The sequence below is a fragment of the Periplaneta americana genome, chromosome 17 (assembly GCF_040183065.1).
Source record: "Periplaneta americana isolate PAMFEO1 chromosome 17, P.americana_PAMFEO1_priV1, whole genome shotgun sequence".
Classification (NCBI taxonomy): domain Eukaryota; kingdom Metazoa; phylum Arthropoda; class Insecta; order Blattodea; family Blattidae; genus Periplaneta; species Periplaneta americana.
In genome coordinates this window covers 13,790,716-13,862,804 of record NC_091133.1, presented here as the reverse complement: position 1 = coordinate 13,862,804, position 72,089 = coordinate 13,790,716, and the positions used below count along the sequence as shown (strand labels likewise).

The window sequence follows — 72,089 nt, the reverse complement described above, 5'->3', positions numbered from 1 at the left end:
TTGCATTACATATTGAGAATAATTGTTCTTTGCTAGTATTTTCCAGTGGAATTTAATAAAGCGTGCAGTTATATCTGAAATGGCACAGACATGGGATGTTATAAACTATTCCAGTAGTTCTGTATCCTGCTTTACAGAAAAAGTGTCCACGCAGTATTGACTGTGTACATTGTTCAGCTTGCATTTACTCTAAATGCCTGTAGATGCAAGAAACTGTAAGCATAGAATCTTGGCCTATAAGCGCTGCATTGGTTTGGAACTGGTTCAGACGTGTTCTGTTCCTATATTTTTATTCTCTAAATTTCACTTTTAATTTATGATTCACTTTACAGTGAATGAAACTGGAGTGTGAAGGGATCTAATAATGTCCAATTTGGCAATCCTAATCCATTGTGTGGAGTGCGCAAGATTCCAAAACCCCTTTCCACTCATTTGTTTCTTCGTTTATTCCATTTATTTTTAAGAAATCTGTTGCTTGTGATGTTGAAGTAGACCAGATGCAGACTTATCAGCCTTCGGCAGCATTTCAACGGAGTAAAACTGTCCCTGCTATTCAAAAATGTAAAATTGGTTCGGATTTTTCACTTTATCTACAGCAAATTTTTATCACTGTCATATGAAAAGCACCAACGAGCTGTTTTTATTTTGTTTTATAAAAGTGTTACATGATTGGTTTAAATATACAACACATTGCTTTAAAGATAACATTTTATTGCGAGTTCCTTCCTCTTTTTTTATTAAAACCTTATAAAATTCAAATTAAGACTTAAAAAATTACAATAAACAGTTTCAAAAGGCCTTCTTTATATCCTAAAAATTCCAGCATATAACAGGTTTCTGTTCGTGGGACATTCTAACTTTGTTTCGATTTCTTTCAGCATTCTTGCCAAGACAGTTTTTATGTCTCAGAGTAGCAATATATTTGTTTTGGGACAAAGTAACATAATTTATTCTGAGCTCAATTTTATATAATGTTTAGGGAAATAATTTTTCTTGCTGCCATCTTAAACATTTAAGTAGCATTTACAATTTAAAACAGCATAAAAATGGAATGTTACACTAACGAAAGATTTAATAGCTATTAATAATTGTAACACAGATTTATGAAACTGGCCATGAGTTTGTAAGCAAGTCTTCGACATATAGACGTAGCCATGTAAGAAGATTTCAGTACCTAACAGTGCAAAATGTTCATCAGTTGTCTATTTATGATATAGGCCTCTGTTTACATGCAGGATCTTTTATCTTTTATGAAAGTATGGAAGGAACAGTGTGACACAAGTCACTTGCCAATAAGTGAAATGACACATGTAGAATCATGACAAATACAACAAGGACCATGACAAGGACCATAACAGTGACAAAGACAAGTACCATGATAAGGACCAAAACTGACGCAAGAGGAACCAAATAAGGATCACAACAAAAACTAGGTTCACAATAAAAACAAAGCCAACGACCATGACGAGGACCATGATAAGTACACGTCAAGGACTATAACAAAGACAATGATAATGACAAGTGCCACTGTAAGAACCACGATAATGACAAGGACAACAGGGACCACGATAAGCTCAGCAAAAAGGACCATTGTAATAACCACAATAAGGATCATGAGAAAAACAAAAGGGCCATGATAAGGACCATGACAGAAAAGAACCACCACGACATGAAAAAAAGCACCACAATAAAAACTACTACAAGCACTATGAAATGAACCACGACAAGCACCATCATAAGCGCTATGACGTGAACCATAACAAGAACCATGACAAGCACTAAGATAAGTACTATGACATGAACCATGACAAGTAACATAAGGAATATGATGTGAACCATGACAAGAACTATGATAAGCACTATAACGTAAAGCAAGACAAGCACTACGACGTGAACCATGACAAGAACTATGATAAGCACTATAACGTAAAGCAAGACAAGCACTACGACGTGAACCATGACAAGAACTATGATAAGCACTATAACGTAAAGCAAGACAAGCACTACGACGTGAACCATGACAAGAACTATGATAAGCACTATAACGTAAAGCAAGACAAGCACTACGACGTGAACCATGACAAGAACTATGATAAGCACTATAACGTGAAGCACGACAAGCACTACGATGTGAACCATGACAACTATGATAAGCACTATAACGTGAAGCACGACAAGCACTACGACGTGAACCGTGCAAGAACTATGAAAAGCACTATAACGTGAAGCAAGACATGCACTACGACGTGAACCGTGATAAGAACTATGATAAGCACTATAACGTAAAGCAAGACAAGCACTACGACGTGAACCCTGACAAGAACTATGATAAGCACTATAACGTGAAGCAAGACAAGCACTACGGCGTGAACCATAACAAGAACTATAACGTGTAGCACGACAAACACTACGATAGGCACTATAACGTGAACCACAAGTACAACAGTGACCATGGTCTTTGATGTGATATGATTTGAGTTGTATTTGTAATTTCAAAGTATTGCTGTGGCCAGTTGTCAAGTGGCTTGTATCGCACTGTAATCTTTATTGCAATGTCTTGAAAACCACGCACAGCAGTCTGAGTGATGAGGTATCCTATATCTTGTGCATTGAACACCATCAAATAATATTTTACATGATGTGTATGCGTTACGAAGCAGTAGAATGGAAGGTTTTCAGGGCATCTTTGTAAATGGCTTAGCTTGTACCTGTTCTTGTTTGATTTAACAGTGTACAAAGTTGTGGAATAACTGCAATACAGTTTGTGAGAATGTTGAGTGTTACAGCAAGATGAGATTACAATTGATGTAAATCTTTGTATCATGAATTTGTTTTGTGAGTAAATTTTTTGTAAGAGAATATGTGTATTATGTTGTTTTCTCCTGGAACTTCCACCTTTCCTAGAGGGCCCCCTTTTCGTTTGAAAAAATTTTCCCGCCAAGAATATATATATATATATATATATATATATATATATATATATATATATATATGCTTTATAGCCCTTTTATAGTGGCTACTGGCAATGGATGTAGAATACATTTATTTTCTAAGTGCTGCTTTTATAGGCTACAGTGGAGAACTCTCGTGGACAAACTGTGCACTACCAGATCTTCCTGCATTTATTTCTGAACTTATACCACAGTCTAATAGATAAGTATTAGACTGTGATCCTCACTATACTTATCGCGGCCCTACAATAGTGCACAGTTTGTTCACCAGAATTCTCCACTGTATCCTATATAAGCAGCACTTAGAAAATAAACGGATTCACTTTCTTCCACATCTTCTACAAGTAGCAAGTATAAAAGGCCTATAAAGTGTATATATTCTATCTTTTTTGGCGGGAAAATTAATTTTTTTTTTGAGGGAGGTTTTAGGGAACACATTCTAATCCACAAATAAATGCACTGGTCATACATAACCTCAATTTATTACATATTTGTCATACCAATACTTATACTATTTACAACTTCGACATTTTCACTGGTTAATTCCAACTTATTCTAGTTTCCACAATGTCCACATACTGCAAACTTGCACAGAAAAGTTACACAATAAAACACGTTACTGCAAACTTTCTTGAGCTGCAATAAGTGATGGAAGAGGATGATTCTGCTTGTAGACTGCAGTCAGCTGTGCAGTAGAGGATCAAAACCTGGAAAGAAAGAACGGAAACTGTCAAACAAATTAACATTTCACTTCTGCTTCCTGGAATAGAGCTATTTTGAAAACGTATTCTAAAGTTACCAAGACTAAGCTGTATAAACCATTTCACTGAGGACAAAAACTGGAGTTTTTCTGAGCAGTTGCATGCAGTTGATAAATTACAGCCAAGAAACAAGCCATATTAGAGGCAGGTCACTGTTTTAGATTTCTGGTTAAATTACAGACAATTTTCAAGCACAATGGGTAAACAACGTGCAAATAGTTTATACTTCCGCCTCCAGGATTTAGAAATGGCATAACTTGCGTCTTTAACATTGTTATTTCATCTGATTGCTATTATTAAAAGAATATCCTCTACGAAATTCCCATCTCCTGAATTTCATCTCTCATAGATTGGTAGATCTTGTCGTGCGCCGGCCTCCTGCTGACTGTGGTCCCTCTGCTGATGACTGCTGTCCCAGGTGTAGAGAGGGGAAACGGGAGTGACGTGATAAGGGGAACTGAAGTGTGTGGGGAAGGATGGTGTTCAATATAGGTGTTGTGCTTCGATCTGCGTTGACGTTCTTCTGCTGACGATGGTTGATCGCAGGTGGAGAGAGGGGAAACGGGAGTGAATGATAGATGAGGACGAAATTCGTGGTGGGGGTTTATACGATGATGTAGGAAGAAAATACGTTGATACAGATATAGTTGTGTATTTGAAATAATCAATGTCCTTCTCCTGTTCCGGGGCAGGGGAAACGGGAGTGTCTGAGAAAATCTAGAATATTGTCGTTTTTGGCCCTGTGATTCTGGCTGAAGCAAATTTGAAAGCGTGCTGTTCTGACTGAGAATATTGGAGAGGGGTAACGGGAGTGCCTGGGGAGAAACGAGGACAAGACGAGGGAGAGAGAGTAGCGAGGGGCTGGTATGAAGGGAACGGGCTAGCGACGTAGAAAAGAGTAGAGAGGAGAAACGGGAGTGTCTGGGGAAAACTGAAGAGAGAGTTTGCTCGATGTGCGAATACGGTGGGTAGGAGAACTGAGACGGGAAGCAGGGTGGTGGAGATTCTCGCCTATTGAAGCTCGCCCCCAAAGGGTCCGCGATTCGACGACCGACGAGAGATGGAGGGGTTACTCTCTGCTAACGAGCTCCGCTGACAAATGGCCGGCGATGGGCGTCCACAGAGAGGGAATTCAAGGATAGAAAACACAATGTTTTCAAAAAGGGTTCGAGCAAGGTGAAGTAAAGACTCTCTGCTAACGAGCTCCGCTGACAAATGGCCGGCGATGGGCGTCCACAGGGAGGGAAGTCGAAGATAGAAAAGACAATGTTTTCTAAAAGGGTTAGAGCACGTGAACTCCAGACAAGGTGATACACGGGGGGGGGAGGTAATCGAGAAGAGCGATACTAGGATAGCTTGGTTAGGGAGATTGGAGCGGGGCAGCGGAGACAGAGCCGGCGATGCGTTTCTGTTCCGGGGGTAAGTGTCGGCCGAGAAAGCCCGGTCCGACGATGTATAGCACGCTGGATCAGAGAAATGTTGTCGGTGGCAGAGGGAGCATAGTGGCTGCCCCCCCTAGCCGGCGATGAATGTCCCTATGCCGACGGCGAAAAAAAAATCGAAAAATCGAAGGAGAATTGGGAGGAAGATTTAAAAGGTACGCAAAACGCGTCCTTGCAAGGGGTTGGGGGCTGTACAAAACTAAATATGTGAGCTCCAAGCCTGTTGGCCACTAGTCTCACTCCGGGTTACGCTGCTCCCCTGAAGGAGCTCTAGAAAATTTTGAAGGGGAAGCCGAAATTGGACGTAACCTCTTAGGTACCACATACGCGAGGGGGGCTGAGATTGATCAATTGATCACGGAACGGGGCGAGGAGGATTTGGCTGGTGTTTGCCGTTAGGATGACAAGACGCCGTCATCTGTTGTTCGATGACAAAGCAGGTGAAGGCCGTCGGAAGAAGCGCCGTGAAATCTAATCTGCAATTTGAGAGGTCCCTGTCCTTTCAATTTGCGACTTATTGAGTGACCTCGTATATTTAATAGACTATTAATATTATCTGAACTAGGGCATACATCATTTATAATAAAGGTGGAATATATATGGGGAAGGGCATATAGGTCCGTGGCCCATTTCTTATAGGGCTCATCCCGACATTTGTCTTACGCCTGAGGAAAACCACGGAATACCTTAGGCGAGATGAGTTGTCTCATGTATAGGAGACTAGCCAATTTGGCTATTATGTAGGAGGTGATTGTTATCATGAGCCTTGTTGATCGTCTCAATTTTGAGACAAGCCATTTGGCTATATGATGCCTCAATTACGAAGAGGGGGAGAGATGTAATTAGTTAATTAATTTAAGTAATTAGGAAGATTAATGGGGATATGAGTGCAGGTCCGTGGCCCATTTCTTTTAGGGCTCATCCCGACATTTGCCTTAGCGCCTTAGGAAAACCACGGAAAAACCTTAGGCAGGATGAGTTGTCTCAATATCAGAGACTAGCCAGTTGGCTCTTAGGTTGAATGACTCTATGAATCGATGGATATATACTAGCCAATTGGCTCTATTATAGTTCCATCGATCAACAAAAGTAGATAATGTTAGGGAGGGATTTTGTTTAGACCAGTTAAGACAAGGTCATTTTACAGCGGTTGCACTATCAAAGGAGTCTCATGGAGTTGAGTCGTGGCTACCAAAACCTGGAAGTAACGCCAGCCTCCCTGTCCTCCTGTCTCAATAGTATAGCTAATGGACCTGTCTGGTGTCTACGCCGTAACCTAGGATCATACTGGCCGAGGCCAGATATGAGCGGGTTGGGGTTAGCACGAGCTTCCGCATACAGGTTCCTAGCCAGTCGAGCAATGAACTCGTCTATGGTTGGCAACTCTAGTTCATCATGGAACTTTCTTCTCGAGGCGACTCGGGGGAGATGGGTAATGAGTCGAATCACCTGGTTTTGGACAACTTGGAGTTTACGGAGATGGGACACTGCCGCAAACCCCCATGCGGGTGCGGCATAGGTAATGACAGAGCGAATGAGGGCCTTATACATGGTAAGTCCTACCCTCAGGTTGTCAGGAGTTAAGGCCGCCAGAATGGGATAGTGTCTAACTATCAGCCCGTTGGCCTTACGAAGAAGGGATTGGGTGTGATCTCGGAAGTTGAGATGAGAGTCCATAATGATCCCTAAATATTTAATTTTGTTCATCCACGGCATTTCTCGTCCGAAAAGTGTGGGTGGTGGTGGTATGTCTTCGAGCCTCGCTCTTAGTGAAAAGAGTATGGCCTGACATTTCTCTACATTGACCTTGATTCTCCAGTCGTGGAACCACGGCTGGAGGTGATCTAAGATCGACTGCAATCTACGGGACGCTAATCTATAGGTTTTGCCCATCGCCAAGAGGGCAGTGTCGTCTGCATAGATATACAGATGACTACTTCTGCCGTGGATATAGCGAAACGGGAGGTCATTAATGAATATATTGAAAAGTATGGGCCCGATAATGGAACCCTGTGGGACCCCTGCGTGAATTTCACGGGGGTGGAGAAACTAGTACCTACACGGGTTTTGAATGTACGGCCTCGGAGGTAGTTAGAAATGAGGCGTATCATTCCATCTGGGACTCCCATGCCCAGTAACTTAACGAGGAGTCCCTCATGCCAAACCTTGTCGAATGCTCGCTCGATGTCCAGGTAAGCTGCAGCTACTACACGCTTCGTGCTCATAGCCCAGGTAATGTCCTCCGTCATGCGGAGTGCCTGGAGTGTAGTGGAACGACCAGGGTGAAAACCGAATTGCTCGTTCCTGATTTGGGGCAATACTACTTCAGTGAGGCGTCTATGTATGACCCGCTCCGCCAGTTTGCTGAGACAACTGAGGAGACTAATAGGCCTATAGTTGCTTGGATTCGTCTTATCCTTTCCGGGCTTTGGAAAGAGAACTACGTGAGCTTCTTTCCAGGGAATGGGATAGTGACCGGAAGCCAAGATGTTATTATCTCTGCTATGCGCTTCATAGCTGACCTTGGGAGATGCTGCAATATAATTCCTTGGATACCGTCAGCTCCTGCGGCCTTATGAGGGCCGAGGCGACGAATGAAATGGGCGACCTCGTGGGTATTCGTAGGTCGTATCTCATTTTCCGGCTCCCTGCTAAGGAGGTCTCGAACCGATTCCTCAACAGCTCTGATATGAGGCAAGTTTAAATTTTGTTCCACGGGTTGAAAAGTGGTCTCTAGAACGTCTGCCAGTGCGGTAGCCTTCTCCTCAGGAGTAAAGGCCGTGACATCTGGACCAACTACTAATGGGTGAATAGATTGAGACGGATTGGACAGAGCTCGAGATACACGCCAGACATCTGGCATGTTTCTGCTGTCCATCGTTTCAACCTTGGATTTCCAAACATCCACGACCGTTTCGTGGACCGCCTCACTGATCCGCCTGCGCAAGCGGTTCATTTCTATTCTATGTTCATCTAACCTAGTACGCTTCCACAATTTTCTTGCTCTATTGCGGGCGATCTTTAGGTCTCTAATATAGGCTGGGAGCTGCATCCGTCCCGGTTGTGAAGACTGTTTCGGTATTGCAGTAACCATTGCCTTCTTTATGCACTCCGTCAGGTCGCTAACTGACCTATCTATCCCTGCCGGAGTGACTTCAGGGGGGAGTGGTGGAAGCGTAGCGGCTACCTGGTCATGAAAGAACACCCAGTCTGCCGCCTTGTAGTTGAATTTCTCAGCGGTTGGGGAGAGTTCGACTGGGTGCTTGATCTCCATTATCACCGGTAGGTGGTCGGACGGAAGATCATCCAGGGTTGTTAGTCTCGCTCTAGTTGTGAGACCTTTCACCAGAGCGATGTCTAAAATGTCAAGCAGTTGATTTGCAGCATCCGGTACGTGTGTGGGTTCCCTAGGGGCCATCACGACGTATCCGTTTCCTGTAAAATTAAGAAAAAGCCTATCGCGTTGGGGCGTTGACAGTTCCAGCTAGCGTGCTTCGCATTGAGGTCGCCGGCGACTACGAATCTATCGGATAGACTTGTCACTATATCTAAATCGCGTTCATTTAGTATGCCCGGAGGACTGTAGGCAGCCATAAGCAGAAAGGGGAGTCTGCCTATGTAGGCTCTAATAGCCACTGCCTCTAATGCCGCTAGCTGGGGAAGGAGATACTCACAGTGCGCGATCGTAGAACGAACGAACACCGCTACACCTCCGCCTCTTCTACCCGCTCTATCTTGTCTATAGACTTTAAACCCCGCGCATCTTAAATTTACTTGGGGTGTCAGGAACGTTTCTGTTATAAATGCTACGTCTATATTATTAGCGTCTAGGAAAGCCCTGAACTCATGTCTATCATGTCTAAGGCCCCTGGCGTTCCATATACACATCCTAGCAACTCCGTCACGTCGTCTGGCCATTGAGAGAAACGAGGGAGGTTAGGAGCTTAAATATCTCCGGGAGGGCAGACATAGGATTCTCCATAAGGAGAACTATCACTCTGGTTAATCCTTCTAGTATTGGGGCGAGCGGGAGGTTAGGGTTTGCTAATTGCAACGCCTCGGCAAAGTGCTGAACTTGGTCCAAGGTCGCGCCTTGACCGGTCGGGCCTTTCGAGGTGCTTGCAATAGCTTCCTGCTGGGCCTGTGGGACAGGGGCGGAGATGGACTCTACCGTGGTAGCCTTGGTGGCTTTTCTGCTGCCCCTGTTGCGCTTAGGGCGCTGAGAAAGGGGTCCTACATTATTGGCAGCAGTTTGGGGGGCTGTCGCTGCCACGGTGGACCACAGATACGCGGCAACGGGCTTCTCCAAAAGAGAAGGGATGTCCGCCTGCTGCTGCTGCGTTTGCTGCTGCTGTTGGCGGACTGGCCCGAGTTCCGTGCGTCGCTCCGCACGGGGCCCCTGCACAGGGGCGCGAGCCTGTGGCTGCGGCTGCTGTTCTCGGAACAGCTGCTGCTGCCTCGCAGCTCGCTCCACCCGCTGCTGCCGGAGCCACTCGTATTGGAGCGTCCGCTGTTCCTCGAGCTCTGCCCTCCTCCGTCGGGCAGCCCTGCTCGTTCCTTCCGTGGCATCTCTAACCTGTAGTGCTACGGGACACCCTCCGTAATTGGCGGTGTGAGCGCCAGTACAGTGTGCGCATGTAGCGGGGACATCGTGCGGCTTGCGACAATCTTTAGTCTTATGGGGGCGTGCACAAGCTCGACACATTGGCTGCGCTTTGCAGCTAGACTGCGTGTGGTAGTACCACTGGCAGTTGCTGCACTGAGGCGGGCGCTTGCTGGGGACGTAGTCCTCAACTGTTACCCTCATCAGGCAGCACTGACTCAAGGCTCTCATTCTATCCCGGGTTTCGGGGGAATTCTCCACATCGACAATGACCATTGGGAGTTTGGCCTTTGTCCTTGATGAGTGCATCCTCGTCACTCGCCGGACGATTATGCTTTGGAATTCCAGGTCGCCCTGGATGTCCTCCTCATCTGTGTGAATATCTATTCCTCTTAGAACGAATCGCAGAGGCTTGTCGTTCTTGGGGCGCAGCAAGTTGTACGCTACTCCCCATTCGGTCAGGAACCTGCAAAGATTTGCGTAGTCCATTTCGCAAACAGTTTTCACGGCCGTCCCGCCGCGCGCCCTGTACGAGCATAAGCCCAACGGTTCGTATTCGGCCTTGAACTCTAAGTTCAGTCGGCCCAGCGAGCCAGTGACGGCTGGGGTAATAATAACGGGTGGGATATCACCACGTCGCCTAGTGAGGGCAGTCTCAACATCATCTTCCTCGTCCTCACTCTCCGACACGTGAGTACGAGCTGGGGAAGGGGGGCGGGGAACTGCCTGATCTACCTCAGGGGCAGCAGCCGTCTCCTGTGGGGCCTCAGGTTCGGCGGGGGGTGCTGCCTCCTCGGTCACGACTTGAAGAGTCGCCGCCTCTAATTGCTCCAAGGTAGAGAGAGCCGATCTCTCTTCCTTGGTGAGCTCACTAGCGGAAGGAATGCCGCCCTGCTCAGTCTTAGCTAAGCCCTTCTTCTTCTTCTTTTTGGCCTTAATGACCTGAAGTGCGCCGGACCCAGATGGAATCGGCGGCACTTCATCAGCCAAGACCGTAACACCACGGCTATTCAGTCCGCTAGGACCGGGCAAGTCAATACGTGTCACCTCAGTGACCTTGGGAGCTACCTTGGGAGGGGTGGGCTTTCTCGGGAGTCCTGAAGGGACTGGGATGGTGGTAGGGGGACGAAGCTCAAGGATCTCCGCAACGGGGACCGGGACAGGCGGCGTCCGTACAGGGCCAGCCGACGCCTGGGCGGAGGAGTAATCTGCGCGGGACGCGACACGCGCAAGTAGGAGGTGGTGGGCCCTGTCTGGCTAGTGCAAACTAGCAACCGCTTTACGCCACCTGCAGTAGGATGGCTCGTGGCCTTTGTTGCTCTTAACTGGAGCCATTCGAATTACAGATTCGATCCTGTCAGGGGGGGAGACCTAAGCGGCACTCTGTCCGCAGTGCAAGAACCTACTAGGCCCCTTTCCCACTAAGGGTGGAAGCCCAGCAGTTACGCCCGACCGGTCGCCGAAGCCTAGCCCGGTTAGCCGATCGCAACAAGCGTTGCGGAGCCCGCCGGGGACCGTCGGTTTGGTTCGCTAATTTCGTTGGCCCTGATAAGGGCCGGACGAAAATTTGCGTAGCCCTCAGAAGGGCCGGGCAATAGTAGAAGAGTGGAGGGCGGAAAGCAATTTAGCCCGAAGGCCCTGCCTTTGGGCAGTCACTCCGGCACGAAGGCACAGAGTCTCTCCCTAGCAGGAAGCCTGCCTAGGGGCCGAGGACGGCTAGGGGTCTCCTCGAGAGAGGACCCAATCCCCGACGGGGATCCGCCTGGCCTAGGGAAGTTAGTGCGCACAGCCCTCCGTAGGCTGCGCGGCTTTCTTCGCGCTGAGCGCCGGTGCGGCAATGGAACCAATAGGCTGCTCTTTAAGAAGTGCCGATTACGTAGGTGTCCGCCGCCTGGCCGACAGAAGTACGATGCTCGGCGCCTCGAGCCTCCCTGGCCGAGAGCTGCTTGGCTGCTGCGCTCGCTTGCTGCTGTAGCACTGAGGAATCTGGTTGGTTGTCCGCTGTAGCTGCTTTCGCCGGTGCGCCAATCAGAAGGCCTCAGGACACGTCTTGCTCCTTTCACGTCCAAGAAAGAAGTCTCCCTTATCGTCCCTATGCCATTTTGGGCCCGCCTTATATACACCTCGGGGTTCGCGCCATTTATCCCCCTCTTTGGCGTGGGTTTGAGCGTAATGACGCCATGACGTCAGAAAGCCCGCGAAACCTCTGTTTCTTGGAGCAATCCACGTGCTTGCTTGCACATGTGGACCTTGGACTGAGAGGCGCCGGAATTCTCGCCCCCTCCTGCACTGCAGCCCGGAGGGTGGCTGCATCCGGTGTTAACATGAAGGGGAGATAGCTGTTAGGGACCTGCGTTGACGATTTTCAAGTAAAACTTGAAAACACGAGACCTAAAGAATCCGCACGGGCACGAAAGAAATGACATACACACAACAATCTAATGTTATATACATTTCGCAGTTGTGAAGGATGGCAATAAAATGTTTAGGTCAGTATTTTGCCGATGCAGCTAAACACTTTGTCATATGTACTACTTTTCTATCATAAAATACAGTGAAACCTCGTTTTAACACTCCTAAATTTTAAGGAATGATTTCAACAGCGGAAATGCCATAATTTGCAAATACACAACCCATTTTAGTGAAATTTCGAACCTATTACAAAGATTTGTGATCAATTTCTGTACAAGGTAGTCAATCCAGTGAGAAAGTTCATTTTAGTCTATAGTACACAATATCTCAATTTAAAGCAAGCTCGTAGAAATATTTTCGTATGTTTTAATATCAAATTTAACCGGAATTAAGAATAAACTGTGCCCTTCCTTATATTAAATGCAAACCGCATATTGGTCCCGTACTGGACATTCGCTACAAAAGGGTTTCACTATATCTGGCATGTTTGTTGCAAAAATGTTCCCGCAACACTCCAGTAACAAACCAACTCCAGTTTTCCTTCTCAGTGGGACAAAAATCACTTATGGCAAGTCATATTACAGAAATGTGTGAAACGAACACTAGATTACATATAAGAAACATTAATAACACTGAAAAACCAATAAATTTATCCAAATGCCTTTTGTTGTAGCAGCCAGAGGAACTTGCCAGGTTTATATGGCGAACATTAAATCTCCACACGTGCATCTCATGCAGGCTGACGGACTAAACAAATTAATGTAGTAAGGGCGAGGCGTGAATGGAATAAACTAACAATTTAACATCAGTGGAATTGTGATCTTGCCACCAAGAAAACTTGGAAAGTTCCTCTGTTCCCTGTAGTAAACAACGTTTAGCTAAATTTATTAGTTATAGATAGGGGTGTGATTTTATGGTCATTATTTTACCCTGATATCGGTGATTAAATGTTCAATTTCGGTGAATATTTCGTAAAAAGCAAGCAATTTCGTGCATATTTCGCAATCTAAAGACACATAAAAATAATAAAATTCAATTTTTTATTATTATTGAAACAATCCCTTCGAAATTAACAGAAAATTGTTTGCACCATTAATGAAATTCATAATTCAATTTCATTAGAATCTCAGGGGATGACGGCACTGCCTTCTTGATCACATGAAGGCAGTTGTTGCAGGAAAGAGAAATGACCATTGTCTGCTTGCCAAAAGAAGTTCGTGAAACTATGCGTACATCGTTGCCGGATGTCACATGGATGTAATACTGTACTATCAAATATGTAGAAATGTTCATGTATATTTCGTAACACAAAATTTTGAGGTTTGATTTGGAAGAAAAAGCCATTGTTCGTGAGAATTCTCCATAAAAACCATTTTTTGTTGAACATATCGCGATTATGAAGTAATTTCGTGGGTTTCCTTTAATTTCTCGAAAATTCGCGAATTTATTTCACTTAATTTTGAACTTACAATAAGAAATTCGCATTTTACATGTACAAAATTATGTTCTTAACACATTTCACATACTATATCGTTGATACCAAAAAATCACATTACTAGTTAGTCGTAAAACTTTATCGGCAGTGTTCGTCCCAGACAGTTATATGATTTCCTACTTTTTACTATTTCATATGAAATATAAACAGAAAACGTAATGCTACAAGAAAAAGTCCATTTCAAGAATTATGTTCCTGGTTCCAGTAGTGACTTAAGGCACACAATCTCTGTACAGCAATTATCCCCTAACTATTTTCGGAATTTTTCCGTGTAGGGAAATAAATAAAACAGATATATAAATCGTGGGTTCTGAAGCTGCCAGAGAGGTGAATTCCAGGATCACCATTATTATTAGCATTATCATAATCACCATCCTGCCTTCTTTTCGCATTCATTCAGTTATCCTGATAGAGATCTGCACCGGCCAAAATTTTAAAATGCAGCCCAGACCAAACCATTCATCTCTGAAGTCAAGTCTGACAAGAGCCTGAGATTGCTTTTAATGTATTACCTGCACCCACCAAACAATTAAAATCATCTAAATGAGCCTGGAGAAGGCTAAAATTAAGATATTGATCATATTTACCCAACTTACTCGTGTTACAGTGCAGTTGGGGCAACAATAACCTTAAGCAGGACGACAAACATATCTACAAATAAGTAAATCAATTTGTGCAAGTGAAAATGAGTGCTCACTAGTCATTGTTGATCCATTTTTACTACTTCCATGTACGAAAATACTGAAGTCTAGGTTTTGGCAACTTAGGCTGGTTCTATTCCTTTCTGACTGCACTAAAATTTTCAGCAATCTCTCTGTAATCCATGATCCACAAATTGTTTGGCTGGTCATGGCATGCATGGCAGTTTCTGCTCATGGTTTCCCCACCATTTCAATAAACCTTCTCATTGAACTACAATTTATTGTTTCAAATATATAGAAATTTTGATTTCATTCTGATTTTGCTCTCAAAAAATAATGTCAGCTTCAAATGAGGTAAAATCCATGCTATCTTAGCAACTCCCTGAGTACAACAAATGTCCGGGATGGATTGGTTTTGTGGTACAGTTTCTTCTTCAGCTTTTCTTTTTACATAATTTATTGTGTATTGTGGTACCTGTCTGTCACTGTTATTATGGTCCTTGTCTTTTTCATCGTCCTTATCACGGTCCTTGTCATTCTCAAGGTTCTTGTACTTGTCTATGTCATGATTTCTCTCACGAACCTCGTCATTTACATTGTGGTCTTTGTCTATCATGCTCTTTGTCTTTTTCGTGCGTCTTAACGTGCTCCTTATCATTGTCACAGTCCTTATCGTAAACGTCTTCTCTTTCATGATTCTCTTTTCCGAGGCCCTTATGGTTTTCCTTGTTGCCTTTTTCGCGGTACGTATCATAGTCCTAGTCTTTTTCATTGTTCTTATCGTGGTTCTCGTTGTCTTCGTCATGGTCCTTCCTTAACGTAATCGTCTTTTTCATCGTCCTTTTTTCTGTGATCCGTATGGCTTTTTCATGGTCCATATCGTGTTGGAATCCTCGTCTTTTTTGTAGTTCTTATCATTTTCCTGGTTGCTTTTCCGTGGTTCTTATCATGGTCCTCGTCTTTTTCATGTTCTTATTGACTTTGTCATTGTCCTTATCATAATTGTCTTTTTCTTGGTCCTCATCATTTTCCTTGTTGCTTTTTTCGTGGTTCTTACCATAGTTCTTGTGATGGTCCTTATAGTGATTGTCTTTTTCATGATCCATGTTGTCGCCTTTTTCGTGGTCCTTGTCATTGACCTCGTTCTTATTGTGGTCCTTGTTGTCTTTTTCATGGTCCTTATCTTTTTCATTATCCTTCACAATAACTTTTTGGTATTTATCGTTGTCTTTGTTGTCTTTTTCGTAGTCCTTGTCATTGACCTTGTCCTTATTGTCATCTTTGTCTTTTGTCATGGTTCTTATCTTTTTCATTATCCTTGTCATTAACTTTGTGGTCCTTATCGTGGTCTTTGTCATAGTCCTTATCTTTATCCCTGTTGTCTTTGTCGTAATCCTTATCGTGGACCTGGTCTTTCTCATGTTCTTCTTCTCCTTTCCATGGTCCTTCTCATTGATCTTGTGATCCTTATCGTGGTCCCTGTCTTTATCACGGCCCTTATCATGATCCTCATTGTCTTTGTCATGGTTCTTACCGTGTTTTCGTCATTGTCCTTATCGTAATCTTTCATATCTTTTCAGGTACTGATTGGTTTCCTTGTTGCCTTTTTGTGGTCCTTATGATATTCGTATTTTTCATGATTCTTATTGTCTTTTCCATGGTCCGTATCGTAATCGTTGTGGTCCTCGTCTTTTTCATGGTCCTTATTATCGTCATCTTTGTCATGGTTGTTCTTATTGTTTTCAAGGTCCTCGTCTTTGTTACAGTCGTTTTATGGCTCTTATTGTCTTTGTCGTGGTTCTTATCGAGTTCTTTGTTGTCTTTGTCATGGCCCTTATCAGGATCGTCGACTTTTTCATGGTCCTTATCATTGATCCTTTGGTCAATATCATGGTCCTTATCGAGGTCCTTGTTTTGGTCCTTATCTTCGTCGTGATTATCATGATTTTTATAATCTTCATCATTATCCTTGTCATAGTCCTTATCATGGTTGTTGTTGACTTTGTCGTGGTCCTTACTGTCTTTGCCAAAGTCCTATATTTTGTCTAGTCAACTGTTAGAAAACAGGTTTGAGCCTTATGACAGCAATTAGTCATCATCCATGAACAAGTAAGCCAGGAGATAATTCAAAATAATATTGTTTTTCCAATTTGGCAAATGACTTTTGTATCACACGGTATTAAATCTAGTCTTCTATTTCACGTGAACATAATCGAACCCGTAAGAAACAGCTACACAGTAACAGATTGCATCAGGCATCTTGAAATGTATTGCTATGTAAGTCTCGAAATGGCCTTTTTTCCAGAATACTTTGTTTTTCGCAGAATAATAAAAGAACAAAAGTTGAGTTGTAAATAACCGTCACTATATTGTGTTATATTCATGCTTCAAACCAAAACACTTGCCTGTGTTGCTGTAATTTGTGAATCCCTGCATTTCAGCATCTAGTCAAGCTGACTACAGCTTCACGTCCCTTTTCTCCTGGCTGTAAAAAGAAACATTTCCCATTACACCACAGTCAGAAAAACTTTGCAGCACTACAACACCACTCTAACACTAGAAAGGTTCGCACATGCTAGGAGAGTGGCAAGAGGTGACAAGAAGGGACTGATACAAAGAAGAGTTGGAAGAGCAGGTGTGATACGGCACAGTGGACAAGACCGCGCACACTTGGGCACTGATGTGGATGTGCTACCGGTACCTCAAGATTGAGATGTAGACGAGAAATAACCAGTAAATTTTGGAGCCCTCTCTTTCAGTGACAAGCTTCTTTTGTGTGCCATAATCTACAACATGGGACTCCTGCTTCATTTCACTTCTAAAAACACATGCTGTAGATTTTATCACCCTTACAAATGGATTGTACTTGGCTGGATTTGAACCCATGAACTTTATGTCCGTGGTAACCACTAGAACAAGAGAATGGCTATAAAGAGGGAAGGACGACGACCAAACTAAGTAGCGACAGGACGATCAACAGCGAACTGCAGAATCAGCCCATGAATTTATAAATGAAGTAAAACAAGTTATTCCACAATTCAGCAAGAATGTATTTACAGTGCTGGACAATCCAGATTTGAAGATAATGTCAAGTATCAGAAAAAAGTAACGGGCCGCTTGAATATTCTAAGTCCCAGATACAAGACACTGTGCATGCTCGGAGACTTAGAGCACAGAATACACACACATGCTATCGCTAATAGAATTATTATTATTATTATTATTATTATTATTATTATTATTATTATTATTAGTATTATTATTATTATTATTATTATTATTATTATTATTATTATTATTATTATTATTATTATTATTATTATTATTATTATTATTATTAAAAGTTATTCTATTTTGAGTGTTGACTTAGCCCGTTGTGAAACAGACTTCATAAGTTGCGAAGAAAACAATTTAGTGTAAGTAATATATGTACTGTATATAGCCTATATATAAGGGTGAAAGTGAAATAATCCTACAGATTGAAAGGGACGTTAGGGTACACTTAAAGGCATAGAAAACCTATATTACGTTTTGTGATTAAATGCATGGTTAATTAGAAAATTAAGTTAGAAGTTTCAGGACTCTGGCAACATCGCCGCTAACACACTGTTCTTTCTTCTCGTTATACAGATGTAAGAGGTAAACGAACTCAGGTCTGTCTACCCTAGTAAATTACCCCCCATCTCCCTTTCTGGCTACAATGTTGCAAGCTGACGGCATCGGTCAGTGGCTTCAAATTAGTGTCTTTTAAATTTAAGTTTACACGAAAACCGTCCACGCTACTGAAATACGTCAAAGGGATAAATGATTCTTTATTAGATTTTCTATCGGTATGGACAAAAATCACGATCCTACTCGCAATAGTCACCGAATAAAAGGGCGTTAAATATTTGGGAAGGGGGAACGTTTTTTCTGAGAAACTACGGACTTTCCACCAATATGACATTACACTTTTTTATTACGTACAATTTGAACTATTCGCTCTGAAAATCTGCAGGTTTATTTAATTTCCTCTCTCTATATATACACAACTAACTTTTCGTTTTGCAAAGGAATTTTACAATGTTACATTTGCTCATGTCAAATGTCTGCACATTTAAAGGACAAAACTAAAATTCTATCAATAATTTACTATCATAATACACTGCTCTCTCTTAGATCGACTGAACACATTGGAAATTAAATCAATGGCTTTCTTTTCCAAAACACGCTATAAAATGTTTAATATAAAACAATTTTTATTTCAAAAAGGAAGCAAAAACAAGCAAAATATATTAAACTTTTTTTGTTTAAAATATCTCAAAGAATAACCCCTCAACATTAATGATATTACATATAGTTCCCTCTGTGTATATTATTTACAGAAATATCAGCTACAACAAATAGAAACAATAGACTTGAGCACAGCAAGAGGATCCATCCCGAAAGAATTTGTGGATATTTGTAAGACTTTTCATTTTTTATCATCATCTATAATTACAATGTTTATTTCCATTGAAAGGTTGGATTGCATTGTTAAGAAATCACCTCAGATAAGACATTGCATTGTAAATTTTTTCTCTCTTTTTCACTGACACTGTTCATAGCAGAACTATTCATATAGAATGCACTAGGCTATTTAAATTTTCTTTTGTAAATGGTATACTTTGTCTTCGAGGCAATCCCTGTTTTGGAAAAGGATTTAATAATAATAATAATAATAATAATAATAATAATAATAATAATAATAACAATAATAATAATAATTACAGTACATCGTACAGTCTGATCGAAATTTGAACCTTCGTGAAGATGTTGACCTCGCGCAGAAGTGAAGCCTTCTGTCTCGTCGTAATAGTTAAGATGAATCAGACAACTGCGTGTCATACAGAAGGGAATGAGTTCCGAGCCTCATCGCAGTGATTTTTTTTTATTTTGTTAATAACATTAAAATGGAGTTTTACAGAGTCACCATTCTAGATTTTTTCAAATTTTAATAATCCAGTCAGCAAGAGATTTGTGCAAATATATATATATATATATATATATATATATATATATATATATATATATATATATATATATATATATAAATATATTTTTCAAATTGTTGGTTGATTTATTGCTTCGTAACTCCATTCAGTTGAGGTGTCTGGTTTCTCAGGAAACAGTAATTTGTATATAAATTGAATCGAAGAGGCTAACATCCTACCTGATCAAGAAATTTATCGTCAAATATTAAGGCTTTGACGTCTGGTTTCTTATTGCCATTTGCAATAAGCATTTCCATGTGTCATTTACTTTTATTTTTTACTTCACTGCGCAGACTCAAGTTCGCCAACCTAAGAAATAGATTACATCTTGTCTACGTTTTCTACGTATTGTTTATATGTAGACTTAGATCATCAAACTATGCGTGGACACACACCACTGAGTTATTAACTTATTTTGTCATACAATTAATGAATTCAAGCAGACTGTCTTCGTAACTAGATAAGAAAATATGATTTTGTCGGAACGATTTGACAATAACGCGTAAGTACATACGTCGTTATTGCATTATTGAATTATTTATTTTTGTTGCAAAGTACATCTCTTTTATGTACTTTTTATCTATCCTTGTACCGTCAATAAAAACATGTCTTTTAATTATTTTTAATTTGCACAGACTTTGCATATAACTTAAGTACTTAGGCGGTATTCTGAAGTAGGGCTATAGCCAGGGGCGGCCCGTCCTTATGTGCTACAGTGCTACAGCACAATGATATTTTTTGCTCAAATAAAGTGTTTGCAATACCATAGTATTTGATCTGCCATTTGACAATTTCCCGTTGTTATGTTCATGACGCGTTATAGAGTGTTTAGTCTTCGCTCTTAGCTCTTTGGTGCCTCAGGGGGTTCGTTGTGCTACTCAAAACTTACATGAGAATGTAGACAATTAATGCGCATGTGCGAAGCTGAAATAACTGCTCTGATTGGCTATTTTTACGCGGGGAAGTGCTGTAGTAAGCTTCAGCACAACACAGCTTGGAGATTGTAAAAGTAAAGCGTAAGGAAAGAATGCTTGTTTGTGGAGGAACTCGGAACTATGTACAATGTATTTGGTAATTCAAATGTTCGACTGCTGCTGCCATCTAACAGTTTTTTGAGGTACCTCCTAAATCAATCAGCAAGCGACGGAAAATTGAATCCCAGAAAATTGATGCCAAGGAGGTATGTAACCGTATAATTCAGGAAACTACTCATCGTTTCCAATCTTTAAGCTACCTAGACGCAACAAAATTGTTAAACAGAGAATTTTTTGACAATTTTTTGCATAATTTTCCTGAACGCGAACTTGAAGTTGCTGTCAACAGCTATACTGTACTGAACAAAAGAATATTAAAGACACAACTTGGAGTTCTATACGGAAGATCCGACTTCCGAAATATAGATGGCTGTTCAATTGTTACAAAACATAGTCTCCAACAATTCACGGGATCCATTCTGTGAAGTAATGAAGTTATTAAATATTTTGGTTACAACACCAATGACCACTGCTGAGCCAGAAAGATGTTTTTCTTGCTTGAAAGGCATAAAAACGTTTTTAAGGAACACTATGTCCCAGGATTGCCTCACTGCTCTTGCAATACTGCCAATAGAAAAGAGTATAATATCCAGGATGGAGAGATTTAACGTTTAACACCAGGGTAATTGACAACTTCTGCAGTTGGAAGGAACTCCATATTTCGTCACTAGGCGAGTCTCAAATTAAGATAAATGCATATAAGTGTATACAGTAGGCCGATATAGAGATTGTAGCACACTCATTATTTTGACCACCAGCCGCTACTGGCTATAGCGAGTTTGTCTTTCATTTTATAGAAATTTGTCAATATTGTACTGTTCTGTGGGGGACATAATTGTTGAGCGATTCTAGTATTTTCTAAGTTAAAGAATACCATACTGCGCATGCTCCGGATCAAAAACTTGGTTTACACCTTGAAGAGATACTCATTTCTCTTTTCTGTTTAAATATTATGTATCTATGCTGAGAAGAAATAGGAACATGAGGGCTCACTATTTAAAATAAATAGGCTTATACAAGTATACAGTTCCCTAAAAAAAACCCTGAAATATGCAGAACAGCAGGGAGAATTCTACCATGTTATAGAAACATCTGACGCACGAAGCGAGTGGTTAAGGCGTATGTGTCTAGAGGAAGAGATCTACGGTTCGGATCCCGGCACTTTCGATTACGTATTATATTTTATGAACATATAATAAGGCCTAACCATATAAATACACCCTTTTCATGTGGCTCCGTACTAACTTGAGTTCCTAAATGTTAGATTTTTCGCTTTACTTGGTTATTTAACGACGCTGTATCAGCTACGAGGTTATTTAGCGTCGATGGAATTGGTGATAGCGAGATGATATTTGGCGAAATGAAGCCGAGGATTCGCCATAGATTACCTGACATTTACCTTACGGATGGAGAAAACCTCGGAAAAAACCCAACCAGGAATTAAATCCGCGCCCGAACGCAACTCCATATAGGCAAGCAAGCGTCTTAACCGACCGAGCTACGCCGGTGGCTATAAATGTTAGATCTATTAATATAATTTACGGTATTTGTCTTTCCACTATACTTCGCTTTAATTTCATACATCAATTAACTCATTCCAAAGATGTTAATTATTAATATTGTATCATAAGCGTGTGGAATTCAGTAAAAAATAACGTGACATTAAATATTTCAATTTATTTAACGTCTGTTCCTTAGAAACATTAATTAATATTACCGAATTGCAACAAGATAGTCTCTCTTGAGTCATGATGAAGAACCAAGTGGTCATTGCATCACGTAACAATAGAGAATTTTCAGTTTCCTCAAAGTTAAGTTTAAAGGCAGTGTTGCGTGTTGCCACACAGTGGTAACTTGTACCTTTCTGCGCTGTTGATCATATGTTCACAGTCTATATCAAAGGAATATGAATTCACTTTAAAAGCTGTGAACTACGCAGAATATGAGTGGCAAATCTGTGCACATCTTTAAATACTTGGGTTACTACTAGGAATCAAAGCGGTTCCGACATGTTTGCTGTGTTCTATGTAAATGGGACAGTCCAGCTAAAGATGAACATAGTGGACTGTAAGGCATGCCTGGGTACAGGGGAAATCAGTGTCAAACATGAACTATTAGTTAACAAGGACAATTTTGCTGCTATCACTTCACATTAAGTCATACTTAGGCTAATTAAAAACTTTGTAAAGGTATATCAGTAAACAGAGCGGGTAGAGCTTTCAGTATTTCAGATAAAAATTTCCAATATCAAGTGAAGCTACATTGAAACAAAGTATTGTTATTGACTCACAGATCCATTACCATGACGTAATTCAAAACACTGAAGACTTGTTACTGGATAAAACTGTATACAGTAATTTTTATTTAATAAAATTTTAAGGACTGAAAAGTACAGGGAAGTTATTGAGGACACACTTTAGGCATCTAAAACTTTGGGCTGTAGCATGCCACTTAAAATACGTTTCCTGTTTCCTACATTCTTCATCGCACATATTTCATCTGCCATCTTCTTCAATTCCCGCCTTTTAGGCCCTACCTGCAGTTCTTTTCGTAGGATTCGCAGTTCCTTTAATTAAAAACAAATCTGCTCTTTAATTAAAAACAAATCTGGTTGAGAAAAGACTCAAATGCCGATATCTTGACTAGAAATATGACTATTTTGATGAAGATGATGATGATGGTGATGATTTTCAGATCATAATAATAGACCTAATAATAATAATAATAATAATAATAATAATAATAATAATAATAATAATAATAATATTAGTAATAATAATTATAGTATTAATACCTTTTATTGTTTTAACTATTTTTATTTTGATCATTATTAAAATTGGAAATGACTGAATGGAGCTGGTAAACTCCCTCGTAACTGTAACCATGGTAACAGCTCCCACTTACTTCTTCCAGCTGGCGCCTTATCTCTCGCACAGCCTCCAGGTCTTGTCTCAGCTTCCCCAGCTGTTGGTGGTAACTCTGTAATATAAACAATTCTGAATTAGAGAAAGCTCAGCTAGTTAGATGGTAGTCTGACTTGAAGCAACAGGTTTCATGAAGGAATCAAGCTGATGACTTTTATACAGCATCAGGAAGTGATACAACAGCTACCAACGTATAATATTTGGATAAAGGCTTTGAATTAAAATATCTCATCCTGCATATAGTTTTCTCTAAAATGTTTCATCACAAGCTCGGGGGACATATCCTTTGCTTTTTAAGGAACTAGCATTGAAGGTCCCAATTACTGAGGACAAGGACAACACATCATGCCACAAGTGTGTCTTATCAAATATGGTTTGTAGACAGCTGCCTATATCACCGCAAATGCCTGCACTGAACGCACATGTATTCACCAGTTGTTCAGAGATTCATTCCCTGCAGTCCTGACATCCCATTTCTTTGGAAGCTGCTAGTAAAATCAACCGGCTTATCACTTTGACTGAGCATTAATGTTGGACACGTTCAACTTGTTATTGAGTGTATTTTAGTCAATGGGAATTCAAAATAAAACGCTAGTGAAATAAATAAGCAGCCAGCAAATTGACCGACGAATAAGAAAGCTTCTTCAAAGCAAATACAAGCAACACCATATAAATCGAACATTAGCTATCCCCTCACCCACTCAAACCTTCTCATTGTCCGCGGCCTCCTGTCACTTAGCTATCACCATTTTCGTCTTTCAGATATTGCCAGTACTATTACTGTCACTACATTGTGACATATAATGGAGTACAGATATTTATCATTCAATTAAGTGCCTATTTGAACACACCTTGGCGTCTGCCAATTTTAAAGTTTTTCGTGCATACTGGTTAGACCTTTAATGTACCCTCAACTGCCCAATTACTGTGTCTGTAACCATGGTAACAGCTCATCACTTACTTCTTCCTGCTGGAGCCGCAACTGGTGCTCTCCTGCATATTTCTGACTCAGTTCTACTTTCTTTTGTAACCACAAGAAAATCAGGTTCAGATGTAGTCCAGTCAGTAAGGTGGTAGTACGATGAGAAACAGAATGACACACAACCAGCTACTGAATATAATATACTAAACAACACGACATTTCTAATTCTATCTTCGCATTTTGTACATGGCTAAAAATTGGTCTTAACTCTTTTTCAATTTCCCTCATCACCCATTTTCTGAATGTCTGATACCAGAATATAATTCTGTGGAATAAAGCCTTAACTGTGACCTAATATAAATTGTTCAGTAGTAACTCTAAATAACTTATGGCAACAGCAGAACTGTTACTCTTTCCGATTCTTCTTTCAGCTTCTTCATTTCAGCTTGTGTCTCTCTTAGTTCCCTCTCTTTCAGCTTCAATCTCTCCTCCAGGTCGTTGCTGCCTTCTACATTTTCCTCTTCCTTCCTTGCTTCCAGGCCATGGAGGGACCGCGTGTCCATTCTCCCCTTGAAGACCCTGACTTCCTTCATGAAAGGAAGCAGCAGTCGAACCTGTCTCTCCATGGTCTTCATTCGCTGTTTCAAGTCGGGAATAGGGTTGAGTTTTGCCATCCTGCAAACCAGAAAGGAAGAACAACAGTGAAATTTTCGAATATTATTCAGAAGCCATTGGTACTTAATTTATCTTATAGGAACTGTAAGAAATGTGTGGGATTGCTGCTTTTAAGGTCATGTCTATCTATTAACTACTTCACTTTGATCAAATATGTCACCAAGTATGTATAAAATTCGTTCTCAATGTGTTGGACAACAGTAATAAACGATGAAAGAGTAATGGAACGGAGAAAAATTCTCTCCGTTCCATTACTCTTTCATCGTATGATGACGCAGAATATCTGCATGGAACTATCATATGTACTTCGGTACATTGAAATAATAAACAGTAATAAAGCTTCACCCTACTGCCTAATGTCAAGGGCTAGCCTCAGAATATCATGGAGCTGGGGACAGATTAGCTACGTTCCCATGTTTAGATAAATCGCATCTATAGATTACTTTAACATTTATTACTGATTTTCTTTTGTTTGCAATTCAGTACAATACTTGACATGTAGGCATATGCAACAACTTTACAAGATCCTGACCGTGGGAACCTACAGTTGCACCTTTACACATCTTGGAATGTCACCAGTGGTAGAACAATACTGTAATCACCAGGGCCTGCACGTTGGTAGCAAGTCACCTTTTATCTTAGAAGTTGCCGACATTGTTAATATAAACTTATAGGCCTATGTAAATCCTAATCATTGCTTTCTGATTGTAAAGGCAAAATATTAAGTTCAATTCTGTCATTTTTGTACTTGTTTCGTTTTAGGTTAATTTTTGCATTGTTGGTAGAATCTTGGCCATTTTTGAGATTTTTGGTATACATCTTAATTTTTGTTTTTGGTTTTGAATTAGATTTAATAAAATTGTAAGCTTTTTATTTTGTAGTTGCTTACTAAAGGTAGGATGGAATTTATTTTTCATAGAAGAGCAATCCAAGAACAGAACGCAAGCTTGAACACTGGAAGAGTGCCAAGGCTTTAGAGATGGAAAGCTGCAGAGACCAATCAGCTGTTCCTGACTTTGCAAATACAATAGACAATCTTCATAAGTTTTAAAATTTTTTGGATTTGAGTCAAATGTGACACTAAAGGTAGACTTTATCTTCTTTTCTTTCTAAGATTATATACAGACAGCAGTATTCCTTTATACTTTTTCTTTCCACATTCCCCACCCTAGGAGCAAATAGCAAGCCGACGTGAATGCTGCCAAACAGAAATGATCAGCAAGGTCAGTACTGTTAACACGAACTGCAGCCAGTCACAGTAAACCATCTCAGAATACAGAAGATTCGCAAAACAATCTATGTTTCTTTTAACCACGAGTTCTCTGTGCTTGAGAATGGAAGGACTGCAGTCATCACCAAGCTGTTATATGATGTTAATTTTGCTTAAAATAACTTATTTCACAGCCACCAGCGTAGCTAAGGAGGTAGCGCGTTTGCCTGCTGATGCGGAGTTTCCCTCGAACATGGGTTCGATTCTCGATAACCTGGTTCAGTTTTTTCAGAAGTTTTACCCAAACCTCTGAATGTCAGGTAATCTATTATCAATCTTCGGCCTCATCTCGCCAAGTACCATCTCACTATCACCAATTCAGTAGACGTTATATAACTCAGTAGTTGATAGAGCGTCGTTAAATAACCAAGTTAATAATTTCTATTTCACTGTCTAAATCTGATATTCAGGTGGCATGCTTCCTACATTTTTTGTGGAAAATGTTTCAAGTCTTTCACTCAGCTCTTAAACCACGTGTAATCATCACCAAACAGTATTCAGGAAAAACAAAACAACACGTCTTTATTGGTACACCACAAATCCAACCCCACTTTTCATAAATTAATCTTTTAAAAGCTCTCTTGTAAGTTCTACTTTTGTCGCTGAAAGTTTGTTTTACCTGTAATTCTATGTAGCCTATGACTTCATTGCATAAAATTTTGTTTTGTAATATTTTAAAATTATTTGATTAATTTTGAACCTCAACACTCATCGGCAATCACTTTTTAAAAAGATCTGCATTCATAGGCGTAACTTATTCAAATAAAACTACATTGTTGGTCGCTCCATTGATGTAATTGATAATTCATGTTAATTGAAACTAAATGCCACTTCATCACTTAACAGTAAGATTCGGCTTCACTCTTGAGTATCTCACAAAGAAACTGGCTAAAGAAAGATGCAATAACCTTCGCTTTCTCAAATTGGCAGTAAACGTTTATTTATGAGCAGTGGCGCCATTTAAAAGGGACTAGGGTGGAAAATTCCTTCCCCGAGTTTAAAACAAAAAAATAATTAATTAATAGGCCTATAATAAAAGTTTAAGAAATAAAAGGACAAATTAGTTAATGGCTTTGCTCAAATGAAACAAAGGCGTTATCCTTTGCTACATTAGTGGTTCTTACCTATTGTAAATAATTCATTAATGGAATTCTCAGAACATTGGATTTTCTCCATTTGTTTTCTAATATGCCTGTAATGGTCTGTGATGTTATTAACACTTTTCTCTGATATGTTTATGGCTTTGCAGTTCAGTATGTGCTGCGAGTTCATAGTTTAATCTTGTACTCTGCAGAGAACACATTTTGCTGATGTAGACCCCTATAGATTCCAATTCTGCTGCCAAATAGCCATGTCCAGTTCATAGTCTGAAGATAGCCACTGCTGTTCTTCTTACAGAATTAGGAATCAAATATTGGCCTTCATCCTTTTTTCATTTCGGATCAGAATTCATTTTCACTAAGTTTTATTATTATTATTATTATTATTATTATTATTATTATTATTATTATTATTATTATTATTATTTTTCTTGCTGTTATTTATACTCGCTCTGATCAAGTCGCGAGTATTATTATTATTATTATTATTATTATTATTATTATTATTATTTTTCTTGCTGTTATTTATACTCGCTCTGATCAAGTCGCGAGTATTATTATTATTATTATTATTATTATTATTATTATTATTATTATTATTATTTTTCTTGCTGTTATTTATACTCGCTCTGATCAAGTCGCGAGTATTATGATGATGATGATTATTATTATGTTTTATTTTATTTTCTTGCTGTTATTTATACTCGCTTTAACATCTTTGATCGAATCGCGATTATTATTACTATTATTATTATTATTATTATTATTATTATTATTATTTATTTATTATTTTTTCTTGCTGTTATTTATACTCGCTCTGATCAAGTCGCGAGTATTATTATTATTATTATTTTTTTTTTTTTCTTGCTGTTATTTATACTCGCGCTGATCAAGTCGCGAGTATTATGATGATGATTATTATTATTTTTTATTTTATTTTCTTGCTGTTATTTATACTCGCTTTAACATCTTTGATCGAATCGCGATTATTATTATTATTATTATTATTATTATTATTATTATTATTATTATTATTATTATTATTGCTGTTATTTATACTCGCTTTAACATCTTTGATCAAATCGCGAGTATTATTATTATTTTTTTTTCTTACTGTTATTTATACTCGCCTTAACATCTTTTGATTAAATCGCGAGTATTATGATGATTATTATGTTTATGATTATTATTATTATTATTATTATTATTATTATTTCATATTTTATGTTTGTAATTTTTCTATATTAATAATTTTGCATCATAATGCGAAAACTCAGAATGCAATCTTCGTTGGAAGCAACTATTCATTGTAAAGCAACTGTTTTTGTCTGTTTTTCTAGAAAGTTAATTTCGTTATAGATTTCTTTCATTCTATTTTCTTCTGATAGTAATGAAACAATAACCTGAATTGCAAAATATGTCTATTTCCTTAAAAGAATTTATGTAAATTAATTTTATTTTTTTTACAGGAGTTTTAATAGATTCTAATTCAGCATGGTAATGTATAGAATTTTCTCATAGTGAAAAGTAAAGGAAAGATGATCACAATAGATAGGCCTATCTGCTACAGTAACATTTTTATTCTGTTGCAGAGATCCATCTGTGTAAATGTGTAACCATTGAGATTTTGGATTTAATGCATCCATACTATCTAACACTAGTAATTTCTTTACTTCTGTTCTCTCTCTCTTTATACTATTTTCAAAAAATTGGAGAGTATATTGTATAACAATGTATTCAAATGGGGATCATATCAACAAATTTTAAGAATTGATGGAGTATTGTAAGCATACCCGTAGACCTACTCGTCTGTATAAAAAATCTTAGCACGACCAGTCCTGCGCTATAAAATTGAAGCATGGACTGTAAGGAAATGTGTCGCAAGTAGAATCACTGCTAGTGAAATGAGATTCATGTGCCGAACAGCTGGCTATACTAAGTGGGACCATAAAAGAAATGAAGACATCGTAATGGAACTTGAAATGAACTCTATACTGGCAGACATATCGCTGGCTCAATAGTACAAGGTTCTATGTCTATATCAGAAATATTACTATATACACCCTTGTAACATTTAGCCAGCGATATGTCACTATCAAGATAACTGACGTCAGCATGTGAGGCGTATGTCTAGGTCTATAATCCCTCGTGCAATGCTGCATTACCAGCTTAGAGGTAGGAGATCAATTGGACGTCCAATGAAAAGATGGGCTGAAAACTTTTGTGGACCGTAAAGTTCTTCTGGGACTATGAGCTGTATGGCTGATAATGATGTTGGTGATGATGCTAATGATGATGATGATTATAATAATTTTGTATAAATTTACTTCTTGATTAGCCCAGGCTGTGTTATTAAATTTCGACTGTGTTGATCGTAGCTTCTCCAGTAATATTATCAACTTATATTTCATATAAGGTAGGATCATTTCTTTAATTTGCATGGCTGTTATTGGTGTTGATTTCATTGCTCCAGTGACTATCTATTGCAAATAATAGTACAATTATTTTTAAAATTGAAAATAACATTTCTTCATCAATAAAATTGTGCGTTCATTTGTTCGCACCTACATCATATTAACAGCAAGTGCAAGTAAATTACGCATCATAAAGAGCTAAATAGATGTGTAGTCTATGTGGAAACATGACACGTACTGTAAAGTGGGGCAAACTTTACCATAAAACAAAAAAGAAATAAATAAATAATATCAGAGCTATAGGCATCTGTAACAAAATAATAAAAAGGACTTTGGAAAGGGGAGAAAAAATAAATTGTAAAGACATTTTCTGTGCATTCGATGTGCCTTAAATCCTCCTATTTTTAATGGTTAACTTCACCCCAGAGATCAAATTTACCCGAATTTACTTTACGTGAAATAATTAATGACACAGAAAATAGGGTCGCAGTGATCACAGATGTGTGATTAATTTAAAAATAAACACACGCTGCATGTTCCCCTCTGCAGACCACGACTGACCAAATGAAGCAGTTAGTTCCCTACGCTGTTTGAGTGTCTGTTGGCCGTATGGCAATGCACTGTACGAAGAGCCTATTCCACACAAGTATGCAGCTATGATTTACTTGTCCCTAGCATCTACTCAAGCTTAACGATGGCATCATACTCATCCTCTTCTTACCCCTTCACTTCATTACAAGAAAGCAGACAGTTACCAGCAGCGGAAGTAGGTCTACACTTGTAATACTGTGGGTGTATATAGGGTGCAGAGTTTCGATGTCTTTTTCAAAATAGAAAACAAACATGACTATGAAAAACGTAAATTTTCAGAAGCATTGGAGGAACAGCATTTTTTCGTGCTGATAGAAACAATTAGTGAACGAAAGAATAGGCCTACATAAAAGTACGAATGAATAAGTGAATCAATGACAAATGAATCAATAAACGTATTTGTATTTATTTATTTAACCTGTTAGAGATAAGACTGTCAAGCCTTCTCTGCCCCTTTACCACGAGATTCCAACTATAATATGAAGAATAAATTACATACAATTAGTATTCAATTTACAATTACAATTAGAATAAAAATCAAAGTACGAAAAGATTACCTTATTAATAAAAGCTAGATAATTTATCATAGAAAAACAAAGAATATTTTATATTTACTGAATTACAAGTTAAACCTAGAATAAAAAAATTGCACAGTGATGAAATTACTGGATATTGGAATATTTTGTGACAGATAAAGGAAACTATTTACAAGAAATCAATTACTCACCAAATGCTTAGTAAGTTTGCGTTTGAATTTAATTTTATTTCGACAGTCCCTTATGCTAGCAGGTAGCGAATTCCAGAGACTTGGCAGGGCTATTATGAAAGAGGATGAGTATGAGGAGGTGCGATGGGATGGTATTGTTAGTATTGTTTCATGACGAGAGCGTGTGTTCAGATTATGGTGGGAAGAAAGGTAAGTGAAGCGAGATGACAGGTACGAAGGAATAGAAGAGTTCAAGATTTTGAAGAGAAAGAGAAGTGAATGTAAATTTCTTTTCTTATCTAGTTTAAGCTAACCTATTGCTTCCAGGGATGGGGTAATATGATCATATTTACGAACATTGCTTACAAAACTACACACAAACAAACGTATGAAAGAGCGAACGAGAGAGGGACTGGAAGAATGAAGAGATCAAAAGCACTGATTGTATGGAATAATGAAGGAAAGAGAAAATAAGTGAATAGTTGAATGAATGTTGGGATAAATCTACGAATGATCTAATTAATTGTTACATAGTTGTCTAATAATGCAATTAGTACATAAAAGCTGCTTTTCTGTTTTAAGCTAATAAAAAAGGAAAAGAAATCATACGACATTCAGCATACGGTAAAATGAAATAATAGGTCTACAACAAATAATAAATATAGCCTATATTCTCTTTAACTTAAGCAGTTTTAGATAATTTAATTATGTAAATCTAATTAATTGTTACGTAACTGTTACATAATCATGTAGGCCTACCTATTATATGAACAACACATTTTTATAAACAAATTAAAATTCCTTAATTCAGAATTGCATTTTCTGCTTTTCGCCGACACCAGACTTCTTATATCGGGCGAAATGTTGTTTCCTGCAGCATGATGTAGCATATTATCATCTGATAGTCCTGATCTTAGTCTTTGTTTTGTGAGGTTTAGGCCTACAAGTCAGTAAAATTGCTCACATACGTAGGTATGCACTGTCAAATGTAAAACAAATTGCGCCACAAATCTTCCTACACCTGCATATTTAGTTCTATCAGGACTTAAAGCTTTGTAAAATGTGGGAAGAACTTTACGATTATAATCTGTCTTTGCTTCCTAATGGAAGACCTGAATTGACAAACATCCCAGGTCCATTGAAGTTTTTTTTTCAGGATAGTAGGCATAGGCCTAATAATTTCAGGCGTTTGACATTGCTCCTCTTTGTAAGTAAATAATTTCCACATACCAAACAAAGAGTTGATATCACCTCCACTTTCATTACAAAAGAAGTCAAGAGTATTTATTTATTTATTTATTTATTTATTTATTTATTTAATCTGACAGGATTAAGGCCATAAGGCCTCCTCTTCCATCCTACCGGATAGCACATATAAATACAAAAAAGAAATACAGACGCTGATGAAAATAATACAAATTAAGTAAAAGCCCTATAGAGGGTCAACAGGGTCAAAAGAACACTATAGAGCTCTCATCGAGCAAGAAAAAAAAAAGAAAAAAAACAGAGATAGCAATGATGATAGTGATAACTGATAACAGATAATAGTAATAATAATAATAATAATAATAATAATAATAATAATAATAATAATAAATACATTACTTACTAATTGTCAATTTTACAACAGCATAGTTACAATATTTATTATATGTCATGGGTTAAGTCAAAGTTGCGCAACCTGACAGGTACTCAACAAGCAATTCCATGAATTAGGATGTGATTTCTTTATTTAAATTTGAATTTTGATATTGTTCGACAGTCTCTGACATAGTCAGGGAGAGAGTTCCAGAGGCGTGGAATCGATATGCTGAAAGATGATGAGTAGAAGGATGTTCTGTGCAGAGGAATAGAGAGAAGGTACATGTTCCGGGTTCGAGGTAGTGAAAGGTAAACAAAACGAGATGCTATAATCTTTTCGCTGTAAGAAAAATCCTAATGTAAACAATAGCACGTGATTGAAGTGAGGCTTCATTGGCCACCGTTTGGCGCCATAGATTCTCAGTACGTGTTCCCGCCTACTGCTGTACATTCTGTTTCATGTTAAACATTTCCCGTTACTCATCAAGTAGGCCTAACCTCACTACTACGCATTCGTTTGCTGAGGAAACATTTACTTTATAATTACTACAATTAAATTGTTTTCAAGTCTTGTGTCTTCACAATGGACAGTTGAGGATACAGAAGCCATACTTCGGTACTACGTGCTTACGTCAGCATCTACGAGCTCAAGTGACGCCAGCTTGTTACAAGAACAGACTACCTCGGTATTACTGTTGGTATTCTTCCGCGTTCATAGTACATAACAAAATATAAAAGTAGCTTTTCTTTTACACAGCGTTTTGCACATGAGTGAAGTTAAATGTTTCATCATATTTAACAACTAGAATTCAATTTTTTATTTCCAAATAATACAAGATTATGGTTTCCAAATACGAACTTAATTTTCCTGCGTCATGTAAGTGTTTCGACTGGGAGCCAATCACAGGTATGACAGCAACGTGCTTATGTTTACATTAGGATTTTTCTTACAGCGAAAACAGTATAGGTAAGAGGGTGTTGAGGTGTGGATGATTTTAAATACCTAGTAATAAGAGAGAGTTGAAGAATCTTCTTTATTTAAGTGGACCCGAAGACAACAATTCTAGTGACGGTGTTACATGATCGAATTTTCTAATGTTACAAACGAAACGAACGCAGATATTGTGAACAAGCGTTAGTCTATGGGCAAGATCAGTATTTAGATTCGTGAATAGAGAATCGCAATAGTAGATGTGGGGCATCACTAAAGTTTGGATCAGGTTCTTTTTAAGGCTGAGAGGTAAAACGTTGGTTAAGTGTCTGAGGGAATGAATTATGGAAAAAGTTTTCTTATATATGTGGGTCACTTGACTTTGAAAATTTAAATTTGAATCTAAATATACCCCTAAATTTTTTACTGTCTTACTATATGTAATTGTGGTATTATTTATTTTTGTATTTGATACAGTGGCTAGATGTATTTTGTTTAATGCTCGTTGGTGGTCCATTGTGATTTGTCTGATTTAGTCTGAGTCCAAATTTTTGCGCTCATTGAACTACAGATCCTAGATCTTCAATAATTCTGATCACAGAGTCATTGTTTGTACAAGTTCGGGAATGAATGTAAAGTTGTAAGTCGTCAGCGTATAGGTGGTGTTTACAATATTTTAAGATCTTTATTACGTCATTTATGTAAAGCGTAAAAAGTAATGGCCCAAGAACCGAGTCCTGAGGGATTCTGGTCTTAACGGTACGCCAATTGGAAGAATGACCACCAGCTGATACACATTGTTGGCGTTCGCGAAGGTAGGAATCGAACCAAGCTACGGAACTGTTAGAAAGATTGTAGTTTTGTAGTTTATATAAAAGAAAATCCGTGTCAACTGTGTCGAAAGCTTTGCTGAAGTCTAGTAATGTCAATAGCATTAGTTCTTCTCTGTCACTGGTTTCTCGAGTGTCTTCAATCACTTTTAAAAGGGCAGAGTCCAGTCAACCCGGAACTTACTGAACGATTTCTTCGTCAATGTGTAATGTACAACCCTTGCCTTCACCAGAACCCTACATGCCCTGAACAGATCAAATAAGTTAGGGCGGTGAGGCACACTTGCGCTCTCGTTGACATCACTGGTTTACAATGTTGCGAACATCTTCTGATGCCCAAAAATTTGCTGCATAGGACAATAGGTCTACTAGCATATTTCATTCAACCAACCAGTTCTTTGGTAGCTTCATAAGTTATACTGTACTTTATACCATTCAACAAACAATCCTATATATATTCCTTAATTTATTCATAGGCTAGTCACAGTCAGCCACAGATACAGTCATTCATGTCTCATCCTTCATTTCTACAGCTATTCATTTATTAACTAGGACGTCATTCGATCTTTAATGAATTAATCTTTCATTCATTCAGTTGTTCATCGGTAACATTATAGCCTATTTCTTAACTCATTAGATCATTCTTAAATTGTTTCTATCATTTACACGTCCATTTGTTTAATAAATAAGTCATGTAGGCCTAATATTTCACTATTCTCTACCGTTCATGCATTCATTTATTCACCAATATGCTTGTTTATCGAAAATAGGCTATTTTCATTCATTTCACTTAACCCTTTCTTTAATTTGTTTATCCACTGGTTCATTCGTTCCCTTACTTGTTCATTCATTCATTCATTTTTCATGAGCCATAATTCCTTCTTCCTTCTTTCAGTCAATCGTTAATTTTTTTTATTCAATTCCTCATACATTGCTCATTATTTCAGTGAATCGCTAATTCTTTTATTTATTCATTGGTTCATTCATTGAAACCACTAATCTCATATTTGTCAATGTATGCATGTAGGCTGTTCTTTCATTCATAAATCCATTCCTGCATTCATTAATATGGTGGGTCGGTGGGGCAGTTAGCCAGCTACCTAATGAATCATGGAGCGTGCAGATAGCCTACCTCCTTCTCCATGTATTCTCCTTGTTCTCCTTGTATGCCTCTTGTTGTCCATGCCCCTTGTATGCCCCCTGTTCTTCATGTTCGTTCTGTCGACCTGGTTGGCGAGTTGATATATATAGCGCTGGCCTTCTATGCCCAAGGTTGCAGGTTCGATCCCGGGCCAGATCGATGGCATTTAAGTGTGCTTAAATGCGACAGGCTCATGTCAGTAGATTTACTGGCATGTAAAAGAACTCCTGCGGGACAAAATTCCGGCACATCCGGCGACGCTGATATAAGTTAACCTCTGCAGTTGCGAGCGTTAAATAAAACATAACATTTTAACATTTCCCTTTGTTCTCCACGTATTTCCTATGTTCTCTTTGTATTCCCCTTGTTCTCCTTGTTTTCCCCTTGTTTTCTTGTATCTATTTCCCTTGTTCTGCTTCTACTCCCCTGATCTTCTTATGCTATGCATCTGCTGAATTTTTCCGGCTTTCTCCACAGAGTGCACATTTATTTTGAGTTCGTTACTTCGATGGATAGGTGGCAAGCCCATCGCGGGTGATGACAGCATGATAGTTGGGAAGTGAATATCCTTAAATTGGTGCGCCTTGAGGCATTAGGAAACCACTGAAGACCCAAGTCAGCTTAGCCGGACCCTAGCATCGAACCCTTGACCTCTTGAGTATAACAATTACTAATCGTGCTCCGTGGAAAATTTATAGGTTCTGTATATCAAAGAATAAACAAATTAAACAAACATTTCGAGGGATGATCAAAATATTTTTGTATTGATGTTTCTAGTCCCCTGTCCCTACTAGTTACAGCCCTGTGTGTGTCGTACTGTGGAACAAGGAATGCAGCTGCATGTTACACAAGAACGTTTGTTTGTGGCATGTGTCACCATACAGCTTTGCATATCACTGACCTATGTCTATGTTGAAGATGATTCAGAATGTTCTGTTACACTGGCACTTGCTTATGATTGTAAATAAAGGACGATGATTAAACTTGCTTTCGATTCCACATAAGGCAAACTCGGCTAATTTCGCAGTATTAAGGTTTTCTGTCTATAATTATAACCAAAAATGCTTGAAAAAATTTCCTTCATGCAGCAGTTAATCACTAATATAATTGTATTGGTTCGTATAAAAATTTTATTTTTTAAGTGTATCCCAACAGGGAAATAGCTCCATCTAAAACATGAGATCATATGTGTGTGTTTCAGGAACTCGTGTAACTTCGCAGCACTGCTCGAGTAATTTCGCAGTAATACTTGTGCAATTTTCAAGAATACTCTTTTTAGCTCAAAACATGTTTTAATGTAATCTAAACATCAGTACATGATATAAGAACTATTTAGATCTAATCCGAATCCGTTTTCGCTGTCAAGACAGTTGTTGTTTCTTCTTTCTCTGCCATTGTTTGAAGGTGGGCAGACTTTGCTCCTTTCGGGGACACAATTTTGTTAGGTTTGGTAACAAATGAAAACCCTGTTTCATCTAAATTCCAAATGAGATTAGGCTTGTTACTCAGTTCTGCCTTCTCATACACACTCCCTAGCACATCATAAAAATCGTTCAAATTCGAGCGAGTTGAGACTGCTGCTTTATGGTATGACAGATTTTCCAGCTGGCGCATACTTAGCCCATAACGCTTCTTAAAAGAAGTTCGAATCTGCGTGCCACTCGAACTGTGCTGTCGGCAACTAGCGGAAAATGATTAAGAAATTGAGTGCCGGCAAAAGCATATTACGAACGAACTATTTCAGATAAAACAACAAGCAAGGGTTCCAATTAATCATAAGAATGTGGAGAATTCATTAATCGTAGTTTGAAACTTACAGTTTTGAATATCTCGACGATAAAACGTCCAGAAACAAAACACTGCAAATGTACTCACTCTATCTGAGCAAACACACACCTACTAAAGCAGATAGTTACATAACTTTCGCCAGAATATGTTGCAATAGGATCTTCCTGCATGAAACATCCCCGACAGGTTCTGGCATTTATCCGTGAGATACTGCGAAATTAGACGTACTTCGAAATTAGCTCAGTTTTCCTTATATCAACTACACATCATAGTAGACGAATTTGGAGGGGGTAAGGAACTTTCTGCCCCTCAAATTATAGAGCCAGGGGTGTATCCCTTCCTCAATAACTTAACACAGGAGCCTCGCTTCTCCACATATCTCGAATGGTGCATGTTTAAAAAATTATTAATTTGTGTGAAATGAACTAGGACATAAATAAACCCGAAAACGATTACTTTAAACCCATACACAGAATCGTAAGCATTACCAAGCCGAAATAATAATACAATGTTACTATAAATTATTTTTCCGATTACAAACTTGAATAACTATCATTAGGAGACACTTAGAAACATAATATTGGTATCAATGGAAAGAGAAACTCAAATATTTTTTGTTATCCATTCGGTTAAATCACAAGTGCTACTCTAAAAATCAGCAAAAATTAGAAAACATGAAATTGGTATCAACAGAAACAGAAACTCCAACAAAGTTTTAAAGTTTTTCACTGGAAAACAAGAAACAGAAAGAGAAACATTTGGTTCACAACCGTAAGTAAGTCACATGTGCTCAATGTGAGCTCCTTGTGTCACACGACACACATCAAGTCTGTAGTCAATTTCTTGCCATACACGTTGTAGCATTGGACCATCCAGCAGTGCAATGGCCTCTGTGATGCGGACACGAAGATCCTCAATGGTAGGTGGTAATGGTGGCTGATACACTTGTTGTTTTATAAAACCCCACAGAAAAAAAATCACAAGGAGTGAGGTCGGGGGAACGTGGAGGCCAATGCAAAGATTCTAAATCTTCACGGCCAGCACGTCCAATCCATCTCCTTGAATGTCGTGTATTCAGTTCGTTTCTGACATCTAAGTGGTAATGGGGTGGTGCCCCATCCTGCTGAAAAATGAGACCTTCGATGTCCTGTTCCAGTTGTGGAAGAAGCCATAACTGTAACATGTCTAGGTACGAATTACCTATGACTGTCGCCTCCACAAAAAAGAAAGGGCCATTCGCCTTTTCACGGCTTATAGCACTGGGATATGTGAAAATCTAGCACACGAAATGCACTCCTGTCTTCGTTTGCAGCCATTTTTCTCTTATATCGTCTCCTAGCAACGAAATTAATAAATATACGACAGGTTCACCAACATAACAAAAAATATTTGAGTTTCTCTTTACATTGATACCAATATTATGTTTCTAAGTGTCTCCTAACGATAGTTATTCAGTTTGTAATCGGAAAGATTATTTATAGTGACACTGTACGAAATTAACGTTTCAATTAACAGTGTATTCGACTGTATTTCTGCCCTGTCGGTTAACAAATATAATGATTATTAATAGGCCTATAAGAATAAGTAACAGGGCCAATTTTATGTCTGACGTTAATTATGCATGTAGACTATAAAGAAACACTGAATGTGAAAAAAAATATCTCAAGGAGTGCCTGATGGCCTCTATGTTATAAACAGACATCGGATTCTAGGGCAAATGCCTATTTTGTTTCTTTAGGAGAAAAGTAAAAATAATTATTAATATTTGTGTTTCATGGAAATTGAAAGGTATTCAAAGAGTTTTATAGTGCCCTAAAATGCCCTAAAACGGTTATTAGAGCCTAATTTGTTAATATTCGCCTAAAAATGCCTAACTCACTGTAAAATTTCGCATTTTACTCTTACTTTTTATAATTTATACATGCATTCACTGCGAAATTTAAGGCATTTAAAAAGTGGAAAGTTTGCTTCACACCGGCCATGAAACCATTGATAAAGGAAACAAAATGTTTTGAATCTCACGACACTCGCAATAGATTTCACCGAATTTAACATGTTTGGAGGCATAAATGCCGACAAAGAACCAACCTTAGTTTTGAAGCAGGCAACAATCACAACATGTGCTGGTACCGATTCAGAGATATACTATACTATAAAAATGACTGTTTTCGGTCTGAAACCGATTAGCTGTACTGCCCTTCAGAGTGTCATAAAATCACAATTTTTGGAGAAAGAGTGTTTTTGAAATATTTATGAAAAGTCGTAAAACTGCGAATTAGTAGGGTAAACCGTTACAAAATATTTAAAAGAATGGCCCTCCTAGTGTTAACACTACCAGGAAATGCAACAATAAGTGGAACTTTGTATTTTTGTCCAATTGAATCTCAATAACAACGGTTCATTTGAATGCTCGTTAACAGTTGCTCTTTCCCTCACCTTATTTGTGTTGAGAAGTTTTGAGCGGTAGGACGTTTTCCAGTGAAGTTTAACGCGATAATGCCGAAAAATATAAGTGCAAAATCTACATTGATCCGGCAATGGCTAACAGAATATTCAGAATTCACTTATGATGGAAAAATAATATTCTGCAAGATTTGTAGCAAACAGGTATGTAACAATAGTTGAAATATATAAATTCTATTAATTTTAATGAGTAGGCCTATAATATTTATACATTGACTGAGCTATCCTGAGGTATAATTCTTTTTAAGACCACTACACTTTAACCTTTTAAATTCCGATAGTTAAAGTATTTGCAGGTCATTAAAATTTTGATTGTTCGAACCCACTAACTTCGTGATAGAAATACGGCAATACAACAATTAGGATTTTATTTTAATTCAGTTTACTTTACATTTTTAGATTTCGCAAGAAAAGAAGTGCCACCTAAAGCAGCATGTGCAAGGAGCGGCTCATAAGGCAAAAGCTCAGCAGAAAAATCAACTGCAACAAACTTTACTAACACAGCCTACTTCATCCAATCTCAGCAGCAATTTCTATGCTGATTTAACCAGAGCGTTTGTTGCTGCTAACATTCCCTGGAATGCAATTGAAAATCTGGTTTTAAGACAGTTTTTACAAAAATACTGCAAACAAAATATCCCATCTGAGTCGACCCTAAGAAAAAATTACTTAGACAGAATATACAATGAAACTTTAGTTTCCATTCGGGAGGATATAGGTGATTCTTACATATGGGTCTCTGTGGATGAAACCTCAGATCCTATGAATAGGTATATAGCAAATATGGTAGTAGGAAAACTTAGTCCTGATGGACCTTCGATTCCACACCTCGTATGTGTTAAGGAACTTTCTAAAGTGAATAGCCAAGCCATTGCTTATTTTGCAAATAAATGCCTACAGTCTTTATACTCAGGTAATATAGACGATTCTAAAGTTATGTTGTTTTGTACTGATGCTGCCTCATACATGGTTGCTGCAGCTCCACTTCTTAAAACATTTTATCCTAACCTCACGCATGTAACCTGTCTAGCACATGGCCTTCACAGGGTTTCTGAAACAATCCGGAATGAATTTCCTCTTGTCAATTCGTTTATTTCTAACACAAAAAAATGTTTTTGTAAAGCCCCATCCAGGATTTCAATATTCAGAGAGAACTTTCCAGATATCCCACTCCCACCTCAGCCGGTTGTTACATGATGGGGAACCTGGATTCAGTCAGTGGTGTATTATTCTAAGTATTTTAAAGAAGTGGTCACAGTTATTGATAAATTACCTGAAACTGATAGTGCAGCGTGTGTGAAAGCAGTGAAAGATTGTCTGAATGACTCACGAGTGAAAAACGATATTGCCTACATAACATCAAACTTTTCTTTCATACCTGCAAGCATTGAACAATTAGAAAGTGAAAAACAATCTCTTTGTAGCCAAATAGCAATAGTAAAGGAAGCTCAAGTGAACATACATTCTGCTTTGGGCGAAACTGGGAAAAAAAAGTTAAAAATAAGTGGGACAACGTATTAAATAAGAATGTAGGATTTTCATTGTCGGAAAAAGTATCAAGAGTGATATCGGGGGAAAGTGTAAATGTTCCAGTAAGTATTGATGTTTCTATTGTACCTAATTTAAAATTTGCGCCTCTCACATCAGTTTCGGTTGAAAGAAGTTTTTCTGCTTTCAAAATGATTCTCAGTGACAAAAGGCAAAGGTTAACTGTGGAGAATTTAGAAAAAATTCTGGTGGTGTACTGTGCAGATAATTATAATAAAGTCTGAGCATGGAACTGAATTTCAATAACTTAAAATGAGTAATCTTGATATCAATAATCATTATTTCATTAGTTTCAATATATTAAATTTGTGCAGCTCTGTTTATAAATATAATATAGTATTCTTTTTTAATGTTTAAACATACTTTTTTGTGCGTATTTTAGTGTATAACTAAAAATTTCAGTGAAAGAAATAAGTATGATACCTTGATGTGCCTAAAATGCCTATTTTAATTAAAATAGAGCCTAATTTTACAAATTTTGAGCTTATTTTAGGCGCCTAAAACTGCAATTTTTAGTGCCTAAAAATCCGATGTCTGGTTATAAATATCTGATCCCGTAGGCAGGGGTTTACAGGGATAGGCCTAGACTAGTAGATTAAGATTGTTTCATCGCATATCTAAGGTACGAATTCTTAACGTGAAACTTACCACTTTTGTAATATGGCGGACACAAAATACACGACAATGAATGCTTTTAACTCTCTCAAGTAATCAGTGGCGTACTTTATCGAGGTAATTAAGACAAGATTTTAGCCGTGAATGTCGAGTTGGTGCAGGAACAGTGATGGCAAGGGAAATGTTTTTCTTCACACAGATGAGTAGAATATAAGGGGAAAAAAATGGCCGTAGCATTGATGTGCATTTGAGTGAAGGGAACACAAGCCACAGTCAGTGGCGTATCAGGGTTATCAGACAGGGCGAGGCGACATACATACTGTGCTTGAAATAGTCTAGTTGAGACGCTGAAGAATCAGTGGCGAATCACAATCACACAATAACATCAATCCTACATGTTTTACACGGACAGTGATACCAACATAAATAATTTTCTCATTTTTATTTGAATATTTTGTACAGTAACTTGAACAACTTAATTAGACGTTATGTTTTATTTAACGACGCTCGCAACTGCAGAGGTTATATCAGCGTCGCCGGATGTGCCGGAATTTTGTCCCGCAGTTCTTTTACTTCTTCTTCTTCTTCTTCTTCTTCTTCTTCTTCTTCTTCTTCTCTTCTCTCTAGGCTTCCAGCCTGTTAATCCAGAGTATCTCTCCATCTACTTAATGGTCTTCCTGGGGATCTTCTTCCGGATGGGTAGTTATCCTTGGCGATTCTCGCAATTCTATCCTCTCCCATTCGAGATACATGCTCATTCCATTGTTGTCTTCTTATTTGCGCCCATTCTCTAATTGGTTGTATTTTGCATTGTTCTCTGATCTGATCATTCCGTATATGGTCCCTTCTTGTGATTCCTACAATTTTCCTTAAGGTTTTCATTTCTGTTGTATCCAACATCTGTTTCGTTTTTGCTGTTTTAGGTCTTATTTCAACTGCATAAGTGAGAAAAGGGCGCACCACGGTCTTGTAAATTCGAACCTTAGGTTCAATGTGGAGATATTTATTTCTCCATATGGTGTCGTTCAAATATCCCGATACTCTATTTGCTTTAGTAACTTGGTTTAAAATTTCGTTTTGTAAAAGGCCTGAGCTTGATAACTGGAAACCAAGATATTGAAAGCACATCACTTGTTCAATTATTTGTTTTTCCAATTCTAATTTGCATCGTATTGTGTTCTTACTTATGACCATAGATTTTGTCTTTAGTGTAGATATTTTAAACCCATATTTTTTACAGCTGGTATTGAACTGATGTAACAGTCTTTGCAGATCTTCTTCGCATTCTGTTACTAATATTACATCATCAGCATAACATACCGTTTTTATTTCTTTACTTCCCATTTTATATCCTTTCTGAGTCTTTGTTCCTTTAATTATTTCTTCCATTACCATAATAAAAAGTAAAGGACTCAACGAGTCTCCCTGACGAACACCTTTGTTAACACCTATTGCATTTGTTAGGTGATCGTTTACTTTGATCCTTACTGTATTGTCTGAATATATATCTAAAATAAGAGCAATCAGCCCATCTGGTACATTGTTTTTAGTTAAGATTCTTGAAATGGTATTTAACTGCAAAGAGTCAAATGCTTTTTCTAAATCGATAAAACATAAAAATGCTGGTTTGTTAAACTCCAAGGCCTTTTCGCTAATCTGTCGGACTACAAAAATGGCATCAGTGCATGATCGGCCTACTCGAAATCCCTGTTGCTCATCACTTAGTGTGATAAGTTCTGATAGCTTACTGTGGATAATTTTAGTCGTTATTTTTAGAACTGTATTTAGGAGATTAATTCCTTTATAATTTTCAGGTATTTGTTTATTACCTTTTTTAAATATAGGTATCAAAATACTTGTTTTCCATTCTTGAGTCCACACCTGTGGGTAACGGTCAGCGCGTCTGGCCGCGAACCCAGGTGGCCCGGGTTCGAATCCCGGTCGGGGCAAGTTACCTGGTTGAGGATTTTTCCGGGGTTTTCCCTCAACCCAATAGGAGCAAATGCTGAGTAACTTTCGGTGCTGGACCCCGGACTCATTTCACCGGCATTATCAGCGTCATATCATTCAGACGCTAAATAACCTAGATGTTGATACAGCGTCGTAAAATAACCAAAAAAATCCATTCTTGAGGTATACTTAAATTGGTAAAAATCTGTTTCTGTAGCTTCACAATTTCTTTATGCAATGTTTCTCCTCCGTATTTTAGCATTTCGTTCGTTATTTCATCAGGACCAGCAGATTTTCGATTTTTCAGTTTTTTAAATTACACTGATCACATCTTCTTCTGTAGGTTTTACAATAGTTGTGCATGTCTCTTCTAACGATGGTTCCTTTTCATCTGATGAGAATAAAACTGTAAAATATTTTACCCATACCTCGTCCTCCATTTTAATACAGTTAATATATTCAAGTGATTCTTTCCGTTGGTTGCGTATCATTCTCCAAATTCTTTTTTGTGCTCCGTAAAAATCTCTTTGCATATCAGTAGTATATGCCTGCCAATACTCTTGCTTAATTTCTCTAATTCGACTATTACATTCACTTCTGATTTTCTTATATATATCGTAAGCTGATTTTGTATTTTGAGATCTAGCTCTTAAGTAGGCCTCTTTCTTCTTCTGGGCTATATCTTTAATTTCTTCGCAGAACCATGGAGTATCTCTCTTCTTTGTATTGGATATTCCTACTTTCCTACGTCCTAAAACTTCTTCTGCTACGTTTATAATGTTTTCTTTCAAGGTTTTCCAATTGTCGTCTATTGTGTTCTCTTCTGATTTTCCATTTTTTTAATGGAATTTTCTAATCTTCTTTTACATGCCAGTAAATCTACTGACATGAGCCTGTCGCATTTAAGCACACTTAAATGTCATCGACCTGGACCGGGATCGAACCCGAAACCTTGGGCATAGAAGGCCAGCGCTATACCAACTCGCCAACCAGGTCGACAATTACAAAGACAATCGAAGAGTGGTAGTAGTAATAATAATAATAATAATAATAATAATAATAATAATAATAATAATAATAATAATAGTCTAAAGTATTAGTAATAATAATAATAATAATAATAATATTGAGAAAGTGTCAGTGGCGTGTCAAGCTCCAACAACAACAAAGCCAAACAACACGAGAGTAACGACAGCTTAGAGCGATGAAGTAACAGCATTACACGCAGAGCAGTGATGCCAACACAACACATTTCCGCTAGTTATTACGATATAATGGTATTGCTGTCGTGTTGGCAGCACTGCGCCTACTCAGCCCTGCAGCATGGCCGCTACTTCTGTACGCCCGTTCAGATGCGCCAGGTCCAGGGCTGTTCGTCCCTGGTTATCCCTCGTCCCCCGTTCAGCACCATGCTGCAACAGCAGATGCACCACTGGGGCGTGGCCGTTAAATGCTGCACAGTGCAGTGCAGTTCACTGGCTTAGATCATCAGGCTCGTCGGGCCGCGCCCCAGCTGCCAGCAACAGCTCACATACTGCACGGTACCCATGATATGCAGCCACATGCAGAGCAGTGCGGCCAGATGGTCCTCCATTCACTTCCAGCCGCGCCCCGGCAGTCAGCAGCGCCCTGCACGCATCCTGGTGGCCTTCACGTGCCGCCAGCCACAAGGGCGTGCAACCATCATGATCCAGCGCGTTCACCTGGCTGCCTGCGTCAAGGAGCAGCTGCACCGCGTTTGTGTCCCCCCGCTCCGCTGCCCGGTGTAGCTCAGTCTTACCTAGCCTGTCCTTCTCCTCCAGGTTGGGCCTGTCCTCAGCCGCAGCTCTCTGTTTCTGCAGCAGACAAAACAATCGGGTCAGAGGAAGCTCAGTCAGGTAGGTGACAGTTCCACTAGGCTGAGTGAAAATGATGGCAGTAGTAGCCATAACTATAATAATGTCAGTAATAGTGACAGTAGCTATAACTACAGTAATGTTAGTAGTAATGATAGTAGTCATAACTACAGCAATATCACTAGTAGTGACACTAGCCATGACTTCAGTAATGTCAGTAACAGTGACAGAAGTCATAACTACATTAATGTCAGTAGTAGTGACAGTAGCCATCACTACAGTTATGTCAATAGTAGTGACAGTAGAAGTAGCTACAGTAATGGCAGTACTAGTGATAGAGGAATAGCTACAGTAATGTCGGTAGCAGTAACAGTAGCCATAACTACAGTAATGGCAGTACTAGTGACAGTAGCAATAGCTACAATAATGGCAGTACTAGTGACAGTAGCAATAGCTACAGTAATGGCAATGTATTAGTAGTAATAACAGCAGCGGCAGTAATAGTGGTGGAAGTTCTAGTCTGAAAACTGAAATTAAGTTTGCTCTCCAACTGCAGCTGGTCGTAATCTCTGTTAGAGTTTGTATCAATCATTGCTCATAACTGTAACCATGGCAACAGCTTACACTTACTTCTTCCAGCTGGCGTATCATCTCTCGCTCAGCCTTCAGTTCTTGTCTCAGCTTCCTCAGCTGTTCCTGGTAATTCTGTTATATAAGCAATTCTGAAGAGCGCAAATAGGAAAAAGGATTGTTAATAAAATATGTTGCAATGTAACGATAAGATAACGCAATGACTTTAATTTTAAAATAAATATTAATAAGATATCAGTAGAGATAAATCACGTGACTGGTACTACAAGTCAAGAGCTTGTTATCGTGTCCAGAGAGATGCACAATAATCCACTCACCGTGTGATAAAGGTTCTGTCCTTCTTAATTACTGCAGAAAATCTTGTTTCTATGAACACATATTTCTTCGATTCTATCCGGTTTTACAATTTTGCGAATCCTTCCGATGCCCAAAAAGATTTGCGTAGCATAATGTCATTCTATAGGCTACTGTACTGCAGGCGCTATACATTATCAGTGAACCAAATAACACTCTATTCGATCACTCATTGATCCATTAGGCCTCTTTCTTTGATGCCTCTTCCTCCGTTTCTGCAGACTTTTTTCTACATTAAATCATTCCTTCATTCATTCATTAATATGTTCATGGGTGAGTTACATTATTTAATTCATTAGTTAATTTTTCAAGTATTTCTTCCATTCACGCTTTTATTTATTCATTAAATTGTTTATGATTCATAACCTGTCGTTCATTTGAATTAAATTCTTCCTTCATTTATCCTTTTAATTATTAATGGTTGTTTTGTTCAGTCATCATTAAACCTATAATTTTTCCATTAACCTTTTGTTTGTTTATTCATTTTTTCATCCATTCGTTACTTCATTAAATCTAAATTCATTTTTCTTTTATTCATACTTTCGTTGTTTCATTCAGTTTCGTTGCTCATTCATTCATATTCCACCGAAAATATATTTGTCCATGAATATATGGAAAGGCGTACCGAAGATCTGAACTAGAGAGAAGCTTATACCAAATCGAAGGTGGAGGTATGACAAGGTGTAGCCTAACACGACATGTAGGTCTACTCCTTTATATATATATATATATATATATATATATATATATATATATATATATATATATATATATATATATATATAATCTTTTCATTGGTCTCCACAAAAACCTCACAAAAATACTTAGGCCGTATTGTAATATTGCTTTATTATTATTATTATTATTATTATTATTACTTACTTACTTATTGGCTTTCAAGGAACCCGGAGGTTCATTGCCGCCCTCACATAAGCCCGCCATTGATCCCTATCCTGAGCAAGATTAATCCAGTCTCTACCATCATATCCCACCTCCCTCAAATCCATTTTAATATTATCTTCTCATCTACGTCTCGGCCTTCCCAAAGGTCTTTTTCCCGCCGGCCTCCCAACTAACACTCTATATGCATTTCTAGATTCGCCCATACGTGCTACATGCCCTGCCCATCTCAAGCGTCTGGATTTAATGTTCCTAATTATGTCAGGTGAAGAATACAATGCGTGCAGCTCTGCGTTGTGTAACTTTCTCCAATCTCCTGTAACTTCATCCCTCTTAGCCCCAAATATTTTCCTAAGAACCTTATTCTCAAACACCCTTAATCTCTGTTCCTCTCTCAAAGTGAGAGTCTAAGCTTCAGAACCATATATTATTATTATTATTATTATTATTATTATTATTATTATTATTATTAATTTCTTAGACTATCACAAATAGGCTTCTCTTCATACTGTTTGTAGACAAATGAACCTTATTGAAATTATCAATTTGCTCTAGTCCAGCCGTAGCGAAAATATGATCGTGTGCCAAGCCACTGTGTAACCTGCAACATGCATAGCACCTGTGGAGGGAGGCGGGCACCCGAAGGGGAAGTGAAGCAACTGTCTGACTTATTAACGGATTTTCATTTTCCTTACGTCAAGCACTTAAATATAATTTTATGCAGTACAAGGTTACAAACTAATGTTTAGTACATGTAACGAAGAAAGAATTGAACAAGAAAACATAGGACACATTATCACAACCTATTAACTAACTTCAAAATGTCTCTACGACAGATTTTCAAAATCAGTAATTATGTCACTTACTGCCAGTCGTAATTGATCACGAAGGTATTTGTCTGTCAGTCGTGATTTGAATTTGGTTTTTACTATTTTCATTGTTGAAAATAATTTTTCACAAACGTAAGTTGTAGCGAACATGGCTTCAACAGAGCAATAGAAAGAACGAAGCTTCGGATATTTATTTTTTGGCAAAGATTTCAAAAGTTCAACATTTGTCAAGTCCTTACATCTAGCTTTCATTTAACATCACATTGTAAATCAGAGAGTTTAAATAAATTGCATAGCTAACCACATTATTCGTATATCTGTTGAAAAAGGATCGACGTACAGAGATAATAATAATAATAATAATAATAATAATAATAATAATAAAATAACAATAACAATTCACCTTTTAATGTTTCATGAGTGACATGTAGTATGATGACATTTTATGTCATACAACCGTTTTCCTCGTAATACTTTTGAACAAATCATACATTTAATATTCTCATCATATTGGCACCAAAAAAATGCGTCCTCCCATCTTACTTGAAACTTTCGTTTTTGTAGAGGTGCATGGTTTCGAGAGAGACATTGCGACGATACGCCACTCGCAGGTCAGAGACAAATACAAATGGAACGGAGTTTGACTCCAGTGAATGAGAGAGTGGAGGTTGGGGGAGGTAGGAAGCAAGAGATATGCATAGCTATCATTGCGAGCCACAATGTGCTCGCGAGTCACATTTTCGCCACGTCTGCTCTAGACATTTCAGCGACTTGCCACAAACAAGACTTAGCAATATGTTGGGTTTAATAAATTTTGAAATTTTCCAGGCAACACAAAAAAAACTAGCTAGAAATTATTTGTTGCTTCATAGTCAAGGTTGTGTAACTCCGTCACTATTGTTTACACATGAACTTGCTTCTTTCAAATGTTATAGTGTTTAGTTCGCTTTAATTCTAGAATATAAAATTTGGAAATATTATTCATAATATTGGAAAAATATTACACAACACATTATAGATAACATTGGAAAAATATTTCCCAACATAAGTACTTTTGTAATCGTATGTAACAATATTAGTTTACATTTTATGTATAAATGTTTGCATTGCAGGATTTCCCCATTTCATACACAGAAACCGATACCTTTTACTGTTTATTGTTTAAACATTTAATTTACAGGTAAAGGCGTGCTAATCTTAATGACAAGAGTAACGACGTCGTATATCGTTCGTTTATAGTCTATTAAATATTTTACAATAAATTAAGCACCTCAAATTTTCGCCATTAGCACGAAAGAAAAAATATTCCCCCGAAGATTCTCAAAATTTATATATTGCGTAGACTATTTATTTTCTGTTTTGAAAAAGACATCGAAGCACAGTATCCTATATACTTACTTATTAGTATTACAAGTGTAGACCTACGTCCGATGCTGATAACTGTCTGCTTTCTTGTAATGAAATGAAGGAGGAGTAAAAAGAGGGTGGGGTATGTTGCCATCGTTAGGCTTGAGTAGAGACAGGGGTATGTTTCACCACACAGTTTTGGTGATCACTTACTTACTTACGTATAGCCTATGTTCAAGATTCTTCAGAACGTTAAGCTATACCGGCACTTGCTTATTGCTATGATTATTTATAAATAAAGGAAGACGATAAAACGTGCTTTTGATTGCAGATATATCAAGTACACATCATAGACGCCCAATTTGGAGGGGGGTAAGGAACTTTCTTCCCCTCATATTATAGGTCCAGGGGCGTATCTCCTCCCCAATAACATAAACAGAGGAGCCTTGCTTGTCCAAATAATTTGAAGAATGCATGTTTAAAAAAAATTATTAATTTGTTTGAAATGAACTAGGACATAACACAAAAACGGTTCTTCAAATCCACATACAGAGTCGTATTATCAGGCGTGGAATTAACGGTTCAATTAACAGTGTATTCGATTAGGCTATATTTCTGCCCTGTCGGTTAACAAATATACTTAATTACTATTAATAGGCCTATTCAACATTTCTTAAACAATTATATAAATTTGTTACGAAATTTGAAAGCAACCGTTATCAACAATCAGTTTCAGTGATTCTATTTTTAAATGATCGTCGTCGCCGGTGTGCGCTTGTTAAGTGATCAGTGTAACTGTTGATAATGGATAAATTCTGAATAGAGAAATCTGTCCAAAATAAAACTGCAATGAACGGAACAGAATGATAAATCTGGTTGTAGTGGTGGCCGTGAAACTAATAGCTCATGTTCATCATCGCTGTGAGGCTCAACGAAGGGTGAGAGGGAAAAATAGTGCATAAGGGTAGGCCTAGTAGTTTTCAGCCATATTGGGTCATGCAGTTTCCATGGGTATTAGGCTTATATAAAAAATGAAAACGATATTATATATGTTATATATAAGATTTCTCGGAATTTTTTCTGCAGTCTTGTCCCTCCCAATAAGCTTCTTTTAAAGAAGGCGCCTATGCTATGCATTATTTATTATTTTGGTACAGAACTCTTTAGTTAGATAACATAGGTCAGAAGTTGCAGGCCTACCAAATTACAAACTGGAAATTGAACTCGTAAATATATAGGTAGGTGCTATGCCTAAAGAAGGCCTAATATTATGCGGGTATAACTTGTTGCTCGAATAATTTCTTCGAGACTGCCTTTTCCGTTTCTAGACTCATTCTTGTGTAATGTAGGACTAAATCGATTGAAGGGTAATATTAAAACAAAAAAAAAACACACTGAAGAAACTCATGCCCGTACCACATACTGACGTCATCACTGAGGTGAATGGAAAGAATAAATCAGGCTTATTTATGCCTGACGTTAATTATGTAAGCTATGTGCAAACACTGAATGTCAACATTTTTTCAGGGGTGTCCGATGCAATATGCACTATAATTGCAAATGTCTTATTCCATAGGCAGGGGTACAGGCTACTAGAATAGGCATATTGATAGGTATAATAGTAAGTTTAATTCTTCGCATTTCGTGAGATATAAATTATGTTTAATTTCACTTACTCCCTTTCCAATATGGCGGTCACTACATACTATAGGCCTACCGTAAATCATGTTTGAGTTTCCCAAGTTATCAGTGGCGTAGTTTATCTACATAACAAAGACAAGTTTCTAGGCACTGTTTCGTGCAGGAACAGTGATGCCAACACTAAGGTTTGTCCTCAAATGGGCATTGTGCATATAAGTAGACATAAAAAATAAAAAATATAAAAGCTTATACTTACAAAATGGCCGCAGTATTGTTGTGCATGTGAGCAGCAGTAACACAGTGGCAGTCAGTGACGTATCTAGATTATTAGGCAGGGCGAGAAAACATAGCCTACTTACTGTGGTTCAAATAGACTAAATGAGTTGCTGAAGGATAAGTGGCGTATTACAATTCTACCGTAATACGAAACTTCATGTTTTACACAGATAGTGATACCAACATAAACAAATGTTTCATATTATTTGAATAGTGTAAGGTTGTGTACACATTTTAATAGACTAACAGAGATCGATACAATGATAATCACATTCAGATGATGATGATACTAATAATAATAATAATCATAATAATAATAATAACAATAATAATGATAATTTATTTATTTATTATTAATATTTGTGTGCTGAACAACAGCCAGAGGCCAATTATAGTTCAGCACAAAACAAACAGAAGATACAAAGGTGCAAAAACAAAATAAATAATATCTTAAATAAACAAAAACGTACATAAATAAAATTGAGAACAAGAACAGTAAATACTAATAATCAAAACGAAACTATACCTTAAAAGGATCTAAATTGTGCCCATGCAAATTGGCATATTTTATGCATCTACAGACTGGAGAAAGTGATTTTGAATTTCTGTTATAAAATTTTTTTTGAAATCTTAAACCTTTTGTAGGAACACGAAGGCTGATATTGTTTATGATAGACTCACAATCAATATCACCCTTGATAACTTTGCAAAAAAAATTGATAATCAAGATTTTGACGTCTAGAATAAAGGCTACAACAGTTAAAATATTTACAGGTAATCTCATAGTTAAAGTCAGAGGAATTGGGTATAAATCGAAAAGCACATAAAGAAATAAATTTTCTTTGAATATTTTCCAATTTAACTGAATCAGTTGAAGTAACGGAATTCCATGCTACAGATGCATATTCAAGTTTAGATCGAACCAAAGTAAAGTATAGAATTAATAGTGACTCTGGAGTAGAAAAAGAATAAGTTATAGACCTTATTAAACCAAGCATTCTTATTGAATGATTATAAATATATTGAACATGATCGTGAAAGTATAATTTAAAATCGAGTAATACACCAAGATCTTTAATAGAATTTTTCCTAATAATACAGACGTTGTTAAGAGAATACTTAAATTTTATGGAAGTAGTTTTTTGTGAGTACGAAATGACAAAAGTTTTTGTTTCATTAATTTTCATTCCATAATTGTCAGACCAAAGTTCAATAGAGTTAATAACATTTTGAAGAGTTTGGCAATCGGCAGGACTATTTATTGAGCGAAAGATTTTGAGATCATCAGCAAATAACAGGTAGTTTGAACTTATTCTTTTACATATGTAATCTATAAATAATAAAAATAATAGAGGGCCCAATGTAGATCCTTGGGGAACTCCACATAAACAATTAAATGGGTCCGAGAGAGAATCACCTAGACGAATACAACATTGTCTATTAGTTAAATAGTTTTCAAACCAGCTCACGTAGTTAGAAGAGAGACCAAAGTTTTTTAATTTATTTATCAAAATATAATGAGGTACAATATCAAACGCTTTGCTAAAATCGATATAAATTGAGTCAATTTGACCTTGCGTTTCAACAACAGGCATAACAAGATTAAGGTAGGATACTAAGTTTGTAGTTGTTGATTTACCTTTAGTAAAACTATGTTGGGCTGAATTAATTTTATTCTTAACATAAAATGAAACATGTTTGTGGATTATTTTTCAAAAATTTTTGACAAATTGTTTAATATTGAAATGGGTCCATAATTGGAAACATTTTTTTTTACCATTCTTAAAGATAGGAATAATGGATGCTTCTTTCCAAAGCATAGGGTATCTATCGGTTAATAAATTTAATTAAATATAAAAGTTAAAACGGGTATTAGAATATTAGAACATCCCTTAATAATAAAATTAGGAATGCCATCAGTGCCCTTGGATTTATTAGGTTTAAGCTTTTTTTTTATGGCTAATGAAACGCCATGAACTGCAATTTTAGGTAAGGATAAGAAGTCAGTAGAATTATAATCCAACAAACAGAGATTAGAATTAGGCTGTTTTTGAATCGATTTAAATTGATTAGCAAATGCATTAGCAATTTCTTTCTGATCAGTAATGTGAACTCCATTTATTAATAATTCGATGGGATAATTATTGGATTTTCGAAAAGATTCTACATATTTCCAAAATTTCTTGGGTTCAGTCTTCGAATTTTCATTAATGGATTGTAACCATTTAAATTTATCAGATTTAATCATAGCTTCAACTTGTTTTCTGTAATTGGAAAAAATTTGATAATGATGATCAGTTTTGAATTTCTTAAAATTTCTATATGCTTTGTTCTTTTTCTTAATAAGTATACGCAAGCTATTTGAAAACCATTTAGGATAGTGCGATTTTTTTACGAAGGTGACAGGAACAGCAAGAGATATAGCACTGTTCATAATTTGAGATAACGAGTTAGTAGCAACGTTAACATCAGTAGTCTGATATATGAAATTCCAATCTCAAGATTAATGGAGATAGATGGATGATAAAAGTCCTCCAAAACTAGAGAATGATTGGCTAGTTTTACTGTACTGTTAATGATATTAGTAAACACAAGATCAAGCAGATTTTTACTTGAAACAGTAAAATTAATTTGATTTAATCCCAGAAGGCAAGACGAGGAATATAAATCACCGGACTTAATTTTAGAGTAGTAATGAGTATCATTAAGATTAAAACCAGTTGACCAATCCATACCAGGACAATTGAAATCGCCAATAATTACTATTCTAAAATTATGAGTATCAAGGTTTTTTTCAAGAAAATTGAGATAAGATTTTAAGTGATTATGACCGAAATCAGGTGGGAAGTAATGATTTCCAGTTAATAAATTAATACCATCAGCCATTTTAATTTCAATCCAAACACATTCGTTAATGATTTCTAAATCATATCGCCGACACATAAAAGGTAACTGGTTGTTAATAATAATAATAATAATAATAATAATAATAATAATAATAATAATAATAATACTGACAAGGTGTCAGTGACATGTCAAGGTGCAAACTTATCAACTATTTATTATTGACACAACACGGTAGTAACGACAGCCTAGAGCAATGAAGTAGTGAAAGCCTACATTCCAAGAATGAAGTAGTAGCATTACATGCAGAGCAGTGATGCCAACACAACACATTCCCGCTGGTTACTGTGATATAATGGTATTGCTGTCGTGTTGGCAGCACTGCGCCTGCTCAGTCCTCCAGCATATCCGCCACTTCTGGGTGCCTGTTGTCACGCGCCAAGTCCAGGGCCGTCCGTCCCTTCTTATCCCTCGCCCTCCTCTCAGCACCATACTGCAACAACAGTTGCACCACTGGGGCGTGACCTTTACATGCTGCCCAGTGTAGTGCAGTCCACTGGTCTCTGTCATCAGGCTCACTGGGCCGCGCCCCAGCTGTCAGCAGCAGCTGACACACTGCACGTTGTCCATACCATGCTGCCCCATGCAGAGCAGTGCAGCCAGCTAATCGTGTCTTCACGTCCATCCGCGCCCCGGCAGCCAGCAGTGCCCTGCATGCACCCTGGTGGCCTTCACGTGCTGCTAGGTACAAGGGCGTGTAGCTGTGAAGATCCACGGCGTTCACTAGGCTGCCTGTGTCTAGGAGCAGCTGCACCGTGTGTGTGTCCCCCCGCTCCGCTGCCCGGTGTAGCTGAGTCCTGCCTTCGCTGTCTGTCTCATCTAGGTCGGCCCTGACCTCAGCTGCAGCTCTGTGCTCCTGCAGTGACAAAACACTCTGGTCAGAGGAAGCTCAGTCAGCGAGGTGACAGTTCCACTAGGGTGTGTGAAGCAGACTAGCTGATGGCAGTAGTAGTGACAATAGCAGTAACTACAGTAATGTCAGTAGTATTGACAGTAGCCATAACTACAGCAATGTCGGTAGTAGTGACAGTAGTGTCAATCCATTGTAACAGATATGACATCTGGAAACAATCATGCAATATTTACAACTCCCATGGTAGTTAAGGACTGAAGAAAACGTCATTAAAATATAAGGCTAGGTCTTAAGCTGCAACCACAGAAAAATAAATTAGAAAGTTGATTGATGACAAATATAGATATTTCTATGTTTTCTTGCTCTGACTAATATAGATATTCCCTTAAAAAGCTGTGCCTGGTGTGACAACAAATGAAGACAACATTTAACTTACTGAATTAATTTGTAAAACTCTGTGATGTGTCAGAATGTTAAGAAGTGAAAATAATTTACAATATACCCAAAATATTGGTAAAGATTCTCAAAATAGAAATATGGTGAATCATTAGGTGTATCAAGGTATAACAAAATAATAATGCGTGTAACGGTATTGACATGTTTTTGTAACAGTTGTGGTTTATTAAAAATGGATTCATGGTTTTAGCTCTATAAAGTTTTGCGATAGGAAATAAAACGAAAATTATTCTTTTTTTTTTTATAATCATCAATACTTCGTTTGTAGTTTGTAAAAATTAGATTTTTATTTTAACATTCAGCTTGAACACCTTTGCTTGGTTACCTGAAACTGTTTTTAAGAATGCGATTCTTATTTTATTGCCATCTTCAATTTTTTTCATCCCATTTAAGTTTTATCTAAGTGGACAGATTTGACGGTACAGCCTGTGTTCGGAGTTCTGACGTAGTGTTGTGATTTGAGTTTTGGTATAGCAGCCATGTTTTGCCACGTTTCAAATGTCTAGCAATCTTCTGCTGAGTTTAATACTATCTTCCTTCCTTTGACAGCCTGCCACAATGGCTATTCAAGAATAGTTCCCACTCATCAACGGTGCCTTTTCGATGTCTTGTCATAAAATTCCATTCCACTGAAATTCCAAACCTTGTACAGTGAAAAGCAGGTTCAGAGCATATGGACCTGTTTATAACCTGTTGGGCTGCTCCATCACTACAAACCAGCAGCTTCTTAAATGATGGATAACCTTGTGTCAGGTTGGTCTACTCAAATATTATTCTTTAAAATGCACCGAATAGAATACTTGTCACGTGACCGATAGTTACTCAGAGTTGCAAAAGAATGTTTGTTGTTCGTAAGACAGACACAACAAGAAAAACCGTCACTTGCTCTTGGTTGCAGTATGCTGATTGAACCTCGTCTTGATATTTAATTGAAAAAATTTGCAGCCAAATCTATCTGTAATAGAATAGTTCCCTCTTCAACATTGACATTTTGGTCATGAAAATGCTAAACTTGAACTATGTTTATGTAACAATGTCTTTAAATTGATTAAATTTAGATTCAAAATTGTTAAAGCAACAGGAATTGAATCATTCAACTCTATCAATTATTTAAGTTTACCATATTCATCATATAATTATATCCATTGGCGATAAGTTACTGTTGTTTTTGCATTGAATGTATCATGTATGAGGTAAGCTATATTTGAGCTATATTTTTCACAAATATATATCTCATGCATGTTGAACTATAAATGTTATCTGTCTGTCCGCCTACCTACCTATCTACCCAACCATCCATCCATCCATCCATCCATCCATCCATCCATCAAGTGATAGACGACATTAAAATTTATCGCATGTGGAAACTAAGGGGAAGATAGAAAAAAGGAAAGATTGGAGAGTGCAGAACTTGCAGTGAAAAACCTGCCCTTGGACAGAACACTACGAATGAATGATGGAATGGTTAAACTACATGTATGAAATTTTTTTTCGCAGAGCACTGACCAGTTTTGCATCAAAGGAATACAAAAATATCTCGGACTTGCAAAATAAGCTAGTAATTCTTCATAATTAGTACTTGCAAGGTTGTATTTATGGTAAATATAAGATTCACGTCCATTACTGCCATCAAAACAAACGCGAAAAAACTCGAACTTGTAAACAATATCACTGTGATTATATCGAATACAGAGTACAGATTTGAAAAGCTTCTTTCTGAAAAACTGGAACAATTATTGCTTTTATTATTTTTAATTTATAACTATTGAAACATTTTTCTATTGTTATATTCAACGTTGTACAACATAAATGTATGTCAATAACACATTGTTTTATTTTACAATCCATCCCTCAGCTCTTTACTTGACAATCCAGGGTGTAGCGACCCATACTTTGGGAACCACTGTTCTAGACCTGCCCTCCCAGTATGCAATCCAGATTTTCATTATTAAAGATAAAAGAAAGGGGGCATGGCTCATCTATTCTCCCAGTACATAATCCATAGCAGGCTGGGTATATTGCCAATTACATTGTTACATAGAAATCATTTCCTAGGACTCAGAATATTTTTCATTACCGAGGATCCTCAAATGAAAATTCAGAAAATAATATATACTTGTGAACTGTTATGTCCTATGACGCAAAGCCGATTTCACAGTTCAGCCATTGCTTACTGGTTTACTAGAACATTCAATTTCTATTTTCATGCATATTCTTTCATTACAACTTTAATGTAGATAAATGGAATAGCAATGTCCTCTTCTTTCCTCTAACCTTGTCACAGTCCTCGGGCTCCTGTCACTTAGCTATCGCCCTTTTCGTCTCTCAGATATTGGCAGTACTGTTATAGTCATTGCGTAGTGACAGACTATACAGGACGTTAAAAAAAAGTACCCACTATTTTCTGAGGTGATAGTATGGATCAAAACAAGAAAGAAATATCTAATAAACATGGGTCCTGCAACACATACTTTCTGAGATCTCAACACTTGTTCATAGGAGGTGCTCAATGTGACGTCCATTTATGACAATGCATTTTTCTGCCCTGTAATACAGCAGACTATCAGATAATCATACCATAGTTGACACCCATGGCATGGAATACTGATATTTCGCAAGACATACTGAAAACAAAAGTTTCGTTGCGGATATGAGCGGGGTTCAGCAGAGATGGTGTTGTTAATTTTCGTAATTTTCGTTGGTGAAAATTCCCATGTAGTTGAAGAAATAAGGCATCAGCACTGATTCTCAACCAACTTATGGGCAGGCGTTCTTGGCGATAAATTTATAGGGGTAGTACAGAGATTAACTGGGGCCCGTTATCAGGACTCTGTTATTAACATATTGCCTACCTTGCTGGAGTATTTATTTTTTTTTATTTTATTGGGTTATTTTACGACGCTGTATCAACATCTAGGTTATTTAGCGTCTGAATGAAATTAAGGTGATAATGCCGGTGAAATGAGTCCGGGGTCCAGCACCGAAAGTTACCCAGCATTTGCTCGTATTGGGTTGAGGGAAAACCCTGGAAAAAACCTCAACCAGGTAACTTGCCCCGAACGGGATTCGAACCCGGGCCACCTGGTTTCGCGGCCAGACGCGCTGACCGTTACTCCACAGGTATGGACTGCTGGAGTATGTGCCATGTCAGCAAGGACTACAGATGTGGTTCATGCATGATGGCACAACCAGCACATTTTTCCGTAATGAGTGTGAACACCTGATGCTGACATTTCAGGACTGCTGGATTGATAGGGGAGGCCCCACACCTCTGCCTGTTCGTTCCTCAAATCTAAATCCCCTAGACTTTTGGTTATCTAGAACAACAGGTCAATTTCAAAGAGTGCGTGCTTCCTTACACTGAAGGGCAGAGGAATGCATTGCTATGAATTGACGTCACATTAAGCACTTCTTATGAACACTTGTTCAGATCTCAGAAAGTATGTGTTGTGGGACCGATGTTTATAGAGACTTTTTTTTTTCTTGTTTTGATGCATACTAGTACCTCCTAAAAATTGGATAGTTTTTATAACACCCTGTATAATGGAGTACCCATACTTATAATTTAATTAAGTGTCCATTTTGAACCCGCTTTAGTGTCTGTTTGTCAGTCTATTTTGAATTTTTCGTACTTAGTGTCCAATCTTTAATGTACCCTCAACTGCCCAGTTACTGTGTCTGTAACCATGGTAACAGCTCATCACTTACTTCCTCCTGTTGGAGCCGTAACTGCTGTTCTTCAAATTTCTGCTTCAAGTGTCTCAGTTCTGCTTCCTTCTGTAACCACAAAGGAATCAGGTTCAGACATACCCCAGTCAGTAAGGTGGCAGCATAGGCGGAGAGAGAACCGTTTCCTTGGGGGGGGGGGGGGCAAGCAAAACTATAGAATCCCCATATAACGGGGTTATGGGGGACATCATTTACCTCCTCCCCCCGTTATAGCTTAATCGTAGTACAGTATATCGGAATATGATTATTTAATAAAGGTATTTTCGAGGGCATGTTTCTTACAGTGTTACATCCACATCCAGAATGTTTTGGACCGAGTTGTATAGGACTTGAACTGTAGGTCTACTACAAATTATAATAGGCCATACCTTAAAAAAATAATTGATTGATCTTAACCGTGTTAATTATGTAGGCATGTGTGGCTTACAGTGCTAACAGAAACTTTTTTATATGACGTTTACCTTCCTGAAGATATCATACGAAATGTAAACTCTAATTTATTTAATCTCGTCTTTAAGTTTACACATTATAACGGGATCACTTTTCTTTTTTCTGCATTGTGGTGTTGTATGTTATTCATATTTCTCTAAGTGGCGGCCTGAACAGCTGCAGACTTCCAACACATGAGTACAGGCTGTTACAAAAGAAACATTACAGTGCTTCCATTCCTGAAATGAGGTATAGGAATTCTTATACATTCAGAAATTTAAAATAAATATTAGTCAGACACATGGTCTGAAGACATTAATTCGTCAATTTAAGCACATAAACTTAATCATAAACAAAAGCAAAAAAGATTTTTTGAATTAAATATTTCCTAACGTTAATAGAATAAAAAAGAGTTCAGACAAGTTTGGGAAGGCAGTGCCCCTCATGCCCCCCTCCCTCCATAACTCCGCCTATGGGTGACAGTAAGATGACAAACAGAATAACACACAACCAATTACTGAATGTATTATATCAAACAAGACATTTCTAATTCTATCTTCGCATTTTGTACATGGCTGTCCACACCTGTGGAGTAACGGTCAGTGCATCTGGCCAGGTGGCCCGGGTTCGATTCCCGGTCGGGGAAAGTTACCTGGTTGAGGTTTGTTCGGGGTTTTCCCTCAACCCAATATGAGCAAATGCTGGGTAACTTTCGGTGTTGGACCATGGATTCATTTCACCGGCATTATCACCTTCATCTCATTCAGAAGTTAAATAACCTTAGATGTTGATAAAGCGTCGTAAAATAATCTACTGTACATGGCTACAAATTGGTCTTAACTCTTTTTCAACTTCCTTCGTCACTCATTTTGTGAATGCATGGTGCAAGCAAGTAGTTCTGTGGAATAAAGCCTTACTGTGACCCAATATAAGGTGTTCAGTAGTAACTATAAATATAGCAACAGCGTATCTCTTACCCTTTCCGATTCTTCTTTCAGCTTTTCCAGTTCAGCTTGCGTCTGCCTCAATTCCCTGTCTTTCAGATTCAATCTCTCCTGCAGCTCCTTAAAGTCGTTGCTGCTCCCTACTTTTTCCTCTTCCTTCCTTGCCTCCAGGCCATGCAGGGACCACGAGTCCATCCTCTCTTTGAGGAGCCTTACCTCCTCTATGAGAGGAAGCAGCAGACGTACCTGTCCCTCCAGGGTCTTCACCCGCTGTTTGAGCTCAGGGATTGGGTTGGGTTTTGCCATCATGCACACCAGAAGGCAAGAACAACAGAGAAACCTTCAAATACTATTCAGAAATCACTAGTAACCTTCTGTTAACAGCTACTTTATCTGCTTTATAGAAACTATAATGAATGAGTGGAAAACACTACCTAAATATTTTAAACGTCACCTGAAAGAAATGAAATCAAACTGCAGTCTACTTACAGCTTACTATTCTTTTAGTTATGATCATCCTGTACGATGTGGTGTTTTGTGCATTAGGTTACACATATACGAGGTTAAGAATAATTTTAGGAGTTTTCTCGTTGCATTGGTAGAGGTTTCTCCCGCTTGGTTACAATCCTGTTGCGCGAATCAATTTTTAGGAAATGAGCATCGCTTGTTTTCTAGTCTTGACGAGTACAATAACCAATTAACATTATAAACGTGTTTCATATGTTATTTTTTGTACGACAGCATTATAAAACAATTAATAAAAAAATGACATCAGATTTACAGGGCTACTTCAAAGGCTTTACTCGATTCCATAGCCTTGTATTATGAAAAGTATGAGACATACATTATTGAAAGTTATACCAATAAAAAGAGAAACTCATCAAGTTTTTGGTCCATCAACTGCTACAAGTGCTCGATGTGACCTCCTCGCGTCACGCGACAAACATCCACTCGGTACTCTAACTCCTGCCACATCCGCTGGAGCATATCACGATCAACTGTAGCCACTGCCGCACGGATCCGGTTTTTAAGTTCTTCAAGATTAACTGGCAAAGGAGGTACATACACTTGATCTTTGACAAACCCCCATAGAAAAAAATCACAGGGAGTCAGATCTGGCGACCGAGGAGGCTAACGGAGAACACACCGATCGTTGTTAGAAGCCCGTCCACACCAACGTTGTGGTAGATGCTCATTAAGAAACTCACGCACTTCCAGATGGAAATGTGGTGGAGCCCCATCTACACGATCGGTGTGTTCTCTGTTGGCCTCCTCGGTCGCCAGATCTGACTCCCTGTGACCTTTTCTATGGGTGTTTGTCAAAGATCAAGTGTATGTACCTCCTTTGCCAGTTAATCTTGAAGGACTTAATAACCGGATCCGTGTTTCAATAATGTATGTCTCATACTTTTCATAATACAAGGCTATGGAATCGGGTAAAGCCTTTGTAGATCGGGTAAAGCCTTTGTAGTAGCCATGTATAATTAATGATGAGTAGAAGAAAGAGGTTGCTATGACAACAATTATGTAGGCCTGTTACTAAATATTATAGCACGGCAACTCGTTTAATAGTATTAACTTTATAGCACAAAATAAGCCTTCATAATAGCCTAGAAGTCATGACGTTTTAGTTGTCATGGTAATACTTTACGGCATTGGCATACTATGCACGATTTTCACTAATGATGAAGACTGTTTATAATGCTGGAATACTTAACAAAATATTTTTGGTCATATTGCAATAATTGTTTTAACAGTTCTCCAAGTATTGGCTACATGTTTTGTGTCAATAACAGCACCAGGTTGTCTTCACTTTTTTTTTTATTTTGTATTTCCTTTCCTTAGAAATATTTTGGGGTTAAATTGAGTTTAGAAATATCTGGATTCACTAGTAGTTAAGTTGTCAAACAGAAAAGACACAAAATGTTAGGAATATGGGCAGATTGTTGTTGGTCAGTATCGCCTTCACTTCCCACCTGTATCACGCTTAAGATGTTTCAACCCCGCTGATGTCAGGTAGTAATTCATAAACAGTCTCTGACTCTTTTAACACAGTTGCAAAAGAGTTAATCACACAGGACAAACGTTTTTCACCTTTCTATTTTTTATATGGCCAACTGTTCGCTAAGGCCAATACAAGCAGTTAAAATTAATAAAATCTAATAAAATCTATTTTGTAGAATGGTGAATCAAAATTTTCTATAGTAATGTCACAAGAGGTCAGAAATTTATCGGGACTTTCTAGTGAATAAAATAAAAATGTAAATAATATATCCCTAAAATTCGCTCACAAAATGTTAATAATTGTATATTAAATTTATGAATACTTGACTTATTCAGATATTGTGAAGTTGAAATAGATGAATATCGATTACTGCAATAAAGAAATTGGATGTTATTCAGTAATGCCAATTGAGAAAAGCGAAATACAGGTTTAACAATGTTAATTACATGTACTGCGCTTTTCTCTTTTTATAACGGAAATACATTTTCATTATCTCCTGAAATCATAATTTAATTTAAACATTTTATAATATATTTACAAATAACCTAATTGTCATTTTCTTTAGATAAAATGGACATGAAACTAGAAGATGAAGATGTAAATGTTGAAGTAGAATTTCGCACTTTATATTTAGTACAATGGATTCATGCTCATCGATTTACGGGAAAACACGTGGCGACACTGACTAAACAAAAGAATGACCATGATATAAATTTATAGTGATAAATCGAGATGCAAAAATCAACGCGATATATGACTATGATTGGTTGAAATTCAAAATTTCATTACACTTCGTTGGTCGAAAATGGAATGACGTCATACAAACGAAATAGGCCTGGTCTAAGTAATTTTTGGACAATATTTAATTTATTTTGTTTTGTATTTACAAATTTTCGTCATGTTTTGGTACTTATAGGGCATGCATACACGCTTTATGGTAGGTAAGCAAACCTACACAATGAAAGTACAATTATGTTACATTTGTGAAAAGAAATATTTTTGTTTTTTCGTAGAAATGATCCATTTTTGGCCATTTTTAAATTGTAATATTGCATGTGGTTTTAGAAATTTGAACTGTTTTTTCTGCCACCTTTCAGTATAGACTACCTAATTTTCGTTTCTGAAAAAATAAAAATAATGAAATATGGCTTTAAAAAAAAAGTAGGCTGTTATGACAGACTACGGGGGAAAATTTTCCACCTTGAATTGCACCTTCCATCCCCTCCCCAAGTCACTAGGGGACGGTGGGAATTATGGGTAATGAAGGGTGGAGGGGCATGCCAACATAAGCTGTGGAGGGAAAAAATTACCTGCTGGAGGGTAGTTTCCCTCTTCCTTTCCCTCCTGTCTTCTCTCACTCTCTCTCTCTCCTTCTCTCTTCTCTTTCTCTCTCTCTCTTCATCTCTTCATGGGGTGGTATTCTGTTCTTCTATGTCCTTGCTGTATATGTTGTTATTCTTCATCTGTTCATCTTCATTGTTGATCCTCTAGTCCTCAGCAGCCGGAATCCTCAGCAGTCTCTCTGGAGAACACGTGTTCTTGGTAGAAAAAATTCGGAACTCGTATATATGTTCACGAAGAAGAAAAAAGTGCAACATGCGGGTTGCAAGTGTCAGTCAATCATCAAGAATAAATTAGTGTGTAGACGTGATGGTATTTAAGATAAATCATCATGAAAGTAATATTTTTCCGCTTGTAATAATGTTGAGGGATATATATGTTATAATGAAGCGATTTTAAGTTGTATTTTAAGTGCATAAATTAATGTAAATTCATGCGACTAGATGGCGGGCGGGCGGGTGAGTAAAGGAGCATTGAGTTAACGGGACTTAAGCCACGAAAAGCCAATCAGAGAAAGAAGGGGTGGCGAAATTAACAGGTGACGCTTTGTCTATGCGCTGGACATCTTGGCGTGGCGACAGTTTTGTGCCGACGTGCGAAAGGGTGGATGTGCGACTGTGTTGCTCTACCAGGAACATGGAATCGTTCGTCGATATTTTCGCCATGCATAACTTTAGCAGCGATATCGGGAAGTTGATACGGTTTTTGCAGCAGAAAGGGTTATTAGCAAGTACATACACTTGCCCTAGGCATACGAATCTTTGAGTGACGAAGGTTACAGTCACATGACTGTAAACCATTCGGAAAATTTCAAAGATCCAGAAACAGGTGCCCACACGAACACAGTAGAGTCGATGTGGAGACATGTTAAGGAAAGTATGCCTAGCAGCAATAGGAATAAAAAGATGATGGGTTCGTGCCTAGCTGAGTACGTGTACAGAAAGTGGAGGTTCCACAAAAAAATGCGCATCATGTTTTCGAAAAGGCACTTTTCAGTGCCCGACACCCCTCGTCAGGGCTTGCAGCCCCGACACTCGCTTTTTTCATCATGTGCTTGCAGCCCCGATACCCCGCTTTTTTTTCGTCGGCGCGATGTTTGCGGAGATCGTCAGTGGCCGCCATGATGTTTCGAGGTGGCGTGTGTCTCGGACGGAGCGAGATGAAGCGTGAGAACGCGAGAGAGGGAGGAGTCTGCAAGGAAAGTAGCTAGTCGTAGCTAGTTGCAAGGTAGGTAGAGGGGAAGGGTGCAATCCATGTTCTGGAGTTTAGCCGACTACGGTTTTACCAAAACATTTCTATCCAGACGGGCAAAACCATTAAAATTCTAGCCCCCACTGATGAACATTAGAAATAGACCGCTACTACAAAACACCTTGACTACACTTATACACAGGCTACAAAATTTATAGAAGTGCTGTAACATACCTTATTTTATATTCAACAAGGGTTATTAACACACTTGCTTGTAAAGAATCAAAATTTCCGTCACACTCAACAACAAACACCAAAATACTTACTTGATCAAGTTTGAAAATATAATATCACACGCTGGGTAACGAAGTAAGAGGCACAAAGACGCCACGAATCAAACTAACAACGTACGTTCCGGCCACAACAGCACCAGCTAACTGCGTAATATCCTGTATGACCTTCTTGCGAACACGTCACGGTCTTCTTGAATCATGGGTCTCAAGAAACGGTTATCAGTTATCAGGACCGCCAAGCCAACAGATTGACGACAATAAGATTGGAACCCTGGTGATACAATTTTATCACTTTCGCTCTGTCGTCATGTGAAAATTTGTAAGTTAGAAGCTGCTAGTATATAGCCAGAACTTAAATACAGTGTTACTATAAATAATCTTTCCGATTAAAAACTTGAATAACTATCTTTAGGAGACACTTAGAAATATGATATTGGTATCAATGGAAAGAGAAAAACTAAATATTTTTTGTTATCCATTCAGATGGTTGTTTACTAATTAAATGCCATATAGTTTGATCGTTTTCCTAGTCACCGTGGTCACCTATGTTTATACGATATTTAGAAAAATATCAATTTCGAAATAATCATGTAGATTCATTGTTTAAATATATTCATAGACAATTAATATAATTGCGCTTTTTACATACCTATAATAAAGAATAATTTCATTTCGGGGTTCGAACCGTCGACTGACATTTAAAGGAGAGGTTAGAGTGACAGACGTTCATTGTGTAAATATAATCATAGACAAATTAATATAATTGCGCTTTTTATGCCACTCTAGTGTCGACTTCGTAAACTACGCCGTCAATTGCATACATAAAACCGTCAGCCTTCTTTTATTATGGCAGTGCTTTTGAATCCCGTTGTACTTGCATGCATGCAATAATGACCTAAGCAGGGACCGCTAAACTTTACCATTGCCGTTTTCTTGATATTTGATAACAGAATTATCATTGTTTAAATATATTCATAGACAAATAATATAATTGCGCTTTTTATATACCTATAATAAAGAATAATTTCATTTCGGGGTTCGAACCGTCGACTGACATTTAAAGGAGAGGTTAAAGTGACAGACGTTCATTGTGTAAATATAATCATAGACAAATTAATATAATTGCGCTTTTTATGCCACTCTAGTGTCGACTTCGTAAACTACGCCGTCAATTGCATACATAAAACCGTCAGCCTTCTTTTATTATGGCAGTGCTTTTGAATCCCGTTGTACTTGTATGCATGCAATAACGACCTAAGCAGGGACCGCTAAACTTTACCATTGCCGTTTTCTTGATATTTGATAACAGAATAGTGGTTTTTCGAATTCAATCTTTCTGTAAGTGTAAATGATTTATGCTAGCTACATTTTGTTCATATTTAGTATCTATGAGTCAATTCAGTTTCATAGCCTTCCATCACAGGGAGAATTGCTAGAACGTTAGCCTATGTCAATCAAAAGATATTAACGGAAGTCCTCTTTGTGACAGTTGAACGTACTGCTAAAAGCACCCAGATTCAAGAGATATCTTTGCGAGAAGACGTTCATCTTTGAAGTTCGGGATACCACCTCATGAAACCAAATTATCCTCCTGTAACAAATAAATAAAACTAAACAATGCGCTAAAGTCAATAAGGTATTCTGTGATATAGGCCTAATTGGAATTTCAATAAAGATTTCCTTGTTTAGAAATGTTGCATCAAAACACTTTTCACCCCTAGAGAATAAATCTACTTATCTACCTACCAATCTATCCATCCATCCATTCATCTAGATACCTAGGCCTACCTACCTACCTATTACCTATTTATCTACACATATATACATCGACCGATCCATCCACTCATATACCCATCCATACACCCATCCACTCAGCCAATCTATCCATCCATCTATTTATTTGTTCTTTCTTTGTTGGTTCGATCGTTCATCTATCTGTTTGTCTACCTACTTACCTAACTACCTACCTGTCTCTCCGTTCATCCATCCATCCACCCACCCACCCACCGACCGACCGACCGACCTGCCTGCCTGCTTGTCTATCTATCTATCTGTCTGTCTGTCTGTCTGTCTGTCTGTCTGTCTGTCTATCTATCTATCTATCTATCTATCTATCTATCTATCTATCTATCTATCTATCTATCTATCTATCTATCTATCTATCTATCTATCTATCTATCTATCTATCTATCTATCTATCTATCTATCTATCTATCTATCTATCTATCTATCTATCTATCTATCTATCTATCTATCTATCTATCTATCTATTTGGTTTATTTATTTATTTATTCTGGTGTAGTTAAGGCCATCAGGCCTTCTCTTCCACAACACTAGGAATACAAATACAATAATAGAAATAAACAAAAAAATACACTATATACAAAGTAAAGCTACACAAGAAATAGAGAGAGAGAGAGAGAGAGAGAGAGAGAGAGAAACACTATAAACAAAGTAAAGCCACACAAAAATATACACAGGTTGCAGTCACACAAACTTTAAATGAGTGATGAAGTATCATAATTAATTCTATCCTAATTAAGTAATATAAACAAGAAACTTGCAAATTTATTCTAGATTAAAAAAGAAAAAGAAAAAAAAACACAAATAAATATTTCTAGCAATACCTAAAAAACATTAACTAAGACAAAATTTTCCAATTTAATTTTGAATTGTGATAAAGTCCTGCAGTCCCTGACGTCATTAGGTAACGAATTCCAGAGGCGAGGTGGGTTTATAGTTAAACCTGTAAATAGAGGGTATCATTGGATAAATCCTGCCATGATAGCAAATACTGCTCCTATTGATAATACATAATGGAAGTGAAATTACTGCAATCAAAAAGAATCGTAGTGAAAAAGGTAGTCGTGCTCTTGATGTAGGGTCAAATCCTTTACATTTGAATAATTTTTTTTACATTTCCTTTGTCAATAGTTTCTACAGTATAGGAACATGAGTATAAAGACGTTCTATGACGAGGGATAGAAAGAAGTGCTTGGTGTCGGTTTCGAAGAGTTGTAAGAAATTGAAAGCGCGATAACAGATAATTCGGAGTAGAAGTATGCACGATTCTAAACAGAAGAGACAGTGAATGTATTGTTCTTCGTTCCTTCAGACGCATCCATGAAAGTAACTGGAGGGAAGGTGTTATATGATCAAATTTACGAGTATTGCAGATGAATTATATGCACACATTATGAACATGTTGTAGTCTCTCAGAGTGAACTTAAATTAGTTAGCAAGGAATCGCAATAATCAAAATGGGGCATTACAAGCGCCTGAATAAGATTCTTTTTTAGACTAAGTGGTAGAAATTCTTTCATATCAAACAAGGAGTGAAGTTGAGAAAATATTTTTTTGCAAATGTGTGTTACTGGAGTGTTCCAATAAATTGAGATCGCTATCCATAAAAATGCCAAGATTTTTTAACTGTTTCACTGTATTTAACAATAATCCCATTCAATATTATTATGTGGTATAGTACTATTATCAAGAGTGCGTCGTAGACTATTATGTCCCATTACGATTGCTTGCGATTTAACCTTAATCCAAATTTGTGTGCCCACAGTGAAATCGAATTTAAGTCTTCGTTTATTTTGTTTACTGCGTCACTAGTCACGTCAGGGTGGAAATGCAAAATAAATTTCCAAGTCGTCAGCATACATATGGTATCTGCAGTGTTTTATCATACTAGTCACGTCATTAATATAGATCATGAAGAGTAAAGGTCCGAGAACTGATCCTTGTTGAATTCCAGATTTCACGACACACCATTTTGAAGAATAATCGCATGCAATGACACATTGTTGACGTTCGCGAAGGTAGGATACAAACCAAGTAACAGAACTTTCAGAAAGATACAGAAGTCTTAATTTACATAATAGAAGGTTCGTGTCAACTGTATCAAATGCCTCACTGAAGTCAAGTAATGTCAGTAATGTTAATTTACGTATATCCTCATTCACTTTTAGTAGTGCTGTAGTCGTACTATGTCCATTTCTGAACCCGGATTGGTATTCGCCCAGTAAGGCATGTTCGGTTAGATAGTTCATTAGTTGTTTGTGAACAATATGTTCCAGAGCTTTTGATAGAGCAGGAGGATACTAATTGGACGGAAATCATTTGCACATAATGGGCTTTTGATTTTAGGGATCGGACGGATAAAGGTTTCCTTCCAAAGGTTCGGGTAGGTAGAAGTTATGAGTGAGCCGTTGAATATATGTGTTAATGTCGGCAGTATTATGTCCAATATTTTCTTCAATAATATTATACTAATATTATCCACACCTTCAGCTTTAGAAGTAATATGTTTTATTGCCGCTCTTACTTCAGTGTCTGTGACATAAGTGAAGAAAAATATTTCTCTATTCGGAATTGGAGTCATTTGTAATTCGTGAACTGTCTGCTGTTTGTCGACCGTATCCAAGGTTATTGACTGTACCGTTGCAAAATGGTCATTTAGTTCGTCAAGAGAAACTGGCACGCTGTCTACCTGAGTCCTGGGATTTCCTAAACCAATTGTCCGTAAGTAGATAGAAGATATCGGGAGCTGTAATATAAACTGAAGTCATCAACGTACAACAGAGAAGATACTCGATCACTCACATAGTGGGCAATTCCATTGATCGCAATGCAGAAAAGAAGAACGCTTAATACAGATCCCTGCGGAACGCCATTTTCTTGGAGATGTTCCTTAGAAAGCGTGGTGCCTACTTGTACCCGGAAATACCGCTCTGCCATGAACTTCGCAATAAACGTTGGTAGACTACCACGAAGTCCCCAACCATGCAGAGTTTGCAGAATGCCATATTGTCATGTGGTTTCTTAAGCCTTTTCTAGATCAAAGAAGACCGCCACAAGATGTTTCTTCTTGAGGACAGCGTCTCTAATGGCGGTCTCCAGCCGAACGAGATGGCCTGCGGCTGATCTGTGCTTACGAAAACCACATTGGATATTAAATAGTCAGTCTTCCGATTCGAGTACCCATATCAGGCGTTTGCTTATCACTCTTTCCATAACGTTGCATACAGAGCTGGTAAGAGAATTTTATCTGTAGCTTCCAGACAAAAATGGATCCTTTCCCAGTTTCTGGACGGGGATAACAATGGCCGAACGCCAAGAAGATGGAAATATTACCTCAGTCCAGATTTTGTTGTACTTTGTCAACAGGAAGGATTTACCACCTGGTGGTAGATGGCGAAGCATGCGGTTATGGATGTTGTCAGGGACAGAGGATGTGCTAGGGAATGTGTCTAATACCGCGTCCAGCTCCTCGGATGTAAACGGTGCATTGTAGTATTCAATGATATCGGATATAAAATTTAGGATCCGTTTTTTGCAGCATCTTTGGTTCTTAGAAATTCCGGGACATAATTATTTGAGCTGCTTAACTGTGCAAAAGATTTTGCAAATATTTCAGCAATTTCTATGGGACTGGTCGTCGTTACGCCATTCTTCAGAAGGCCCGGAATTACAGAACTACGTTTCCCCATTATACGACGGACGTTATCTCATACCGTGTTAGCTGCGACTTTCTTTTTCAATGAATTCACGTAGTTTGTCCAGGACGTCTTCTTAGCATCGCACACAGTGCGACGAGTTTTGGCTCGAAGACGTTTAAACTGGACAAAATTTTCTTGGGTCGGATGGCGCTCAACTTGGCGTAAAGCACGCTTGCGGTCTCGGATTACATCTCTGCCCACCAGGGAACAGAGGTGCGTTTTGGCCTCCAGGACGACCGGGGAAAAATAATTCCGCTGACTTTATAACCACATTTGAGAAATGTTCTACTATGGAGTCCACACTTTTATGTCCGTTATCATCGAATGATATTGACTCCGAAAATTCGACCCAGTCCGCCTTTTTAATAACCCAGTTTGGAGATTGAGATTCCGCAGGACGTATGGCGGACACACGCATTCGAATGGGGTACTGGTCACTACCGTGTATATAGGTCATGAATCACATATCATTCGAAATGCGTGGACAAAACGGGGCTACAAATGGAGATATCTATCATGGAGTATGTGCCGTAAGCCAAGGAGAGGTGTGTTGCTTCCCCTGAATTCAGGGTAACAAGATTTAGACGGGTACATACCACTGCTATTTTATTTCCTCTGTCATCATCGGAATTTTAGCCCCATGAGTAGTGGGATGCATTGAAATCCCCCACTACCAGATATGGAGCAGGTACCTGCAACAGGATTTTATGTTCAATTTCATTCAATGTAAAATGAGTTTCTCGGGGCATATAGAGACAGATTATTGAAAAATGAATGGTAGGTAAAGTTATTGTAGCGCCTATGCATTGATGTTGAGTGTTAATTTTGATAACAGAGGAAAAGATGTTTTGGCGGAGTAAAATGGCACA

General features: G+C 38.0%; 1 protein-coding gene across 2 annotated transcripts; it reads right to left on the bottom strand.

The window, feature by feature from the left end:
* Window positions 1–51,899: 51,899 nt before the first annotated feature.
* Window positions 51,900–66,620, bottom strand: LOC138692980 (ankyrin repeat domain-containing protein 39-like). 2 transcript variants are annotated; one of them, XM_069816415.1, is made up of 4 exons: window positions 65,753–66,620; window positions 60,923–61,229; window positions 59,496–59,564; window positions 51,900–55,334 (listed from the first exon to the last, which is right to left on the bottom strand). In XM_069816415.1, the coding sequence occupies exons 2-4, from the start codon at window positions 61,196–61,198 to the stop codon at window positions 54,810–54,812; spliced, it is 870 nt and encodes a 289-aa protein (XP_069672516.1). In that variant the 5' UTR covers window positions 61,199–61,229; window positions 65,753–66,620; the 3' UTR covers window positions 51,900–54,809. The 2 variants fall into 2 exon arrangements, with proteins under 2 accessions (XP_069672516.1, XP_069672517.1); XM_069816416.1 differs by lacking the exons at window positions 59,496–59,564; window positions 65,753–66,620 and having other exon boundaries at window positions 60,923–62,178.
* Between the last annotated feature and the right edge of the window lie 5,469 nt (window positions 66,621–72,089).

Coding starts and splice junctions, on each gene's coding strand:
- LOC138692980 (XM_069816415.1), bottom strand. CDS start 61,198: ATGATGGCAAAACCCAACCCAATCCCTGAGCTCAAACAGCGGGTGAAG. Junction 59,565..60,922: donor TGAAAGAAGAATCGGAAAGG/GTAAGAGATACG, acceptor TTGTGGTTACAG/AAGGAAGCAGAACTGAGACA. Junction 55,335..59,495: donor TACGGCTCCAACAGGAGGAA/GTAAGTGATGAG, acceptor TTGTCACTGCAG/GAGCACAGAGCTGCAGCTGA.